This window comes from Sinohyriopsis cumingii, chromosome 14, assembly GCF_028554795.1.
Source record: "Sinohyriopsis cumingii isolate HCF-2022 chromosome 14, ASM2855479v2, whole genome shotgun sequence".
Classification (NCBI taxonomy): Eukaryota; Metazoa; Mollusca; class Bivalvia; order Unionida; family Unionidae; genus Sinohyriopsis; species Sinohyriopsis cumingii.
In genome coordinates, this window is record NC_142974.1 from 10413546 (window position 1) to 10475812 (window position 62267).

Sequence of the window (62267 nt, forward strand, 5' to 3'; positions counted from 1 at the left end):
CTCAATTTCCTAGATAATATACATCCAGATTTTAAATCATTCGCACGCTCTGACAAAAGACTAGCAGTAAATTTCGAAGAAAGGCTAAGGCATACGGGGTTCGGGGGAATAGCAATCCTTTATAGGAAATCACTCCGCGTTAATCCCTTGTCGAGCGCTGGCAGTGACAGAGTTTTAGGGATAGAGGTAAAATGTAATGATAGACTTAAATATTTTATATTCGGGGCACTTTTACCATCAACTAATTTTCCTATTGCAAGTTACTCCGAAACAATAGAAGAACTAAAGGATCAGTTTGATATTTTCTGCAAAGAAGGCATTCCCATACTTGCCGGAGACTTCAATGGTCAGCTAAGTTCACTGTTTAGCTCCAAAGCAAATGGTTTAACATCAAACGCTAGAGGCACTATTCTGGAAAAGTTTCTGAGCGATAGACATCTAATATCTGTTAATAGTCAATCCATTTGTGAAGGGCCAGATTTTACTTTTTTCTCAACCGATGGCAAATCAAAATCTTTGATAGACCATATACTATTGCAAAAAAGTAAATTCGATTTAGTGGTTAAGGCAGAAATAATAGATGATCATCCTTTAAACATTTCAGATCATCTTCCTGTAAAAATAGAGTTGGTCACACCTTTAGTACATAAGACAATAATGGCTGACGAGCATATCATTCATTCCATAAATTGGAAGAAAGCCTCAGCAGAACAAATGAATAGATATAAGGAAGCAACACGCAACGAATTGTTAGCGCAAATGCATAAAGCAGAATTAGCGACGAATGTCGATATTGAAATTATTATTCAAGACACAGTAAAGATTTTACATGAAGCAGCATCTAGGTTTCTCCCCATAAAGAGGTTTTGCCCATACGCTAACCCCTATTGGAAACTATTAAACGTAAAAAAGTTTCACACGGAAATGCGGCTGAAACGCAGGGTATGGATTTCTAATGGTAGGCCAAGAGGTTGGGAATATATATCATATGCGAACTATAAGAAAGCGAAGAAATTGTTTGCAAAAGAATTATTGAAAGCTAAAGAAATATACGATAGAGAACAATTTAGTGAGCTTGAAAAGGCTGCAGAGCTCGATATTTCTACTTTCTATAAGTTTATACGGAATAAAAGAAATAAACGCGATTACATTCACGAAATCGAATCAAACGGAAAAATTGTACGCGATCACGACTCTATTAGAGAGTTATGGGCAAATCATTTCTCCAGTTTATCACTGCCTGACAATACTTATCTGTACGATGAAAATCATTACCAGATGGTCTTAGCAGAGGTCAGAAAACAAACTAAAGAAACCTATTCACACTTTGATGAACTTGTTGATAAAATCCCCACTAGAGACGAAATCAGTAGTGCAATTAGCTCTCTCAATAAAGATAAGGCATGTGGCCACGACGGTATTGTTGCTGAGCATTTACTGTTTGCGGACCCTCCAAGCAGTGTACAATTACTTGAAATTATATTCACAAAAGTGTACGAGGCCGAGAAGTACCCGTGCCACTTTAAACAAGGTTTGATTATACCAATATTCAAAGGAGGGGGAAAGAACAAATTAGATATGAATAATTACCGCGATATAACTATAATTCCAGTGCTTCAGAAAGTTCTAGAACAAATTATATATAGTAGACTACTTATATTTTCTAAACAGATTTCTTTTCCAAATCCGTTGCAACAGGGTTTTAGAAATAATTGCGGTAGTATCACTGCAGCGTTCTGTATCAAAGAATCTATATGCTACTATTTGGATAAAAATACTCCTGTCTATGCTACATTTCTTGATAATGCTAAAGCCTTCAACACAGTTTGGCATAACGGGTTATTCCACAAGTTGTACAGACTTGGCATCAAAGGGAAGACCTGGCGCATCATGAAAGATTCGTTTGAGAGAGTAACAAGCTCTGTTTTATATGCGGGCAAGCTGTCCAAACGCTTCGATATTATGCAGGGTGTAGGACAGGGCCGTATCTTGTCTGCCTGGTTCTTTCTTGTAATGATAGATGATTTGATCACGGAATTAGATCACACTTTGCGAGGTCTAAATCTTGTTGATCTCCACCTGCCTTGTGTCTTATTAGCAGATGACACAACTGTAATGTCTAACTCGCGTCATTCAATGCAACAGCTGCTAGATACAATTTCCGACTATGCGAAAAGGTGGAGATTAAGATATAATGCAGATAAAAGTTGCACCATCTTGTTTACTAACAAAAGAACGACTGGTATACCTTCTTTTATGCTCGACAAATCTCCAATTCCGGCAGTCAAAAGTAAGAAGTATGCCGGCATACCTCTAAAATACAACTTAAAACCAAACGACGCGATAAAAGAAGCATGTGATAAAGGCAAACACTTGTTAAACTCTTTATATTTTATTGGTATCAGAGATGGAGGAATGAACCCTCTAACAAGTCTGAAGATTTGGAAAAGAATTATTCTACCCTCGGTCCTATATGGATGTGAACTATGGTCAGGTATCACAAACTCAAATATAGAAGAACTTGAGTTATGCCAGAGATATGCAGCGCGACGTATGCAAGCTTTCGATAAATATTCGCCTACGGAGGCAACAAGTAGTACCTTAGGACTCTGGTCAATGGAAGCATACATAGATAGGATGAAATTGCTCCTTTTCAACCGATTATGTAAGGGCGATTGGACTTTTATCTGGAAAAAGATTTTCATTATGCGCCTATGTCAGTATCTGAACAACCCGCTAAAACAGACGGGATTTATACCTGATATTGACAAAATAACTAAGAAATATGGTATGGGAAATGTTCTTTTAGACTATGCAGAAAGTATGCAAACTGAAGAAAAACTCATCTGGAATCGACATATTACTGATATTATCCAAAACCATGAAGAAACTACCTGGAGAGCAAATATGGAACTAAGGGATGATTTAATTCACTTCAGAAACATTCATTTGGACTTAAAACCAAGTAATATATGGTTTCTTGGGCGTAAATATCCATCCATGTTATGGCCTCTCTCTGAAGTAATGAAACTATATATCATGCCTGTTGGTAAAGTTATGGTATGCAAACTCTGTGGAAAAGAGACTGACGACAGAGCGAAACATCTTAGTTTAGGCTGCGAAATGCTGCTAGAGGAACGAAATGTTTTCTTTGAGAGAGTGATTGACTCTTTAGAAGTGAGAGACGGGGTTAACTTATTCAATCAAGAAGACGATATATTGTTGGAGACACTTCTTGGAAGCAGGGTTGACTGCATGTCGTCTATTGACGATGACGTATCAGATAGGCTCATGTTGGTGACCGCAAACAGCATAGCTTCATTCTACAATAAAATGTGTGCCCTACTATCAACTAACATGCCCTAACATGATATTAAAAGTAAGTAGTAAATTAACATTAAATATAAACAATTAAAGGCCAAAGTCTTCTTGTCAAATCCGCAAATTTTGTTGTCTAACAGCTGTTTGTGTGTGCGTTTATGTATTTGTTTATGTATTTGTTTATGTTTATTTCCAAGAGATTTCTATATGGTTTTCTGTATTTATATATCTCATTTTGTAAACGCATTAGTTGACGATGTATATATCATGCTTGCGTTCTCGTCTATGATGTGTCTCATAATTCTATGATATGTATAATATGTATCTTAGCAACCTGATATACTCTTTGCTGTAGAGGTTGCTAAGTCATTTAGACAGTCAGTCATAGATAAATGCATGCACGCACGCATACGCGCAAACAAGTATACATATATGCATAAATACATGCGTCATATGAAGAAAAGAAACTACATATAGAATTACACTGTTATAAGTTTTACATTTCATTTTCGTTGCTATCTCGGACTTAATGTTAAGCACATAACACTATAGACGTATTAACTTTTCGAAATATTATCATCATCAAGCAACTGTTAAAAGATCAGTGCCATGCTCCGCCAAATGATTGCAGATTTGCATAATTGCAGGTATTGAGATATTTCGTTTTGTCAATACGGTAGCTTACACAGTATTACAATTGTATTACTACTGTATCTTTGTCACTTTTCTGTTCTATTTTATGATCTTGTATTATTCTGAATTTGTTTAATCTGATGTAATCTCTTTTTAAAGAGGAAATAAAGTCAGTCAGTCAGTCAGTCAGTCAGTCATACATACTTTCATTGATACATACATACATACATACACACACACATACATACATACATACATTCATTGATACATACATACATACATACACACACACACACACATACATACATACATACATACATACATACATACATTTTTTATTGAAATATCGCAAATGTCTGTTTAACATTTTATCAGTTCTCTGTAATAATGTTCTATTTCTGCAATTATTGTGTTTTATTTGTAATAACAATATTCCAGGTTTTCATTTACTATACGTTATGTATCTTTGTTTGGCACGACTTTCACAATCTCCTGTAAGGCACATACCTCAGTTTCTGACATGGCGTCGACTCATGCCGGATGTATAACAATATGGTGCCATTAGTTCAACATATTTTAAGTGCAATATGGCGAATCTACTAATCCTTGAAAAGTTTACTGTTGGGCAGTTTTGATGTATATTTGTTTTTCTTTACAAAATAGTACCAAACACCTACAGTGGTATGGTGATACTATAAAAGACACATTTTGTGATGCAGTGACACTCCGTCTTACTGATGCGGACTGCATACACTGTTATAAATATTTCTGAGACCGTTGACTTTTCTAGAGTGCAAACATTTGCTCCAAGTTTAAGTGCAATCCATACAACGATGCTTAATTTAAAGACAATAAGGAAATGTTCTGCAGAGGGACATGAGTTGATAAAGCCAGGCCTAGAGCAGGACGATAAGATGAAAGCATTCGAACAATAGTCTCAAAGTGGTGAAAGAAAAGTGGAAGAGCTTTGGCCAGTTTTTCATATTGATCAACATAAATCCAGATACATGTGTGACTTGCCCTGTACCAGCGACACCATTAGTAGAGAGTTGTGCTAGTACGCTTTAGAAATGAACAAAGCAGATAAAATTCCCTTCGCGAAATGGAAGAAGCAGAGTTATGAGGACCTATATATTGTCTCCCTTGTATTGAGGCCCATTGCACATGTCGTAACCCTAAAGCCAACCTAGCAGAGGATAACACAGGAGCCTGTATTTACTGCGGATGTAGAGGTTGTACTGGCTGATGCCGCTTTTTTGAATTGAGAAGATGTGTCAAGCCGAAAAATCATGTGTCTGAACAGACTTACAACTTCTTTATAGAAAACGGATGGCCAATTCATAATTGTATTCTGCTGATTTAAGGATGCTTCAGTGATCGGTTCGATGACGTCAATGTGACTTTATAGGCTTAATTGGATTTCAACATTTCAATTGAAATTTAAATTGCTGTCACAAATCTGACAATTGAATTTAAAACAGAACTATCCTGATATAATCTCCGTTGCAAATTTCGAAAGTAATATTTCCATATGTATTAGCTATGTCAATATTAATCCACTATGCATACATCATGATTCATAAAATGATAATCTTGGGTAATTATTCGATAGAAATTTTCTAAAATTGTAATTCATTTCATTTTAAAAAGAAATGAATGAAGGAAAATTAAATATACGGAATTATGTTATTGACGAGGACAAAAATGAACCGTAATCTCAAATCTAATTACGACACTTTGCATTAAATAACTGACAAATTTTAAACAACTAACCTTATTGTGACCTTAAAAAATTTTAATTAGCAATATGATCAAAACCCATCTGAATTATAACAAAGAACATTTTTCCTGTCTAAATTTCCTTGTAGTTTTCTAACAAAGTGGTTACGAAACAAAATTGAAAAATCAACTGTGTCGCACAGGCAGCATTTTTGAATTTCATTCATTGAAATGGACTTAGCACTTTAGTTTGTTCAAGATATTTGTACAGTGTTTTTGTGGAGTTTAGCACAAAATTGAGCCAACCTTGAATACACAGATGATAGAGTGATTAGGTAAAGAAAGCTTTCGGAGACAACAAATTAACAGGTAATGGATTGAACGATCACCATCTGGTACTCCATCAACTTTATTTTAAACAGTTATCGTACTTTACCTCTCATATCACATGTCCAGTAATTACAGGAGCTGTTACATTCAGCATTTAATATATTCAGCCTTCCCATGCTGTCTAGGCCTAATCAAACATTTCATCGTGGACTTCTGAGCGGGAGGAATCTATTTGAAGTAACTTTCAAGCTAGACGGAAAAAATTGTTCAGTCGACTATTGACGTAAGAGATAAAAGATTAAAAGCCGCCGGAAAAGATGCTCTCTCTCTCTCTCAGTGAAATGAGTTGTCAACCGTAATTGAAAAATGTGCTCTTCCACGATCGAAGAGCAAAAGCCAACAAGTTTTGTACAATGATAAATATCTTTTATTTTTCTAGAATAAAAAGTGAAAAATATATTAAACACTTACGGGATTGTGAATTAATCTGAAATCTTCCTAAAGGCTGTATCACCTGCCTAAATGAGATAGGTTCTAATTCAATTCCAGTTGTACTTTAGATCCAACTTTGAAGGTGTAGCCGTTATGAAGTCCTGAATCTTCTAAATCCGCCAGTGGCACAAAGTATTAAGATGTGCTAATACTCTTCGGATGAATCTCTGTAATATAATCCAAAATGTCCCTGTTTTAATTCACAATAATTCCAAGCTAATGTCTAACAATATTAATAATCCATTTGTAATTCCAGAGAATAATAATTAGAACAATTTTTTTTTAACCAAATCAAACCCTGAATACAACAATTTAACTTATTTCTGTTTCAGATGTTATCGCAGGAAAGAATACATTTTCAAGTAAACCAAATTATATATAAAAAAACTAAAACAAAACCATAAAGGCGTGATGTTGGACAAAAGTCCAGTTCTAGAAAATTCTAACTGGTAAGCAAGACAAGATCTGCTACTTCAAATATAATAACGAATGTATTAAACATCAGGTAGACATGACAAATAGACATGACAGGTAGACATGACATATTCATGAGCTGGATTCAGATTAAGATGGAGATTATGTTGTTTACAACAACCAAAGATCCTAGTCCGGTAGATAATGAACTTGCTTTTTTGACAAGGACAGATACAAGTTACAATTAAGCATAACCCATAATGATGTGAAAAGAAACTAACAAATACAAATTAAATTTAAAAAATATCTCCCCACATAAAGAAGAAAAAACTTTATTCAATACATATATATATTCATTTCGCTCTTAGTAAAATATGCATGTGATTAAAAATTACATAAGATGAAATCTTTTGAATGATATAAAATATACACGAAGCACTACAATAATTGTATATACGTGAAAGTGTATCTGTTGTTAGATTTTTCATTCCCTTCACGTGCTTGATATCTGTATTGTATCCCACGAACATCAAACCCACCTGAATAATCTCTGACGTTTGTTTTTTTTTTCTCTACTGCTTATTTAATTTCTTACAAAATGTAGCACACTGGATGATCTACACCATTTTTGTCTTCTTGAATCAATTTTCCTCCAACCCCAACATCACTTGCATCAACACAAATTTTAAATTATTGACTGAAATTTGGACCCGTAAAGAACTGGTGCACACTTAAGTATGGCTATTACGTGTCAAACGTCTCCTGACGATTTTCAGACCAACTAAACTTTGTTTCTTACTCCGTAAACTTGTCAGGGGTTCATCAATTAAGGAAAAAACAGAGAATTAAGAGATATCATTGACCTTAACGTGTATAGGTTTAACTTGACCGTATTCCAAAACACCTACTGAACAAGTTCCAAAGCAAGGGTGAACTCACCGTTACTTTATTGTCAAATTTGCACCAGGGAGTCTATCAAAGAATGTCCGCGTTGTCTCTAAGTGATCTTTTCACATGCCGTTGCAGATGACGGCATTATCAAGTTAAGCGCCACAATTATCTAGTCCAGATGTGATCATGTTCACTAAACGTTGAAATATATCAAGCGCATATTTCGTCGCAAGCAGCATAACTTTATGCTGATAAAGTTCTTCTGGAATTACAAATGACGAAATTTCCTTTATGCTTTCCGTCAATGGAATTTGTTAGTATCCTTTGAAAAGGTCAAAGCTGGAGATATATTTTGCATTTCCAGTTATGTCAAAGCAGTCATAGATTCTTGACAATAGAAATGGGTTTGTTTTGGTCAAGCCGTTCACTTGTCTTTAGTAAGTCCACATGGTGAAAGTATTATCTATATTTCGCACGATAATGCGCGATAAACGGCAGTTACTTTTTCTTTTCTCTATGAAATAGTTCTCCAACAGATACTAAATTTCGTTTTTCAAACATTCCTGTTTGAGGGGGTATATCTTGTACTGATCTTATTTCACAGGTTTTGTATCTACGACTTCAACGTCATGGTAGATTTTATTCCTTCGGGTTGGAACATACGGGCATAAGCGTTAATATCCAAGTCATTTTTGTTTTAGTTCATTTTCTTTTTTGCAGCAGATATGAAAGTTTCAGGTCCTAATTATTCAATTTTCTGAATCCCGAAGATGGTGTATTCCAGTGTTACTACAGTCCGACTGCATTTCATCACTAAGATCTTTGTCCATAGGCAGCAGGTACCAACTAATAACCTTTCAGGGTACATCCCATCGCTATCTCGTAAGCTAGGCCCTACGTTACGGACAAGGAAATATAGACCTCACTAGCTTTGCCAGTAAGTACACCTTTTAATAATATAGACAATTGCTGTCTTGGACCTTTTGGAGAATGTATACTTTGTAATAATAGAAACTAACGCTCTCTTGGCGATTTTAAATTTGCAACATTTCTTTCGAAATGAAGAAATTATTTGCATACATTTTTGTCTTCAAAAGGGGTTTCTAAGCTAATATGTTTAGTAACATTAATACATGAAAATGCATGTAAAGTGGGTGATTGATTTCCACTTGCCAGTAATAGTTATTTTAATACTAATTGAAATTCCCTTACTTTCTTTTCTCTTTCTCTCCGAATCTACATCTGCATTTACCCTTTCACTCTCTGCTTCTGTGCAACTGGAATTCTCTTTCTTCATTCGTTCAGGGCATTAGCATGTGCACCAGAATATCTTCTATTCTTCTTTATATCTTTCCTCTTTCTATATTTGCATTTCACTTTGTTGTTCCTCTTTTTTCCAATTGCAAATGTCTCACTTACCTCTTTCGGCAACTGCATATCATTGTTCTTTTGACTATTAAGCATTTGTCTCTCATTTTCCTCTTTGTTAAACTGATTTTTCGTCTTCTTTTTCTTTTCTTTCTAAAGTTCAAGCTTTCTTAACTTTATATCCGTTTTCAGTTCCATAACTTTTCCATCAGAGCCAGATGGAGACTTATTTCTGAAACATAAAGTAATTTCATCAGCAAATTATTGTGTACCAAATATTGGGAAAAAAACATTGTTGTTTTTTTTATTTCTTGCTTCTTTGAGAAATCCTTTGTCTCGGAACATAATGTCTGTTAAGCTTGATCAATCCATCATGTTAAGAACACTATCTATTCTTAAGTTTGATTTAGAACATTTAACTGTATAAAATCAAAAAAGCAGACATCCCTGAATGTATGCATAGAGCCACATATGCATACATACATACATGCATACATACATACATACATACATGCGCACAAACACATGCACACACACATACATGCAAGCATGCATATCAAATTTCTACGCCGTTGATATTTGGACAAATCAATGTTGTCCAGTAAGATGATTGTGAGGTATGCTAGCTTTCCAGTAATAATAATGCATTTTGGTCTAAGGACCATTTGGAAAGCACAGTTCCTCATAGTGTGACCACAAGTCCTTTCCCTGGGCGAAAAGTTTGAATAACATTGTGTACTTAATTGTTTATGCAATTCAGACTAATTGTCATCCAAGCCGATTGTACATATTGTACTTGCCTTGGACCCAAGTGCATGCTGCTATGTTTGGGATATTTATGCTACCTTGCATAGTATTGGTATTTCACTCCAATATGCTAGGAAGTGAAAATGGAAGTTATACATCCCTCACATCAATTCACACTCCATGCACACCATAACGACTAATTTACAAATATACCCATATCTTTCTTCCTAAGAAATAATATTTCAAAATGAGACATCATAGCGTTGACATATAAATTTGACAAAGGCCGTATTACCAAACTCTTCTCTGCAAACTCAGTTTCCTCAAAACAAATACATGCCTCGAGCACGAGTTTCAACCCGATGCGGACAGAAGTGTGATATCTGTGATCGGTAAGGGCGGTGGCCTTAGAATATTAGGCCATCTGCAGCCACAAATAGAAAGCTATTCGGATTCCAAATGTATGTTTATCGATTTATCCATGATTGCGGCAATATAAATGTCCATCACATGCAAATGACCTGCATGTCTGGGAACAAAATCAACTGAAAACTGAAACGAGGGAAGTACTTGATGAAGACTGAGTTGTAGACTCATTTTTAGCCCTTGCTGATATCGTCACGTGAGTAATAAAAAATGCAAGACGGAAATCGAATATAAATCTTCCAATTTTTTAAATATTCACATAGACGCATATATACAAATGCAGGTATAAAATTTCGTCAGGTGAACTTTCTAGGCTTCTTTTAAAAAATACACTTTATTTAGGAGTCCGTCTCTAGGGGTTGGGCTTAGGGTTCATACTGTCCAATGTAGTTAACATGACAATATCATTTAGATGTGTAAAACATGTGCAAAACAGTCGGGAACCGCAGCCTTATTTCAATCTCCCTCACCACACCGGTGGCCTAGTGGTTAGAGTTTCCACCTCGGATGCGGGAGGTCGTGGGTTGAATCCACGACCGAATCAAACCAAAGACTTTCAAAAATGGTACTGATAGCTGCCTCGCTTGGCGCTCTGCATCAAGAGGCTAGTTTTAGGACTCCTGGTCCTGGTGTCAGGATAATGTGACTGGGTGGGACATCATGCTGTATGTCTGCGGCACGATGACCTAGTGCAAAGCATCACTATAAACAGCCACATTGCAGACATTGTAGCTATATGACTGTAAAATTGTTAAAGATACGTTACAAATCCAAATCACATCAGTCTCGCTGCCCATGCAATATTTATCTATTATCTGCATGAACTGTGATATCGTTGGCTTCTAGATAACATATGACAAATTATTTTACTGCGCCATGTCTAGTACATTTTATTGATGATTGCGCTGAATGTGGGACATAAAGTGTGCCGAATGCGAGACAGATCCCGAAACGGGCATATGCCTATGTTCCGAACATGGTCAGTTTGGGAGTAAGCGAATGTCTCGCCACATTATTAATGTGCATGAAAACACCCATGTGTTCTTAAATCATTGGCTGTGATTGAGGCGTCTTGCATTTCGTCTGATATTTAACATTTTTACAACCGTTAATCATTCCTTGATAAAGGGATATATCAGCCGCGTGTATCAGAGAATGCTTTAAGATAGTTCCTTCGAAATATGTGTTATTTGAATCGGAAAATCTACTTGTCTCAATTGACTTTGATACATTGCAGTGTTCAAATGTAACGTGGTCTTATACAGACATACATACATACATACATACATACATACATACATACATACACACATACATACATACACACAAGAAGTTACTTCCATACGAACATATATACATGCATAAATACATGCATAGGTACATACATACATACATACGTATATACATACATACATGCACAAATGCAGGTATACAATTTTGTCAGTTGATCTTTTTGGGCTTTTTTTAAAATGCACTTTATTTATATATCCGTCTCTAGGGGTGAGGCTTAGGATTTTTACTGTCCAATGTAGTTAACATATGACAATATCATTTAGATGTGTAAAACACGTGCAAAACAGTCGGGCAACCGCAGCCTTATTTCAATTTCCCTCACCGCTCCGGTGGCCTAGTGGTTAGAGCTTCCACCTCGGATTCGGGAGGTCGTGGGTTGAATCCACTACCGAATCAAACCAAGACTTTCTAAAATTGTACTAATAACTGCCTCGCTTGGCGCTCTGCATCAAGAGGTTAATTTTAGGACTCGTCAGCCTGGGGTCAGGATAATGTGACTGGGTGGGACATCATGCTACATGTCTGCGCCATGATGCCCTAGTGTTAGGCACCACTATAAACTGCCACATTGCAGACATTGTAGCTATATGACTGTAAAATTCTTAAAGGTATGTTACAAATAAAAATCACATGACATCACATCAGTCTCCCTCTCCATGCAGTATTTATATACTATCTGCATGAACTGTGATATCGGTGGTTTCTAGATAACATATCATGACAAATTATTTTACTGCGCCATGTCTGGTACATTTTATTGATGATTGCGCTGAATGAGGGACAGTAAGTGTGCCAAACGCCGGACAGGTTCTGAAACGGACATATGCCCATGTACCGAACGGGGTCAGTTTGGGAGTAAGAGAATGTCTCGCCACATTATTAATGTGCATGAAAACACCCATGTGTTCTTAAATCATTGGCTGTGATTGAGGCGTCTTGCATTTCGTCTGATATTTAACATTTTTACAACCGTTAATCATTCCTTGATAAAGGGATATATCAGCCGCGTGTATCAGAGAATGCTTTAAGATAGTTCCTTCGAAATATGTGTTATTTGAATCGGAAAATCTACTTGTCTCAATTGACTTTGATACATTGCAGTGTTCAAATGTAACGTGGTCTTATACAGACATACATACATACATACATACATACATACATACATACATACATACATACATACATACACACATACATACATACACACAAGAAGTTACTTCCATACGAACATACATACATGCATAAATACATGCATAGGTACATACATGCATACATACGTATATACATACATACATGCACAAATGCAGGTATACAATTTTGTCAGTTGATCTTTTTGGGCTTTTTTTAAAATGCACTTTATTTATATATCCGTCTCTAGGGGTGAGGCTTAGGATTTTTACTGTCCAATGTAGTTAACATATGACAATATCATTTAGATGTGTAAAACACGTGCAAAACAGTCGGGCAACCGCAGCCTTATTTCAATTTCCCTCACCGCTCCGGTGGCCTAGTGGTTAGAGCTTCCACCTCGGATTCGGGAGGTCGTGGGTTGAATCCACTACCGAATCAAACCAAAGACTTTCTAAAATTGTACTAATAACTGCCTCGCTTGGCGCTCTGCATCAAGAGGTTAATTTTAGGACTCGTCAGCCTGGGGTCAGGATAATGTGACTGGGTGGGACATCCTGCTACATGTCTGCGCCATGATGCCCTAGTGTTAGGCACCACTATAAACTGCCACATTGCAGACATTGTAGCTATATGACTGTAAAATTCTTAAAGGTATGTTACAAATAAAAATCACATGACATCACATCAGTCTCCCTCTCCATGCAGTATTTATATACTATCTGCATGAACTGTGATATCGGTGGTTTCTAGATAACATATCATGACAAATTATTTTACTGCGCCATGTCTGGTACATTTTATTGATGATTGCGCTGAATGAGGGACAGTAAGTGTGCCAAACGCCGGACAGGCTCTGAAACGGACATATGCCCATGTACCGAACGGGGTCAGTTTGGGAGTAAGAGAATGTCTCGCCACATTATTATTCTGCATGAAAAAACGCGTGTGATCTTAATCGTTGGCTGTGATTGAGGCGTCTTGCATTTCGTCGGATATTTAACATTTTTACAACCGTTAATTATTCTTTGATCAAGGGATACATTAGCCTAGTGTATCAGAGAATGCATTATGATATTTCCTTCGAAATATGTGTTATTTGAATCCGAAAATCTACTTGCTTCCATTGACTTTGACACATTGCTGTGTTCAAATGTAACGCGGCCTGATACATACATACATACATACATACATACACACACACACAAGTACGTACGTACGTAGATACATACATACATACATACATACATACATACATGGGCCCCAAGTGGCCGAGTGGTCTAAAGCGCTCTTCGTTACGGACCACTGCCAGCTCACCTCTGCCTGCATGGGTTCGAGTCTCGGATTCAGCCAATGTCAGTATGTGAAAAAGCTTGCCGGTAGCTTCTCGTGGGTCGGTGGTTTTTTCCGGGGTTTTCACGGGTTCTTCCTCCACCGTTAATACTGACTGCCATGTATAGCCGATCGTGTGCTGAAAAATGGCGTTAAACACAACAACAACAACAACAACATATATGCATACATACATACTTTATTGACATGTCGGAAATATCTTTCTTTTACGTGTTATCAATTGTCGGGTGTAGATTTCTATTTCTGCTACTAAATGTGCTTTAATAACAATAATGCAGGTTTACAGTTAGTATAAGTTATATATATATTTGTTTCTTTGACACTAGCTTCACAATTTCCTTTCAGGCACATACTCACCTCACTTTCTCGTATGGCATCTACTCATGCCGGATGCTTAACAAAAGGGTGTCATTAGTACAACATATGGTATGTGCAGCATGGCGTATCTACTAATACTTGAACAGCCTTATTATTGGTCAGTTTGATGTATAAATGGTTTTATTTACCAAATAAAACTAAACACCGACAATAGTAAGGTGACACTATAAAAGACACATATTTTTAGATGCAGTGATACGCCTTCTTACTGATGCACACTGACTGACACTGTTGCAAACATTTCTGAGACGGGTGACTGTTCTAGAGTGCAAATATTCGCTCCAAGTTTAAGTGCAAACCATACAACGATGCTTAATTTAAAGACAATAAGGAAATGTTCTGCAGAGAGACATGAGTTAATAAAGCCAGGCCTAGAGCAGGACGACAAGATGACAGCGGCCGAACAAGAGTCTCAAGGTGGTGAAAGAAAAGTGGAAGCGCTTTGGCCAGTTTTTCATATTGATCAACACAAATCCAGATACATGTGCGACTTGCCCTGTACCAGCGACACCATTAGTAGAGAGTTGTGCGAGTACGCTTTAGAGAAGAATAAAGCAGATAAAATTCCCTTCGCAAAATGGAAGAAGCAGGGTCATGAAGACCTCTGCTGTCTTCCTTGTATTGAGGCTCATTGCACATGTCGCAACTCTAAAGCCAACCTAGCAGAGGATAACACAGGAGCCTGTATTTACTGCGGATGTAAAGGTTGTACTGGCTGATGCCGCTTTTTTGAATTGAAAAGATGTGTCAAGCTGAAAATCATGTGTCTGAACAGACTTACAACTTCTTTATAGAAAACGGATGGCCAATTCATAATTGTATTCTGCTGATTTAAGGATGCTTCAGTGACCGGTTCCATGACGATGTTTTTGTCCACAGACGCGGTGGTCATGTTGGATACATTGTACTGGACAATAATTAGTGCCAATATCATAATCTTGTTCAATTGATCTCATTTGGTAATCGTGATAGATCTGAATGATATGATAGGAAACTTGATCTCTCTTAAACATCTGAAAGTAATATCATCTTATACTGTATACAACTGTTATTAAATTTTAGTCTCGGGGTACATCCTTTATTGTATCGCGTATGATGTCATAAAAAAATCAATGAGATGAATATATTTAATTGACTGAGAAATCTTCCGCAATGCCTTTCTATACATCATTATTTTATGCAGCGTTATGTATCAACATTATTTTCTTTTCAAGGTTTTGATAGCAGTTAATGCCATACACATTTGTCAAAATATGCAAACAGACTGTAAGCGGATATATCATTGATACAAATGGGCCCATTTTTAAGACTTATCTGCAAAATCCGTGTGTATAAATTCGTTCATAATTTTTGCAATAAAAGCACATAAAAACATTGAATCGTTGAGTTTCTTTATCAACCGCATAACTTGATATATTTTCGGAATGAGCTAATTTTGATCATGTTCATAAATTAGTTCATGCCTACATACGTACGCACGAATCTACGTATCTATTTTCCTATCTACATATATACCTACTTACCTACCTACATCCATCCATTTATCCATACATACATACATACATACATACATACATGCATGCACATCAATTAAAGAACGTGTACACGTGATGGCATGCATAACATGTACAAGGATACATGGATATACATATATTTGCACGTGGGCATACATGAAGCAAAGCTTGAGCGAACGAGGAAGGTGCGTACCTATACGTACATACATGAATCGGCTCATTGATCCATACATCCGTGCATGCATGCAAATACATACATACATACATACGTACATACATGCATACATACATAGAATACAATACAATACATACATACATACATATAAAATTTCTATGCCGTTGATATTTGCACAAATCAATTTTCCAGTAAGATGAGTGTGTGGTAATGCAGCTTTCCCGTAATATACATGCATTTTTTGCGTCCAAAGACCATTTAAAAAGTACCGGTACTCATAGTGTGACCACAAGTCTTTTCCCAGAGCGAAAAGTTTTGAAATGCATTCTTTACTTAAATTCCTGATGCAGTTCAAAATAATTTTCATCAACGACGATTGTAGATATTGTATTTGTCTTGAACACACGTGTCTGCTGCTTTGATTGGGCTACTTCTGCTACCTTGCATATTATTGGTATTTCACTGGCTACATACTGCGAAGTGACAATGAAAGGTTTTCATATCTCACATCAAATTCATTCTCAACACACGCCTGAAACACCTAATTCACAAATATACCCATATCTTTATTACAAAGCAATAATATTTCAAAACGAGACATCATAGCGCTAAAAGATAAATTTGCCAGGGGCCGTATTACCAAACTCTTCTCTGCCACCTATGTTTAATCTTACAAATACATGCCTCGAGCACGAGTTTCAACCCTATGAGGACAGAGGTGTGATATCTGTGATCGGTAAGGGCGGTCGCCTTGGAATATTAGGCCACCTGCAGCCCCAAATGGAAAGCTATTCCGAGTCCAAATGTATGTTATTGATTCATCCTTGATTACGGCAATATAAATGTTCATCATATGCAAATGACCTGCATGCCTGGGAACAAAATCAACTCAAGACTGAAACGTGGGAAGTACCTGATGAAGATTAAGTTGTAGACTCGTTTATAGCCCTTGCTGATATCGTCACGTGAGTAATGAAACGTGCAAGACGGAAGTCGAATATAAATCTTCCAATTTTTCAAACATTCACATAGACGCATATACACAAATGCAGGTATACAGTTTCGTCAGGTGACCGTTTTAGGGTTTTATTTTAAAAAAATACACTTTATTTATGTATCCGTCTCTTGGGGTTGGGATCTGGGTTCTTACTTTCCATTGCAGTTAACATGACAATATCATTAAATGTGTAAAACTTGTGCAAAACAGTCGGGCAACCGCAACCTTATTTCAATCTCCCTCACCACTCCGGTGGCCTAGTGGTTAGACTTTCCATCTCGGATGCGGGAGGTCGTGGGTTGAATCCACGACCGAATCAAACCAAAGACTTTCAAAAATGGTACTAATAGCTGCCTCGCTTGGCGCTCTGCATCAAGAGGTTAGTTTTAAGACTCGTCGGCTTGGTGTCAGGATAATGTGACTGGGTGGGACATCATGCTGTATGTCTGCGGCATGATGCCCTAGTGCTAGGCATCACTGCAAACTGCCACATTGCAGGCATTGTAGCTATATGACTGTAAAATTGTTAATGGTACGTTACAAATCCAAATCACATGACATCACATCAGTCTCCCTCTCCATGCAATATTTATATATTATCTGCATGAACTGTGATATCGGTGGTTTCTAGATAATATATCATGACAAATTATTTTACTGCGCCATGTCTGGTACATTTTATTGATGATTGCGCTGAATGAGGGATATAAAGTGTGCCAAAGGCGGGACAGTTCCCGAAACGGGCATATGCCCATGTTCCGAACGGGCTCATTTTGGGAGTAAGCGAATGTCTCGCCACATTATTTTTATGCAGGAAAACACGCTTGTGTTCTTAAATCCTTGGCTGGGATTGAGCGGTCTTGCATTTCTTTTAATATTTAACATTGTTACAACCTTTAATCATTCTTTGATCAAGGGATACATTAGCCGCGTGTATCAGTGAATGCATCCAGATATTTCCTTCGAAATATGTGTTATTTGAATCGGAAAATCTACTTGTTTCCATTGACTTTGAAAAATTGCTGTGTTCAAATGTCATGTGGTCTTATACATACATAAATATATTAATACATTCATACTTACATTCATACATACATACATACATACATACATACATACATATTTACACACACAAATACACACATACATACCTACATACCTACATGCATACATACATACCTACATAAAGGGGCCCCGAGTGGCAGAGTGGTTTAAAGCGCTCTGCGATACGGACCACTGGCAGCTCACCTCTGCCTGCATGGGTTCGAGTCTCGGATTCAGCCAATGTCAGTATGTGAAAAAGCTTGCCGGTAGCTTTTCGTGGGTCGGTGGTTCTTTCCGGGGTTTTCCCCGGTTCTTCTTCCACCGTTAATACTGACTGCCATGTATAGCCGATCGTGTGCTGAAAAATGGCGTGAAACACAACAACACCAACAACATATATGCATACATACATACTTTATTGACATGTCGGAAATATCGTTCTTTTACGTGCTATCAATTGTCGGGTGTAGATTTCTATTTCTGCTACTAAATGTGCTTTAATAACAATAATGCAGGTTTACAGTTAGTATAAGTTATATATATATTTGTTTCTTTGGCACTAGCTTCACAATTTCCTTTCAGGCAGATACTCACCTCACTTTCTCGCATGGCATCTACTCATGCCGGATGCTTAACAATAGGGTGTCATTAGTACAACATATGTTATGTGCAGTATGGCGTATCAACTAATCCTTGAACAGGTTTATTATTGGTCAGTTTGATGTATAAATGGTTTTATTTACAAAATAGAACTAAACACCGACAATGGTAAGGTGACACTATAAAAGACACATATTTTTAGATGCAGTGATACTCCTTCTTACTGATGCACACTGATTAACACTGTTGCAAACATTTCTGAGACGGGTGACTGTTCTAGAATGCAAATATTCGCTCCAAGCTTAAGTGCAAACCATACAACGATGCTTAATTTAAAGACAATAAGGAAATGTTCTGCAGAGAGACATGAGTTGATAAAGCCAGGCCTAGAGCAGGACGACAAGATGAAAGCGGCCGAACAAGAGTCTCAAGGTGGTGAAAGAAAAGTGGAAGCGCTTTGGCCAGTTTTTCATATTGATCAACACAAATCCAGATACATGTGCGACTTGCCCTGTACCAGCGACACCATTAGTAGAGAGTTGTGCGAGTACGCTTTAGAGAAGAATAAAGCAGATAAAATTCCCTTCGCGAAATGGAAGAAGCAGGGTCATGAAGACCTCTGCTGTCTTCCTTGTATTGAGGCCCATTGCACATGTCGTAACCCTAAAGCCAACCTAGCAGAGGATAACACAGGAGCCTGTATTTACTGCGGATGTAGAGGTTGTACTGGCTGATGCCGCTTTTTTGAATTGAAAAGATGTGTCAAGCCGAAAAATCATGTGTCTGAACAGACTTACAACTTCTTTATAGAAAACGGATGGCCAATTCATAATTGTATTCTGCTGATTTAAGGATGCTTCAGTGACCGGTTCCATGACGATGTTTTTGTCCACAGACGCGGTGGTCATGTTGGATACATTGTACTGGACAATAATTAGTGCCAATATCATAATCTTGTTCAATTGATCTCATTTGGTAATCGTGATAGATCTGAATGATATGATAGGAAACTTGATCTCTCTTAAACATCTGAAAGTAATATTATCTTATACTGTATACAACTGTTATTAAAATTTAGTCTCGGGGTACATCCTTTATTGTATCGCGTATGATGTCATAAAAAAATCAATGAGATCAATATATTTAATTGACTGAGAAATCTTCCGCAATTCCTTTCAATACATCATTATTTTATGCAGCGTTATATATGAACATTATTTTCTTTTCAAAGTTTTGATAGCAGTTAATGCCATACACATTTGTCAAAATATGCAAACAGACTGTAAGCGGATATATCATTGATACAAATGGGCCCATTTTTAAGACTTATCTGCAAAATCCATGTGTACAAATTCGTTCATAATTTTTGCAATAGAAACAAATAAAAACATTTAATCGTTGAGTTTCTTTATCAACCGCATAACTTGATATATTTTCGGAATGAGCTAATTTTGATCATGTTCATAAATTAGTTCATGCCTACATACGTACGCACGAATCTACGTATCTATTTTCCTATCTATATATATACCTACTTACCTACCTACATCCATCCATCCATACATATATACATACATACATACATACATACATACATACATACATACATACATACATACATACATACATGCATGCACATCAATTAAAGAACGTGTATACGTGATGGCATGCATAACATGTACAAGGATACATGGATATACATATATTTGCACGTGGGCATACATGAAGCAAAGCTTGAGCGAACGAGGAAGGTGCGTACCTATACGTACATAAATGAATCGGCTCATTGATCCATACATCCGTGCATGCATGCAAATACATACATACATACATACATACATACATACATACATGCATACATATATACATACATACAATACAATACAATACAATACAATACAATACAATACAATACAATATAATACATACATACATACATATAAAATTTCTATGCCGTTGATATTTGCACAAATCAGTTTTCCAGTAAGATGAGTGTGTGGTATGCGAGCTTTCCCGTAATATACATGCATTTTTTGCGTCCAAAGACCATTTGGAAAGCACCGGTGCTCATAGTGTGACCACAAGTCTTTTCCCTGAGCGAGAAGTTTTGAAATGCATTCTTTACTTAAATTCCTGATGCAATTCAAAATAATTTTCATCAACGACGATTGTAGATATTGTATTTGTCTTGAACACACGTGTCTGCTGCTTTGATTGGGCTACTTCTGCTACCTTGCATATTATTGGTATTTCACTGGCTACATACTGTGAAGTGACAATGAAAGGTATACATACCTCACATCAAATTCATACTCAAAACACTCCTGAAACACCTAATTCACAAATATACCCATATCTTTATTACAAAGCAATAATATTTCAAAACGAGACATCATAGCGCTAAAAGATAAATTTGCCAGGGGCCGTATTACCAAACTCTTCTCTGCCACCTATGTTTAATCTTACAAATACATGCCTCGAGCACGAGTTTCAACCCTATGAGGACAGAGGTGTGATATCTGTGATCGGTAAGGGCGGTCGCCTTGGAATATTAGGCCACCTGCAGCCCCAAATGGAAAGCTATTCCGAGTCCAAATGTATGTTATTGATTCATCCTTGATTACGGCAATATAAATGTTCATCATATGCAAATGACCTGCATGCCTGGGAACAAAATCAACTCAAGACTGAAACGTGGGAAGTACCTGATGAAGATTAAGTTGTAGACTCGTTTATAGCCCTTGCTGATATCGTCACGTGAGTAATGAAACGTGCAAGACGGAAGTCGAATATAAATCTTCCAATTTTTCAAACATTCACATAGACTGATATACACAAATGCAGGTATACAATTTCGTCAGGTGACCGTTTTAGGTTTTTTTTAAAAAAATACACTTTATTTATGTATCCGTCTCTTGGGGTTGGGCTTTGGGTTCTTACTGTCCAATGCAGTTAACATGACAATATCATTTAGATGTGTAAAACTTGTGCAAAACAGTCGGGCAACCGCAACCTTATTTCAATCTCCCTCACCACTCCGGTGGCCTAGTGGTTAGACTTTCCATCTCGGATGCGGGAGGTCGTGGGTTGAATCCACGACCGAATCAAACCAAAGACTTTCAAAAATGGTACTAATAGCTGCCTCGATTGGCGCTCTGCATCAAGAGGTTAGTTTTAAGGCTCGTCGGCTTGGTGTCAGGATAATGTGACTGGGTGGGACATCATGCTGCATGTCTGCGGCATGATGCCCTAGTGCTAGGCATCACTGCAAACTGCCACATTGCAGGCATTGTAGCTATATGACTGTAAAATTGTTAATGGTACGTTACAAATCCAAATCACATGACATCACATCAGTCTCCCTCTCCATGCAATATTTATATATTATCTGCATGAACTGTGATATCGGTGGTTTCTAGATAATATATCATGACAAATTATTTTACTGCGCCATGTCTGGTACATTTTATTGATGATTGCGCTGAATGAGGGATATAAAGTGTGCCAAAGGCGGGACAGTTCCCGAAACGGGCATATGCCCATGTTCCGAACGGGGTCATTTTGGGAGTAAGCGAATGTCTCGCCACATTATTTTTATGCAGGAAAACACGCTTGTGTTCTTAAATCATTGGCTGGGATTGAGCGGTCTTGCGTTTCTTTTAATATTTAACATTTTTACAACCTTTAATCATTCTTTGATCAAGGGATACATTAGCCGCGTGTATCAGTGAATGCATCCAGATATTTCCTTCGAAATATGTGTTATTTGAATCGGAAAATCTACTTGTTTCCATTGACTTTGAAAAATTGCTGTGTTCAAATGTCATGTGGTCTTATACATACATAAATATATTAATACATTCATACTTACATTCATACATACATACATACATACATATTTACACACACAAATACACACATACATACCTACATACCTACATGCATACATACATACCTACATAAAGGGGCCCCGAGTGGCAGAGTGGTTTAAAGCGCTCTGCGATACGGACCACTGGCAGCTCACCTCTGCCTGCATGGGTTCGAGTCTCGGATTCAGCCAATGTCAGTATGTGAAAAAGCTTGCCGGTAGCTTTTCGTGGGTCGGTGGTTCTTTCCGGGGTTTTTCCCGGTTCTTCTTCAACCGTTAATACTGACTGCCATGTATAGCCGATCGTGTGCTGAAAAATGGCGTGAAACACAACAACACCAACAACATATATGCATACATACATACTTTATTGACATGTCGGAAATATCGTTCTTTTACGTGCTATCAATTGTCGGGTGTAGATTTCTATTTCTGCTACTAAATGTGCTTTAATAACAATAATGCAGGTTTACAGTTAGTATAAGTTATATATATATTTGTTTCTTTGGCACTAGCTTCACAATTTCCTTTCAGGCACATACTCACCTCACTTTCTCGTATGGCATCTACTCATGCCGGATGCTTAACAATAGGGTGTCATTAGTACAACATATGTTATGTGCAGTATGGCGTATCAACTAATCCTTGAACAGGTTTATTATTGGTCAGTTTGATGTATAAATGGTTTTATTTACAAAATAGAACTAAACACCGACAATGGTAAGGTGACACTATAAAAGACACATATTTTTAGATGCAGTGATACTCCTTCTTACTGATGCACACTGATTAACACTGTTGCAAACATTTCTGAGACGGGTGACTGTTCTAGAATGCAAATATTCGCTCCAAGTTTAAGTGCAAACCATACAACGATGCTTAATTTAAAGACAATAAGGAAATGTTCTGCAGAGAGACATGAGTTGATAAAGCCAGGCCTAGAGCAGGACGACAAGATGAAAGCGGCCGAACAAGAGTCTCAAGGTGGTGAAAGAAAAGTGGAAGCGCTTTGGCCAGTTTTTCATATTGATCAACATAAATCCAGATACATGTGCGACTTGCCCTGTACCAGCGACACCATTAGTAGAGAGTTGTGCGAGTACGCTTTAGAGAAGAATAAAGCAGATAAAATTCCCTTCGCGAAATGGAAGAAGCAGGGTCATGAAGACCTCTGCTGTCTTCCTTGTATTGAGGCCCATTGCACATGTCGTAACCCTAAAGCCAACCTAGCAGAGGATAACACAGGAGCCTGTATTTACTGCGGATGTAGAGGTTGTACTGGCTGATGCCGCTTTTTTGAATTGAAAAGATGTGTCAAGCCGAAAAATCATGTGTCTGAACAGACTTACAACTTCTTTATAGAAAACGGATGGCCAATTCATAATTGTATTCTGCTGATTTAAGGATGCTTCAGTGACCGGTTCCATGACGATGTTTTTGTCCACAGACGCGGTGGTTGGTCATGTTGGATACATTGTACTGGACAATAATTAGTGCCAATATCATAATCTTGTTCAATTGATCTCATTTGGTAATCGTGATAGATCTGAATGATATGATAGGAAACTTGATCTCTCTTAATCATCTGAAAGTAATATTATCTTATACTGTATACAACTGTTATTAAAATTTAGTCTCGGGGTACATCCTTTATTGTATCGCGTATGATGTCATAAAAAAATCAATGAGATGAATATATTTAATTGACTGAGAAATCTTCCGCAATTCCTTTCAAGACATCATTATTTTATGCAGCGTTATATATGAACATTATTTTCTTTTCAAAGTTTTGATAGCAGTTAATGCCATACACATTTGTCAAAATATGCAAACAGACTGTAAGCGGATATATCATTGATACAAATGGGCCCATTTTTAAGACTTATCTGCAAAATCCATGTGTACAAATTCGTTCATAATTTTTGCAATAGAAACAAATAAAAACATTTAATCGTTGAGTTTCTTTATCAACCGCATAACTTGATATATTTTCGGAATGAGCTAATTTTGATCATGTTCATAAATTAGTTCATGCCTACATACGTACGCACGAATCTACGTATCTATTTTCCTATCTATATATATACCTACTTACCTACCTACATCCATCCATCCATACATATATACATACATACATACATACATACATACATACATACATACATACATACATGCATGCACATCAATTAAAGAACGTGTATACGTGATGGCATGCATAACATGTACAAGGATACATGGATATACATATATTTGCACGTGGGCATACATGAAGCAAAGCTTGAGCGAACGAGGAAGGTGCGTACCTATACGTACATAAATGAATCGGCTCATTGATCCATACATCCGTGCATGCATGCAAATACATACATACATACATACATACATACATACATACATACATACATACATGCATACATATATACATACATACAATACAATACAATACAATACAATACAATACAATACAATACAATATAATACATACATACATACATATAAAATTTCTATGCCGTTGATATTTGCACAAATCAGTTTTCCAGTAAGATGAGTGTGTGGTATGCGAGCTTTCCCGTAATATACATGCATTTTTTGCGTCCAAAGACCATTTGGAAAGCACCGGTGCTCATAGTGTGACCACAAGTCTTTTCCCTGAGCGAGAAGTTTTGAAATGCATTCTTTACTTAAATTCCTGATGCAATTCAAAATAATTTTCATCAACGACGATTGTAGATATTGTATTTGTCTTGAACACACGTGTCTGCTGCTTTGATTGGGCTACTTCTGCTACCTTGCATATTATTGGTATTTCACTGGCTACATACTGTGAAGTGACAATGAAAGGTATACATACCTCACATCAAATTCATACTCAAAACACTCCTGAAACACCTAATTCACAAATATACCCATATCTTTATTACAAAGCAATAATATTTCAAAACGAGACATCATAGCGCTAAAAGATAAATTTGCCAGGGGCCGTATTACCAAACTCTTCTCTGCCACCTATGTTTAATCTTACAAATACATGCCTCGAGCACGAGTTTCAACCCTATGAGGACAGAGGTGTGATATCTGTGATCGGTAAGGGCGGTCGCCTTGGAATATTAGGCCACCTGCAGCCCCAAATGGAAAGCTATTCCGAGTCCAAATGTATGTTATTGATTCATCCTTGATTACGGCAATATAAATGTTCATCATATGCAAATGACCTGCATGCCTGGGAACAAAATCAACTCAAGACTGAAACGTGGGAAGTACCTGATGAAGATTAAGTTGTAGACTCGTTTATAGCCCTTGCTGATATCGTCACGTGAGTAATGAAACGTGCAAGACGGAAGTCGAATATAAATCTTCCAATTTTTCAAACATTCACATAGACTGATATACACAAATGCAGGTATACAGTTTCGTCAGGTGACCGTTTTAGGGTTTTATTTTAAAAAAATACACTTTATTTATGTATCCGTCTCTTGGGGTTGGGATCTGGGTTCTTACTTTCCATTGCAGTTAACATGACAATATCATTAAATGTGTAAAACTTGTGCAAAACAGTCGGGCAACCGCAACCTTATTTCAATCTCCCTCACCACTCCGGTGGCCTAGTGGTTAGACTTTCCATCTCGGATGCGGGAGGTCGTGGGTTGAATCCACGACCGAATCAAACCAAAGACTTTCAAAAATGGTACTAATAGCTGCCTCGCTTGGCGCTCTGCATCAAGAGGTTAGTTTTAAGACTCGTCGGCTTGGTGTCAGGATAATGTGACTGGGTGGGACATCATGCTGTATGTCTGCGGCATGATGCCCTAGTGCTAGGCATCACTGCAAACTGCCACATTGCAGGCATTGTAGCTATATGACTGTAAAATTGTTAATGGTACGTTACAAATCCAAATCACATGACATCACATCAGTCTCCCTCTCCATGCAATATTTATATATTATCTGCATGAACTGTGATATCGGTGGTTTCTAGATAATATATCATGACAAATTATTTTACTGCGCCATGTCTGGTACATTTTATTGATGATTGCGCTGAATGAGGGATATAAAGTGTGCCAAAGGCGGGACAGTTCCCGAAACGGGCATATGCCCATGTTCCGAACGGGCTCATTTTGGGAGTAAGCGAATGTCTCGCCACATTATTTTTATGCAGGAAAACACGCTTGTGTTCTTAAATCCTTGGCTGGGATTGAGCGGTCTTGCATTTCTTTTAATATTTAACATTGTTACAACCTTTAATCATTCTTTGATCAAGGGATACATTAGCCGCGTGTATCAGTGAATGCATCCAGATATTTCCTTCGAAATATGTGTTATTTGAATCGGAAAATCTACTTGTTTCCATTGACTTTGAAAAATTGCTGTGTTCAAATGTCATGTGGTCTTATACATACATAAATATATTAATACATTCATACTTACATTCATACATACATACATACATACATACATACATATTTACACACACAAATACACACATACATACCTACATACCTACATGCATACATACATACCTACATAAAGGGGCCCCGAGTGGCAGAGTGGTTTAAAGCGCTCTGCGATACGGACCACTGGCAGCTCACCTCTGCCTGCATGGGTTCGAGTCTCGGATTCAGCCAATGTCAGTATGTGAAAAAGCTTGCCGGTAGCTTTTCGTGGGTCGGTGGTTCTTTCCGGGGTTTTCCCCGGTTCTTCTTCCACCGTTAATACTGACTGCCATGTATAGCCGATCGTGTGCTGAAAAATGGCGTGAAACACAACAACACCAACAACATATATGCATACATACATACTTTATTGACATGTCGGAAATATCGTTCTTTTACGTGCTATCAATTGTCGGGTGTAGATTTCTATTTCTGCTACTAAATGTGCTTTAATAACAATAATGCAGGTTTACAGTTAGTATAAGTTATATATATATTTGTTTCTTTGGCACTAGCTTCACAATTTCCTTTCAGGCAGATACTCACCTCACTTTCTCGCATGGCATCTACTCATGCCGGATGCTTAACAATAGGGTGTCATTAGTACAACATATGTTATGTGCAGTATGGCGTATCAACTAATCCTTGAACAGGTTTATTATTGGTCAGTTTGATGTATAAATGGTTTTATTTACAAAATAGAACTAAACACCGACAATGGTAAGGTGACACTATAAAAGACACATATTTTTAGATGCAGTGATACTCCTTCTTACTGATGCACACTGATTAACACTGTTGCAAACATTTCTGAGACGGGTGACTGTTCTAGAATGCAAATATTCGCTCCAAGCTTAAGTGCAAACCATACAACGATGCTTAATTTAAAGACAATAAGGAAATGTTCTGCAGAGAGACATGAGTTGATAAAGCCAGGCCTAGAGCAGGACGACAAGATGAAAGCGGCCGAACAAGAGTCTCAAGGTGGTGAAAGAAAAGTGGAAGCGCTTTGGCCAGTTTTTCATATTGATCAACACAAATCCAGATACATGTGCGACTTGCCCTGTACCAGCGACACCATTAGTAGAGAGTTGTGCGAGTACGCTTTAGAGAAGAATAAAGCAGATAAAATTCCCTTCGCGAAATGGAAGAAGCAGGGTCATGAAGACCTCTGCTGTCTTCCTTGTATTGAGGCCCATTGCACATGTCGTAACCCTAAAGCCAACCTAGCAGAGGATAACACAGGAGCCTGTATTTACTGCGGATGTAGAGGTTGTACTGGCTGATGCCGCTTTTTTGAATTGAAAAGATGTGTCAAGCCGAAAAATCATGTGTCTGAACAGACTTACAACTTCTTTATAGAAAACGGATGGCCAATTCATAATTGTATTCTGCTGATTTAAGGATGCTTCAGTGACCGGTTCCATGACGATGTTTTTGTCCACAGACGCGGTGGTCATGTTGGATACATTGTACTGGACAATAATTAGTGCCAATATCATAATCTTGTTCAATTGATCTCATTTGGTAATCGTGATAGATCTGAATGATATGATAGGAAACTTGATCTCTCTTAAACATCTGAAAGTAATATTATCTTATACTGTATACAACTGTTATTAAAATTTAGTCTCGGGGTACATCCTTTATTGTATCGCGTATGATGTCATAAAAAAATCAATGAGATCAATATATTTAATTGACTGAGAAATCTTCCGCAATTCCTTTCAATACATCATTATTTTATGCAGCGTTATATATGAACATTATTTTCTTTTCAAAGTTTTGATAGCAGTTAATGCCATACACATTTGTCAAAATATGCAAACAGACTGTAAGCGGATATATCATTGATACAAATGGGCCCATTTTTAAGACTTATCTGCAAAATCCATGTGTACAAATTCGTTCATAATTTTTGCAATAGAAACAAATAAAAACATTTAATCGTTGAGTTTCTTTATCAACCGCATAACTTGATATATTTTCGGAATGAGCTAATTTTGATCATGTTCATAAATTAGTTCATGCCTACATACGTACGCACGAATCTACGTATCTATTTTCCTATCTATATATATACCTACTTACCTACCTACATCCATCCATCCATACATATATACATACATACATACATACATACATACATACATACATACATGCATGCACATCAATTAAAGAACGTGTATACGTGATGGCATGCATAACATGTACAAGGATACATGGATATACATATATTTGCACGTGGGCATACATGAAGCAAAGCTTGAGCGAACGAGGAAGGTGCGTACCTATACGTACATAAATGAATCGGCTCATTGATCCATACATCCGTGCATGCATGCAAATACATACATACATACATACATACATACATACATACATACATGCATACATATATACATACATACAATACAATACAATACAATACAATACAATACAATACAATATAATACATACATACATACATATAAAATTTCTATGCCGTTGATATTTGCACAAATCAGTTTTCCAGTAAGATGAGTGTGTGGTATGCGAGCTTTCCCGTAATATACATGCATTTTTTGCGTCCAAAGACCATTTGGAAAGCACCGGTGCTCATAGTGTGACCACAAGTCTTTTCCCTGAGCGAGAAGTTTTGAAATGCATTCTTTACTTAAATTCCTGATGCAATTCAAAATAATTTTCATCAACGACGATTGTAGATATTGTATTTGTCTTGAACACACGTGTCTGCTGCTTTGATTGGGCTACTTCTGCTACCTTGCATATTATTGGTATTTCACTGGCTACATACTGTGAAGTGACAATGAAAGGTATACATACCTCACATCAAATTCATACTCAAAACACTCCTGAAACACCTAATTCACAAATATACCCATATCTTTATTACAAAGCAATAATATTTCAAAACGAGACATCATAGCGCTAAAAGATAAATTTGCCAGGGGCCGTATTACCAAACTCTTCTCTGCCACCTATGTTTAATCTTACAAATACATGCCTCGAGCACGAGTTTCAACCCTATGAGGACAGAGGTGTGATATCTGTGATCGGTAAGGGCGGTCGCCTTGGAATATTAGGCCACCTGCAGCCCCAAATGGAAAGCTATTCCGAGTCCAAATGTATGTTATTGATTCATCCTTGATTACGGCAATATAAATGTTCATCATATGCAAATGACCTGCATGCCTGGGAACAAAATCAACTCAAGACTGAAACGTGGGAAGTACCTGATGAAGATTAAGTTGTAGACTCGTTTATAGCCCTTGCTGATATCGTCACGTGAGTAATGAAACGTGCAAGACGGAAGTCGAATATAAATCTTCCAATTTTTCAAACATTCACATAGACTGATATACACAAATGCAGGTATACAATTTCGTCAGGTGACCGTTTTAGGTTTTTTTTAAAAAAATACACTTTATTTATGTATCCGTCTCTTGGGGTTGGGCTTTGGGTTCTTACTGTCCAATGCAGTTAACATGACAATATCATTTAGATGTGTAAAACTTGTGCAAAACAGTCGGGCAACCGCAACCTTATTTCAATCTCCCTCACCACTCCGGTGGCCTAGTGGTTAGACTTTCCATCTCGGATGCGGGAGGTCGTGGGTTGAATCCACGACCGAATCAAACCAAAGACTTTCAAAAATGGTACTAATAGCTGCCTCGATTGGCGCTCTGCATCAAGAGGTTAGTTTTAAGGCTCGTCGGCTTGGTGTCAGGATAATGTGACTGGGTGGGACATCATGCTGCATGTCTGCGGCATGATGCCCTAGTGCTAGGCATCACTGCAAACTGCCACATTGCAGGCATTGTAGCTATATGACTGTAAAATTGTTAATGGTACGTTACAAATCCAAATCACATGACATCACATCAGTCTCCCTCTCCATGCAATATTTATATATTATCTGCATGAACTGTGATATCGGTGGTTTCTAGATAATATATCATGACAAATTATTTTACTGCGCCATGTCTGGTACATTTTATTGATGATTGCGCTGAATGAGGGATATAAAGTGTGCCAAAGGCGGGACAGTTCCCGAAACGGGCATATGCCCATGTTCCGAACGGGGTCATTTTGGGAGTAAGCGAATGTCTCGCCACATTATTTTTATGCAGGAAAACACGCTTGTGTTCTTAAATCATTGGCTGGGATTGAGCGGTCTTGCGTTTCTTTTAATATTTAACATTTTTACAACCTTTAATCATTCTTTGATCAAGGGATACATTAGCCGCGTGTATCAGTGAATGCATCCAGATATTTCCTTCGAAATATGTGTTATTTGAATCGGAAAATCTACTTGTTTCCATTGACTTTGAAAAATTGCTGTGTTCAAATGTCATGTGGTCTTATACATACATAAATATATTAATACATTCATACTTACATTCATACATACATACATACATACATATTTACACACACAAATACACACATACATACCTACATACCTACATGCATACATACATACCTACATAAAGGGGCCCCGAGTGGCAGAGTGGTTTAAAGCGCTCTGCGATACGGACCACTGGCAGCTCACCTCTGCCTGCATGGGTTCGAGTCTCGGATTCAGCCAATGTCAGTATGTGAAAAAGCTTGCCGGTAGCTTTTCGTGGGTCGGTGGTTCTTTCCGGGGTTTTTCCCGGTTCTTCTTCAACCGTTAATACTGACTGCCATGTATAGCCGATCGTGTGCTGAAAAATGGCGTGAAACACAACAACACCAACAACATATATGCATACATACATACTTTATTGACATGTCGGAAATATCGTTCTTTTACGTGCTATCAATTGTCGGGTGTAGATTTCTATTTCTGCTACTAAATGTGCTTTAATAACAATAATGCAGGTTTACAGTTAGTATAAGTTATATATATATTTGTTTCTTTGGCACTAGCTTCACAATTTCCTTTCAGGCACATACTCACCTCACTTTCTCGTATGGCATCTACTCATGCCGGATGCTTAACAATAGGGTGTCATTAGTACAACATATGTTATGTGCAGTATGGCGTATCAACTAATCCTTGAACAGGTTTATTATTGGTCAGTTTGATGTATAAATGGTTTTATTTACAAAATAGAACTAAACACCGACAATGGTAAGGTGACACTATAAAAGACACATATTTTTAGATGCAGTGATACTCCTTCTTACTGATGCACACTGATTAACACTGTTGCAAACATTTCTGAGACGGGTGACTGTTCTAGAATGCAAATATTCGCTCCAAGTTTAAGTGCAAACCATACAACGATGCTTAATTTAAAGACAATAAGGAAATGTTCTGCAGAGAGACATGAGTTGATAAAGCCAGGCCTAGAGCAGGACGACAAGATGAAAGCGGCCGAACAAGAGTCTCAAGGTGGTGAAAGAAAAGTGGAAGCGCTTTGGCCAGTTTTTCATATTGATCAACATAAATCCAGATACATGTGCGACTTGCCCTGTACCAGCGACACCATTAGTAGAGAGTTGTGCGAGTACGCTTTAGAGAAGAATAAAGCAGATAAAATTCCCTTCGCGAAATGGAAGAAGCAGGGTCATGAAGACCTCTGCTGTCTTCCTTGTATTGAGGCCCATTGCACATGTCGTAACCCTAAAGCCAACCTAGCAGAGGATAACACAGGAGCCTGTATTTACTGCGGATGTAGAGGTTGTACTGGCTGATGCCGCTTTTTTGAATTGAAAAGATGTGTCAAGCCGAAAAATCATGTGTCTGAACAGACTTACAACTTCTTTATAGAAAACGGATGGCCAATTCATAATTGTATTCTGCTGATTTAAGGATGCTTCAGTGACCGGTTCCATGACGATGTTTTTGTCCACAGACGCGGTGGTTGGTCATGTTGGATACATTGTACTGGACAATAATTAGTGCCAATATCATAATCTTGTTCAATTGATCTCATTTGGTAATCGTGATAGATCTGAATGATATGATAGGAAACTTGATCTCTCTTAATCATCTGAAAGTAATATTATCTTATACTGTATACAACTGTTATTAAAATTTAGTCTCGGGGTACATCCTTTATTGTATCGCGTATGATGTCATAAAAAAATCAATGAGATGAATATATTTAATTGACTGAGAAATCTTCCGCAATTCCTTTCAAGACATCATTATTTTATGCAGCGTTATATATGAACATTATTTTCTTTTCAAAGTTTTGATAGCAGTTAATGCCATACACATTTGTCAAAATATGCAAACAGACTGTAAGCGGATATATCATTGATACAAATGGGCCCATTTTTAAGACTTATCTGCAAAATCCATGTGTACAAATTCGTTCATAATTTTTGCAATAGAAACAAATAAAAACATTTAATCGTTGAGTTTCTTTATCAACCGCATAACTTGATATATTTTCGGAATGAGCTAATTTTGATCATGTTCATAAATTAGTTCATGCCTACATACGTACGCACGAATCTACGTATCTATTTTCCTATCTATATATATACCTACTTACCTACCTACATCCATCCATCCATACATATATACATACATACATACATACATACATACATACATACATACATACATACATGCATGCACATCAATTAAAGAACGTGTATACGTGATGGCATGCATAACATGTACAAGGATACATGGATATACATATATTTGCACGTGGGCATACATGAAGCAAAGCTTGAGCGAACGAGGAAGGTGCGTACCTATACGTACATAAATGAATCGGCTCATTGATCCATACATCCGTGCATGCATGCAAATACATACATACATACATACATACATACATACATACATACATACATACATGCATACATATATACATACATACAATACAATACAATACAATACAATACAATACAATACAATACAATATAATACATACATACATACATATAAAATTTCTATGCCGTTGATATTTGCACAAATCAGTTTTCCAGTAAGATGAGTGTGTGGTATGCGAGCTTTCCCGTAATATACATGCATTTTTTGCGTCCAAAGACCATTTGGAAAGCACCGGTGCTCATAGTGTGACCACAAGTCTTTTCCCTGAGCGAGAAGTTTTGAAATGCATTCTTTACTTAAATTCCTGATGCAATTCAAAATAATTTTCATCAACGACGATTGTAGATATTGTATTTGTCTTGAACACACGTGTCTGCTGCTTTGATTGGGCTACTTCTGCTACCTTGCATATTATTGGTATTTCACTGGCTACATACTGTGAAGTGACAATGAAAGGTATACATACCTCACATCAAATTCATACTCAAAACACTCCTGAAACACCTAATTCACAAATATACCCATATCTTTATTACAAAGCAATAATATTTCAAAACGAGACATCATAGCGCTAAAAGATAAATTTGCCAGGGGCCGTATTACCAAACTCTTCTCTGCCACCTATGTTTAATCTTACAAATACATGCCTCGAGCACGAGTTTCAACCCTATGAGGACAGAGGTGTGATATCTGTGATCGGTAAGGGCGGTCGCCTTGGAATATTAGGCCACCTGCAGCCCCAAATGGAAAGCTATTCCGAGTCCAAATGTATGTTATTGATTCATCCTTGATTACGGCAATATAAATGTTCATCATATGCAAATGACCTGCATGCCTGGGAACAAAATCAACTCAAGACTGAAACGTGGGAAGTACCTGATGAAGATTAAGTTGTAGACTCGTTTATAGCCCTTGCTGATATCGTCACGTGAGTAATGAAACGTGCAAGACGGAAGTCGAATATAAATCTTCCAATTTTTCAAACATTCACATAGACTGATATACACAAATGCAGGTATACAATTTCGTCAGGTGACCGTTTTAGTTTTTTTTTAAAAAAATACACTTTATTTATGTATCCGTCTGTTGGGGTTGGGCTTTGGGTTCTTACTGTCCAATGCAGTTAACATGACAATATCATTTAGATGTGTAAAACTTGTGCAAAACAGTCGGGCAACCGCAACCTTATTTCAATCTCCCTCACCACTCCGGTGGCCTAGTGGTTAGACTTTCCATCTCGGATGCGGGAGGTCGTGGGTTGAATCCACGACCGAATCAAACCAAAGACTTTCAAAAATGGTACTAATAGCTGCCTCGATTGGCGCTCTGCATCAAGAGGTTAGTTTTAAGGCTCGTCGGCTTGGTGTCAGGATAATGTGACTGGGTGGGACATCATGCTGCATGTCTGCGGCATGATGCCCTAGTGCTAGGCATCACTGCAAACTGCCACATTGCAGGCATTGTAGCTATATGACTGTAAAATTGTTAATGGTACGTTACAAATCCAAATCACATGACATCACATCAGTCTCCCTCTCCATGCAATATTTATATATTATCTGCATGAACTGTGATATCGGTGGTTTCTAGATAATATATCATGACAAATTATTTTACTGCGCCATGTCTGGTACATTTTATTGATGATTGCGCTGAATGAGGGATATAAAGTGTGCCAAAGGCGGGACAGTTCCCGAAACGGGCATATGCCCATGTTCCGAACGGGGTCATTTTGGGAGTAAGCGAATGTCTCGCCACATTATTTTTATGCAGGAAAACACGCTTGTGTTCTTAAATCATTGGCTGGGATTGAGCGGTCTTGCGTTTCTTTTAATATTTAACATTTTTACAACCTTTAATCATTCTTTGATCAAGGGATACATTAGCCGCGTGTATCAGTGAATGCATCCAGATATTTCCTTCGAAATATGTGTTATTTGAATCGGAAAATCTACTTGTTTCCATTGACTTTGAAAAATTGCTGTGTTCAAATGTCATGTGGTCTTATACATACATAAATATATTAATACATTCATACATACATACATACATACATACATACATACATACATACATACATACATACATACATACATATTTACACACACAAACACACACATACATACCTACATACCTACATACATACATACATACATACATACATACATACATACATACATACCTACATAAAGGGGCCCCGAGTGGCAGAGTGGTTTAAAGCGCTCTTCGTTACGGACCACTGGCAGCTCACCTCTGCCTGCATGGGTTCGAGTCTCGGATTCAGCCAATGTCAGTATGTGAAAAAGCTTGCCGGTAGCTTTTCGTGGGTCGGTGGTTCTTTCCGGGGTTTTCCCGGGTTCTTCCTCCACCGTTAATACTGACTGCCATGTATAGCCGATCGTGTGCTGAAAAATGGCGTGAAACACAACAACACCAACAACATATATTCATACATACATACTTTATTGACATGTCGGAAATATCTTTCTTTTACGTGCTATCAGGTGTCGGGTGTAGATTTCTATTTCTGCTACTAAATGTGCTTTAATAACAATAATGCAGGTTTACAGTTAGTATACGTTATATATATTTGTTTCGTTGGCACTAGCTTCACAATTTCCTTTTAGGCACATACTCACCTCACTTTCTCGTATGGCATCTACTCATGCCGGATGCTTAACAATAGGGTGTCATTAGTACAACATATGTTATGTGCAGTATGGCGTATCAACTAATCCTTGAACAGGTTTATTATTGGTCAGTTTGATGTATAAATGGTTTTATTTACAAAATAGAACTAAACACCGACAATGGTAAGGTGACACTATAAAAGACACATATTTTTAGATGCAGTGATACTCCTTCTTACTGATGCACACTGATTAACACTGTTGCAAACATTTCTGAGACGGGTGACTGTTCTAGAGTGCAAATATTCGCTCCAAGTTTAAGTGCAAACCATACAACGATGCTTAATTTAAAGACAATAAGGAAATGTTCTGCAGAGAGACATGAGTTGATAAAGCCAGGCCTAGAGCAGGACGACAAGATGAAAGCGGCCGAACAAGAGTCTCAAGGTGGTGAAAGAAAAGTGGAAGCGCTTTGGCCAGTTTTTCATATTGATCAACATAAATCCAGATACATGTGCGACTTGCCCTGTACCAGCGACACCATTAGTAGAGAGTTGTGCGAGTACGCTTTAGAGAAGAATAAAGCAGATAAAATTCCCTTCGCGAAATGGAAGAAGCAGGGTCATGAAGACCTCTGCTGTCTTCCTTGTATTGAGGCCCATTGCACATGTCGTAACCCTAAAGCCAACCTAGCAGAGGATAACACAGGAGCCTGTATTTACTGCGGATGTAGAGGTTGTACTGGCTGATGCCGCTTTTTTGAATTGAAAAGATGTGTCAAGCCGAAAAATCATGTGTCTGAACAGACTTACAACTTCTTTATAGAAAACGGATGGCCAATTCATAATTGTATTCTGCTGATTTAAGGATGCTTCAGTGACCGGTTCCATGACGATGTTTTTGTCCACAGACGCGGTGGTTGGTCATGTTGGATACATTGTACTGGACAATAATTAGTGCCAATATCATAATCTTGTTCAATTGATCTCATTTGGTAATCGTGATAGATCTGAATGATATGATAGGAAACTTGATCTCTCTTAATCATCTGAAAGTAATATTATCTTATACTGTATACAACTGTTATTAAAATTTAGTCTCGGGGTACATCCTTTATTGTATCGCGTATGATGTCATAAAAAAATCAATGAGATGAATATATTTAATTGACTGAGAAATCTTCCGCAATTCCTTTCAAGACATCATTATTTTATGCAGCGTTATATATGAACATTATTTTCTTTTCAAAGTTTTGATAGCAGTTAATGCCATACACATTTGTCAAAATATGCAAACAGACTGTAAGCGGATATATCATTGATACAAATGGGCCCATTTTTAAGACTTATCTGCAAAATCCATGTGTACAAATTCGTTCATAATTTTTGCAATAGAAACAAATAAAAACATTTAATCGTTGAGTTTCTTTATCAACCGCATAACTTGATATATTTTCGGAATGAGCTAATTTTGATCATGTTCATAAATTAGTTCATGCCTACATACGTACGCACGAATCTACGTATCTATTTTCCTATCTATATATATACCTACTTACCTACCTACATCCATCCATCCATACATATATACATACATACATACATACATACATACATACATACATACATACATACATGCATGCACATCAATTAAAGAACGTGTATACGTGATGGCATGCATAACATGTACAAGGATACATGGATATACATATATTTGCACGTGGGCATACATGAAGCAAAGCTTGAGCGAACGAGGAAGGTGCGTACCTATACGTACATAAATGAATCGGCTCATTGATCCATACATCCGTGCATGCATGCAAATACATACATACATACATACATACATACATACATACATACATACATGCATACATATATACATACATACAATACAATACAATACAATACAATACAATACAATACAATACAATATAATACATACATACATACATATAAAATTTCTATGCCGTTGATATTTGCACAAATCAGTTTTCCAGTAAGATGAGTGTGTGGTATGCGAGCTTTCCCGTAATATACATGCATTTTTTGCGTCCAAAGACCATTTGGAAAGCACCGGTGCTCATAGTGTGACCACAAGTCTTTTCCCTGAGCGAAAAGTTTTGAAATGCATTCTTTACTTAAATTCCTGATGCAATTCAAAATAATTTTCATCAACGACGATTGTAGATATTGTATTTGTCTTGAACACACGTGTCTGCTGCTTTGATTGGGCTACTTCTGCTACCTTGCATATTATTGGTATTTCACTGGCTACATACTGTGAAGTGACAATGAAAGGTATACATACCTCACATCAAATTCATACTCAAAACACTCCTGAAACACCTAATTCACAAATATACCCATATCTTTATTACAAAGCAATAATATTTCAAAACGAGACATCATAGCGCTAAAAGATAAATTTGCCAGGGGCCGTATTACCAAACTCTTCTCTGCCACCTATGTTTAATCTTACAAATACATGCCTCGAGCACGAGTTTCAACCCTATGAGGACAGAGGTGTGATATCTGTGATCGGTAAGGGCGGTCGCCTTGGAATATTAGGCCACCTGCAGCCCCAAATGGAAAGCTATTCCGAGTCCAAATGTATGTTATTGATTCATCCTTGATTACGGCAATATAAATGTTCATCATATGCAAATGACCTGCATGCCTGGGAACAAAATCAACTCAAGACTGAAACGTGGGAAGTACCTGATGAAGATTAAGTTGTAGACTCGTTTATAGCCCTTGCTGATATCGTCACGTGAGTAATGAAACGTGCAAGACGGAAGTCGAATATAAATCTTCCAATTTTTCAAACATTCACATAGACTGATATACACAAATGCAGGTATACAATTTCGTCAGGTGACCGTTTTAGTTTTTTTTTAAAAAAATACACTTTATTTATGTATCCGTCTGTTGGGGTTGGGCTTTGGGTTCTTACTGTCCAATGCAGTTAACATGACAATATCATTTAGATGTGTAAAACTTGTGCAAAACAGTCGGGCAACCGCAACCTTATTTCAATCTCCCTCACCACTCCGGTGGCCTAGTGGTTAGACTTTCCATCTCGGATGCGGGAGGTCGTGGGTTGAATCCACGACCGAATCAAACCAAAGACTTTCAAAAATGGTACTAATAGCTGCCTCGATTGGCGCTCTGCATCAAGAGGTTAGTTTTAAGGCTCGTCGGCTTGGTGTCAGGATAATGTGACTGGGTGGGACATCATGCTGCATGTCTGCGGCATGATGCCCTAGTGCTAGGCATCACTGCAAACTGCCACATTGCAGGCATTGTAGCTATATGACTGTAAAATTGTTAATGGTACGTTACAAATCCAAATCACATGACATCACATCAGTCTCCCTCTCCATGCAATATTTATATATTATCTGCATGAACTGTGATATCGGTGGTTTCTAGATAATATATCATGACAAATTATTTTACTGCGCCATGTCTGGTACATTTTATTGATGATTGCGCTGAATGAGGGATATAAAGTGTGCCAAAGGCGGGACAGTTCCCGAAACGGGCATATGCCCATGTTCCGAACGGGCTCATTTTGGGAGTAAGCGAATGTCTCGCCACATTATTTTTATGCAGGAAAACACGCTTGTGTTCTTAAATCATTGGCTGGGATTGAGCGGTCTTGCGTTTCTTTTAATATTTAACATTTTTACAACCTTTAATCATTCTTTGATCAAGGGATACATTAGCCGCGTGTATCAGTGAATGCATCCAGATATTTCCTTCGAAATATGTGTTATTTGAATCGGAAAATCTACTTGTTTCCATTGACTTTGAAAAATTGCTGTGTTCAAATGTCATGTGGTCTTATACATACATAAATATATTAATACATTCATACATACATACATACATACATACATACATACATACATACATACATACATACATATTTACACACACAAACACACACATACATACCTACATACCTACATACATACATACATACATACATACATACCTACATAAAGGGGCCCCGAGTGGCAGAGTGGTTTAAAGCGCTCTTCGTTACGGACCACTGGCAGCTCACCTCTGCCTGCATGGGTTCGAGTCTCGGATTCAGCCAATGTCAGTATGTGAAAAAGCTTGCCGGTAGCTTTTCGTGGGTCGGTGGTTCTTTCCGGGGTTTTCCCGGGTTCTTCCTCCACCGTTAATACTGACTGCCATGTATAGCCGATCGTGTGCTGAAAAATGGCGTGAAACACAACAACACCAACAACATATATGCATACATACATACTTTATTGACATGTCGGAAATATCTTTCTTTTACGTGCTATCAGGTGTCGGGTGTAGATTTCTATTTCTGCTACTAAATGTGCTTTAATAACAATAATGCAGGTTTACAGTTAGTATACGTTATATATATTTGTTTCGTTGGCACTAGCTTCACAATTTCCTTTTAGGCACATACTCACCTCACTTTCTCGTATGGCATCTACTCATGCCGGATGCTTAACAATAGGGTGTCATTAGTACAACATATGTTATGTGCAGTATGGCGTATCAACTAATCCTTGAACAGGTTTATTATTGGTCAGTTTGATGTATAAATGGTTTTATTTACAAAATAGAACTAAACACCGACAATGGTAAGGTGACACTATAAAAGACACATATTTTTAGATGCAGTGATACTCCTTCTTACTGATGCACACTGATTAACACTGTTGCAAACATTTCTGAGACGGGTGACTGTTCTAGAGTGCAAATATTCGCTCCAAGTTTAAGTGCAAACCATACAACGATGCTTAATTTAAAGACAATAAGGAAATGTTCTGCAGAGAGACATGAGTTGATAAAGCCAGGCCTAGAGCAGGACGACAAGATGAAAGCGGCCGAACAAGAGTCTCAAGGTGGTGAAAGAAAAGTGGAAGCGCTTTGGCCAGTTTTTCATATTGATCAACATAAATCCAGATACATGTGCGACTTGCCCTGTACCAGCGACACCATTAGTAGAGAGTTGTGCGAGTACGCTTTAGAGAAGAATAAAGCAGATAAAATTCCCTTCGCGAAATGGAAGAAGCAGGGTCATGAAGACCTCTGCTGTCTTCCTTGTATTGAGGCCCATTGCACATGTCGTAACCCTAAAGCCAACCTAGCAGAGGATAACACAGGAGCCTGTATTTACTGCGGATGTAGAGGTTGTACTGGCTGATGCCGCTTTTTTGAATTGAAAAGATGTGTCAAGCCGAAAAATCATGTGTCTGAACAGACTTACAACTTCTTTATAGAAAACGGATGGCCAATTCATAATTGTATTCTGCTGATTTAAGGATGCTTCAGTGACCGGTTCCATGACGATGTTTTTGTCCACAGACGCGGTGGTCATGTTGGATACATTGTACTGGACAATAATTAGTGCCAATATCATAATCTTGTTCAATTGATCTCATTTGGTAATCGTGATAGATCTGAATGATATGATAGGAAACTTGATCTCTCTTAATCATCTGAAAGTAATATTATCTTATACTGTATACAACTGTTATTAAAATTTAGTCTCGGGGTACATCCTTTATTGTATCGCGTATGATGTCATAAAAAAATCAATGAGATGAATATATTTAATTGACTGAGAAATCTTCCGCAATTCCTTTCAATACATCATTATTTTATGCAGCGTTATATATGAACATTATTTTCTTTTCAAAGTTTTGATAGCAGTTAATGCCATACACATTTCTTAAATTATGCAAACAGACTGTAAGCGGATATATCATTGATACAAATGGGCCCATTTTTAAGACTTATCTGCAAAATCCGTGTGTACAAATTCGATCATAATTTTTGCAATAAAAACAAATAAAAACATTTAATCGTTGAGTTTCTTTATCAACCGCATAACTTGATATATTTTTGGAATGAGCTAATTTTGATCATGTTCATAAATTAGTTCATGCCTACATACGTACACACGAATCTACGTATCTCTTTTCCTATCTACATATATACCTACTTACCTAACTACCTACATCCATCCATCCATCCATCCATCCATACATACATACATACATACATACATACATACATACATACATACATACATACATACATGCATGCACATCAATTAAAGAACGTGTACACGTGATGGCATGCATAACATGTTCAAGGATACATGGATATACATATATTTGCACGTGGGCATACATGAAACAAAGCTTGAGCGAACGAGGAAGGTGCGTACCTATACGTACCTACATGAATCGGCTCATTGATCCATACATCCGTGCATGCATGCAAGTACATACATACATACATACATACAAACATACATACATACATACATACAATACAATACAATACAATACAATACATACATACATACATATAAAATTTCTATGCCGTTGATATTTGCACAAATCAGTTTTCCAGTAAGATGAGTGTGTGGTATGCCAGCTTTCCCGTAATATGCATGCATTTTTTGCTTCCAAAGACCATTTGGAAAGCACCGGTGCTCATAGTGTGACCACAAGTCTTTTCCCTGAGCGAAAAGTTTTGAAATGCATTGTTTACTTCAATTCCTGATGCAATTCAAAATAATTTTCATCAACGACGATTGTAGATATTGTATTTGTCTTGAACACACGTGTCTGCTGCTTTGATTGGGCTACTTCTGCTACCTTGCATATTATTGGTATTTCACTGGCTACATACTGTGAAGCGACAATGAAAGGTATACATACCTCACATCAAATTCATACTCAAGACACGCCTGAAACACCTAATTCACAAATATACCCAAATCTTTATTACAAAGCAATAATATTTCAAAACGAGACATCATAGCGCTAAAAGATAAATTTGCCAGGGGCCGTATTACCAAACTCTTCTCTGCCACCTATGTTTAATCTTACAAATACATGCCTCGAGCACGAGTTTCAACCCTATGAGGACAGAGGTGTGATATCTGTGATTGGTAAGGGCGGTCGCCTTGGAATATTAGGCCACCTGCAGCCCCAAATGGAAAGCTATTCCGAATCCAAATGTATGTTATTGATTCATCCTTGATTACGGCAATATAAATGTTCATCATATGCAAATGACCTGCATGCCTGGGAACAAAATCAACTCAAGACTGAAACGTGGGAAGTACCTGATGAAGATTAAGTTGTAGACTCGTTTATAGCCCTTGCTGATATCGTCACGTGAATAATGAAACGTGCAAGACGGAAGTCGAATATAAATCTTCCAATTTTTCATACATTCACATAGACGCATATTACAAATGCAGGTATACAATTTCGTCAGGTGACCGTTTTAGGCTTTTTTTTAAAAAAAATACACTTTATTTATGTATCCGTCTGTTGGGGTTGGGCTTTGGGTTCTTACTGTCCAATGCACTTAACATGACAATATCATTTAGATGTGTAAAACTTGTGCAAAACAGTCGGGCAACCGCAACCATATTTCAATCTCCCTCACCACTCCGGTGGCCTAGTGGTTAGACTTTCCATCTCGGATGCGGGAGGTCGTGGGTTGAATCCACGACCGAATCAAACCAAAGACTTTCAAAAATGATACTAATAGCTGCCTCGCTTGGCGCTCTGCATCAAGAGGTTAGTTTTAAGACTCGTCGGCTTGGTGTCAGGATAATGTGACTGGGTGGGACATCATGCTGTATGTCTGCGGCATGATGCCCTAGTGCTAGGCATCACTGCAAACTGCCACATTGCTGGAATTGTAGCTATATGACTGTAAAATTGTTAATGGTACGTTACAAATCCAAATCACATGACATCACATCAGTCTCCCTCTCCATGCAATATTTATATATTATCTGCATGAACTGTGATATCGGTGGTTTCTAGATAATATATCATGACAAATTATTTTACTGCGCCATGTCTGGTACATTTTATTGATGATTGCGCTGAATGAGGGATATAAAGTGTGCCAAAGGCGGGACAGTTCCCGAAACGGGCATATGCCCATGTTCCGAACGGGGTCATTTTGGGAGTAAGCGAATGTCTCGCCACATTATTTTTATGCACGAAAACACGCTTGTGTTCTTAAATCATTGGCTGGGATTGAGCGGCCTTGCATTTCTTTTAATATTTAACATTTTTACAACCTTTAATCATTCTTTGAGCAAGGGATACATTAGCCGCGTGTAAGATGTGAATGCATCCAGATATTTCCTTCGAAATATGTGTTATTTGAATCGGAAAATCTACTTGTTTCCATTGACTTTGAAAAATTGCTGTGTTCAAATGTCATGTGGTCTTATACATACATAAATATATTAATACATTCATACTTACATTCATACATACATACATACATACATACATACATACATACATACATACATATTTACACACACAAACACACACATACATACATACATACATACATACAAACATACATACATACATACATACATACATACCTACATACATACATACATACAAACATACATACATACATACATACATACATACATCCATCCATCCATCCATCCATTCATCGATACATACATACATACATGCATACATACATACATACATACATACATAAAGAGGCCCCGAGTGGCCGAGTGGTCTAAAGCGCTCTTCGTTACGGACCACTGGCAGCTCACCTCTGCCTGCATGGGTTCGAATCTCGGATTCAGCCAATGTCAGTATGTTAAAAAGCTTGCCGGTAGCTTTTCGTGGGTCGGTGGTTCTTTCCGGGGTTTTCCAGGGTTCTTCCTCCACCGTTAATACTGACTGCCATGTATAGCCGATCGTGTGCTGAAAAATGGCGTTAAACACAACAACAACAACATATATGCATACATACATACTTTATTGACATCTCGGAAATATCTTTCTCTTACGTGCTATCAATTGTCGGGTGTAGATTTCTATTTCTGCTACTAAATGTGCTTTAATAACAGTAATGCAGGTTTACAGTTAGTATACGTTATATATATTTGTTTCGTTGGCACTAGCTTCACACTTTCCTTTTAGGCACATACTCACCTCACTTTCTCGTATGGCATCTACTCATGCCGGATGCTTAACAATAGGGTGTCATTAGTACAACATATGTTATGTGCAGTATGGCGTATCAACTAATCCTTGAACAGGTTTATTATTGGTCAGTTTGATGTATAAATGGTTTTATTTACAAAATAGAACTAAACACCGACAATGGTAAGGTGACACTATAAAAGACACATATTTTTAGATGCAGTGATACTCCTTCTTACTGATGCACACTGATTAACACTGTTGCAAACATTTCTGAGATGGGTGACTGTTCTAGAGTGCAAATATTCGCTCCAAGTTTAAGTGCAAACCATACAACGATGCTTAATTTAAAGACAATAAGGAAATGTTCTGCAGAGAGACATGAGTTGATAAAGCCAGGCCTAGAGCAGGACGACAAGATGAAAGCGGCCGAACAAGAGTATCAAGGTGGTGAAAGAAAAGTGGAAGCGCTTTGGCCAGTTTTTCATATTGATCAACATAAATCCAGATACATGTGCGACTTGCCCTGTACCAGCGACACCATTAGTAGAGAGTTGTGCGAGTACGCTTTAGAGAAGAATAAAGCAGATAAAATTCCCTTCGCGAAATGGAAGAAGCAGGGTCATGAAGACCTCTGCTGTCTTCCTTGTATTGAGGCCCATTGCACATGTCGTAACCCTAAAGCCAACCTAGCAGAGGATAACACAGGAGCCTGTATTTACTGCGGATGTAGAGGTTGTACTGGCTGATGCCGCTTTTTTGAATTGAAAAGATGTGTCAAGCCGAAAAATCATGTGTCTGAACAGACTTACAACTTCTTTATAGAAAACGGATGGCCAATTCATAATAGTATTCTGCTGATTTAAGGATGCTTCAGTGACCGGTTCCATGACGATGTTTTTGTCCACAGACGCGGTGGTCATGTTGGATACATTGTACTGGACAATAATTAGTGCCAATATCATAATCTTGTTCAATTGATCTCATTTGGTAATCGTGATAGATCTGAATGATATGATAGGAAACTTGATCTCTCTTAATCATCTGAAAGTAATATTATCTTATACTGTATACAACTGTTATTAAATTTTACTCTCGGGGTACATCCTTTATTGTATCGCGTATGATGTCATAAAAAAATCAATGAGATGAATATATTTAATTGACTGAGAAATCTTCCGCAATGCCTTTCTATACATCATTATTTTATGCAGCGTTATATATGAACATTATTTTCTTTTCAAAGTTTTGATAGCAGTTAATGCCATACACATTTGTCAAAATATGCAAACAGACTGTAAGCGGATATATCATTGATACAAATGGGCCCATTTTTAAGACTTATCTGCAAAATCCGTGTGTACAAATTCGTTCATAATTTTTGTAAAAAAAACAAATAAAAACATTTAATCGTTGAGTTTCTTTATCAACCGCATAACTTGATATATTTTCGGAATGAGCTAATTTTGATCATGTTCATAAATTAGTTCATGCCTACATACGTACGCACGAACCTACGTGTCTATTTTCCTATCTACATATATACCTACTTACCTAACTACCTACATCCATCCATCAATACATACACACATACATGCATGCACATCAATTAAAGAACGTGTACACGTGATGGCATGCATAACATGTACAAGGATACATGGATATACATATATTTGCACGTGGGCATACATGAAGCAAAGCTTGAGCGAACGAGGAAGGTGCGTACCTATACGTACATACATGAATCGGCTCATTGATCCATACATCCGTGCATGCATGCAAATACATACATACATACATACATACATACATACATACATATAAAATTTCTATGCCGTTGATATTTGCACAAATCAGTTTTCCAGTAAGATGAGTGTGTGGTATTCCAGCTTTCCCGTAATATACATGCATTTTTTGCGTCCAAAGACCATTTAGAAAGCACCGGTGCTCATAGTGTGACCACAAGTCTTTTCCCTGAGCGAAAAGTTTTGAAATGCATTCTTTACTTAAATTCCTGATGCAATTCAAAATACTTTTCATCAACGACGATTGTAGATATTGTATTTGTCTTGAACACACGTCTCTGCTGCTTTGATTGGGCTACTTCTGCTACCTTGCATATTATTGGTATTTCACTGGCTACATACTGTGAAGTGACAATGAAAGGTATACATACCTCACATCAAATTCATACTCAACACACGCCTGAAACACCTAATTCACAAATATACCCAAATCTTTATTACAAAGCAATAATATTTCAAAACGAGACATCATAGCGCTAAAAGATAAATTTGCCAGGGGCCGTATTACCAAACTCTTCTCTGCCACCTATGTTTAATCTTACAAATACATGCCTCGAGCACGAGTTTCAACCCTATGAGGACAGAGGTGTGATATCTGTGATCGGTAAGGGCGGTCGCCTTGGAATATTAGGCCACCTGCAGCCCCAAATGGAAAGCTATTCCGAATCCAAATGTATGTTATTGATTCATCCTTGATTACGGCAATATAAATGTTCATCATATGCAAATGACCTGCATGCCTGGGAACAAAATCAACTCAAGACTGAAACGTGGGAAGTACCTGATGAAGATTAAGTTGTAGACTCGTTTATAGCCCTTGCGGATATCGTCACGTGAATAATGAAACGTGCAAGACGGAAGTCGAATATAAATCTTCCAATTTTTCATACATTCACATAGACGCATATTACAAATGCAGGTATACAATTTCGTCAGGTGACCGTTTTAGGCTTTTTTTTAAAAAAAATACACTTTATTTATGTATCCGTCTGTTGGGGTTGGGCTTTGGGTTCTTACTGTCCAATGCACTTAACATGACAATATCATTTAGATGTGTAAAACTTGTGCAAAACAGTCGGGCAACCGCAACCATATTTCAATCTCCCTCACCACTCCGGTGGCCTAGTGGTTAGACTTTCCATCTCGGATGCGGGAGGTCGTGGGTTGAATCCACGACCGAATCAAACCAAAGACTTTCAAAAATGATACTAATAGCTGCCTCGCTTGGCGCTCTGCATCAAGAGGTTAGTTTTAAGACTCGTCGGCTTGGTGTCAGGATAATGTGACTGGGTGGGACATCATGCTGTATGTCTGCGGCATGATGCCCTAGTGCTAGGCATCACTGCAAACTGCCACATTGCTGGAATTGTAGCTATATGACTGTAAAATTGTTAATGGTACGTTACAAATCCAAATCACATGACATCACATCAGTCTCCCTCTCCATGCAATATTTATATATTATCTGCATGAACTGTGATATCGGTGGTTTCTAGATAATATATCATGACAAATTATTTTACTGCGCCATGTCTGGTACATTTTATTGATGATTGCGCTGAATGAGGGATATAAAGTGTGCCAAAGGCGGGACAGTTCCCGAAACGGGCATATGCCCATGTTCCGAACGGGCTCATTTTGGGAGTAAGCGAATGTCTCGCCACATTATTTTTATGCAGGAAAACACGCTTGTGTTCTTAAATCATTGGCTGGGATTGAGCGGTCTTGCATTTCTTTTAATATTTAACATTTTTACAACCTTTAATCATTCTTTGATCAAGGGATACATTAGCCGCGTGTATCAGTGAATGCATCCAGATATTTCCTTCGAAATATGTGTTATTTGAATCGGAAAATCTACTTGTTTCTATTGACTTTGAAAAATTGCTGTGTTCAAATGTCATGTGGTCTTATACATAAATAAATATATTAATACATCCATACATACATACATACATACATACATACATACATACATACATACATACATACATATTTTCACACACAAACACATACATACAATCATACATACATACATACATACATACATACATACATCCATCCATCCATCCATACATACATACATAGATATATACATACATACATACATACCTACATAAAGGAGCCCCGAGTGGCCGAGTGCTCTAAACCGCTCTTCGTTACGGACCACTGGCAGCTCACCTCTGCCTGCATGGGTTCGAGTCTCGGATTCAGCCAATGACAGTATGTGAAAAAGCTTGCCGGTAGCTTTTCGTGGGTCGGTGGTTCTTTCCCGGGTTTTCCCGGGTTCTTCCTCCACCGTTAATACTGACTGCCATGTATAGCCGATCGTGTGCTGAAAAATGGCGTTACACACAACAACACCAACAACATATATGCATACATACATACTTTATTGACATCTCGGAAATATCTTTCTTTTACGTGCTATCTATTGTCGGGTGTAGATTTCTATTTCTGCTACTAAATGTTCTTTAATAACAATAATGCAGGTTTACAGTTAGTATACGTTATATATATTTGTTTCGTTGGCACTAGCTTCACAATTTCCTTTTAGGCACATACTCACCTCACTTTCTCGTATGGCATCTACTCATGCCGGATGCTTAACAATAGGGTGTCATTAGTACAACATATGTGCAGTATGGCGTATCAACTAATCCTTGAACAGGTTTATTATTGGTCAGTTTGATGTATAAATGGTTTTATTTACAAAATAGAACTAAACACCGACAATGGTAAGGTGACACTATAAAAGACACATATTTTTAGATGCAGTGATACTCCTTCTTACTGATGCACACTGATTAACACTGTTGCAAACATTTCTGAGACGGGTGACTGTTCTAGAGTGCAAATATTCGCTCCAAGTTTAAGTGCAAACCATACAACGATGCTTAATTTAAAGACAATAAGGAAATGTTCTGCAGAGAGACATGAGTTGATAAAGCCAGGCCTAGAGCAGGACGACAAGATGAAAGCGGCCGAACAAGAGTCTCAAGGTGGTGAAAGAAAAGTGGAAGCGCTTTGGCCAGTTTTTCATATTGATCAACATAAATCCAGATACATGTGCGACTTGCCCTGTACCAGCGACACCATTAGTAGAGAGTTGTGCGAGTACGCTTTAGAGAAGAATAAAGCAGATAAAATTCCCTTCGCGAAATGGAAGAAGCAGGGTCATGAAGACCTCTGCTGTCTTCCTTGTATTGAGGCCCATTGCACATGTCGTAACCCTAAAGCCAACCTAGCAGAGGATAACACAGGAGCCTGTATTTACTGCGGATGTAGAGGTTGTACTGGCTGATGCCGCTTTTTTGAATTGAAAAGTTGTGTCAAGCCGAAAAATCATGTGTCTGAACAGACTTACAACTTCTTTATAGAAAACGGATTGCCAATTCATAATTGTATTCTGCTGATTTAAGGATGCTTCAGTGACCGGTTCCATGACGATGTTTTTGTCCACAGACGCGGTGGTCATGTTGGATACATTGTACTGGACAATAATTAGTGCCAATATCATAATCTTGTTCAATTGATCTCATTTGGTAATCGTGATAGATCTGAATGATATGATAGGAAACTTGATCTCTCTTAATCATCTGAAAGTAATATTATCTTATACTGTATACAACTGTTATTAAATTTTAGTCTCGGGGTACATCCTTTATTGTATCGCGTATGATGTCATAAAAAAATCAATGAGATGAATATATTTAATTGACTGAGAAATCTTCCGCAATGCCTTTCTATACAACATTATTTTATGCAGCGTTATATATGAACATTATTTTCTTTTCAAAGTTTTGATAGCAGTTAATGCCATACACATTTCTTAAATTATGCAAACAGACTGTAAGCGGATATATCATTGATACAAATGGGCCCATTTTTAAGACTTATCTGCAAAATCCGTGTGTACAAATTCGTTCATAATTTTTGCAATAAAAACAAATAAAAACATTTAATCGTTGAGTTTCTTTATCAACCGCATAACTTGATATATTTTTGGAATGAGCTAATTTTGATCATGTTCATAAATTAGTTCATGCCTACATACGTACACACGAATCTACGTATCTCTTTTCCTATCTACATATATACCTACTTACCTAACTACCTACATCCATCCATCCATACATACATACATACATACATACATACATGCATGCACATCAATTAAAGAACGTGTACACGTGATGGCATGCATAACATGTACAAGGATACATGGATATACATATATTTGCACGTGGGCATACATGAAACAAAGCTTGAGCGAACGAGGAAGATGCGTACCTATACGTACCTACATGAATAGGCTCATTGATCCATACATCCGTGCATGCATCAAGTACATACATACATACATACATACATACATACATACATACATACATACATACAATACAATACAATACAATACAATACATACATACATACATATAAAATTTCTATGCCGTTGATATTTGCACAAATCAGTTTTCCAGTAAGATGAGTGTGTGGTATGCCAGCTTTCCCGTAATATGCATGCATTTTTTGCGTCCAAAGACCATTTGGAACGCACCGGTGCTCATAGTGTGACCACAAGTCTTTTCCCTGAGCGAAAAGTTTTGAAATGCATTGTTTACTTAAATTCCTGATGCAATTCAAAATAATTTTCATCAACGACGATTGTAGATATCGTATTTGTCTTGAACACACGTGTCTGCTGCTTTGATTGGGCTACTTCTGCTACCTTGCATATTATTGGTATTTCACTGGCTACATACTGTGAAGCGACAATGAAAGGTATACATACCTCACATCAAATTCATACTCAAAACACGCCTGAAACACCTAATTCACAAATATACCCATATCTTTATTACAAAGCAATAATATTTCAAAACGAGACATCATAGCGCTAAAAGATAAATTTGCCAGGGGCCGTATTACCAAACTCTTCTCTGCCACCTATGTTTAATCTTACAAATACATGCCTCGAGCACGAGTTTCAACCCTATGAGGACAGAGGTGTGATATCTGTGATCGGTAAGGGCGGTCGCCTTGGAATATTAGGCCACCTGCAGCCCCAAATGGAAAGCTATTCCGAATCCAAATGTATGTTATTGATTCATCCTTGATTACGGCAATATAAATGTTCATCATATGCAAATGACCTGCATGCCTGGGAACAAAATCAACTCAAAACTGAAACGTGGGAAGTACCTGATGAAGATTAAGTTGTAGACTCGTTTATAGCCCTTGCGGATATCGTCACGTGAATAATGAAACGTGCAAGACGGAAGTCGAATATAAATCTTCCAATTTTTCATACATTCACATAGACGCATATTACAAATGCAGGTATACAATTTCGTCAGGTGACCGTTTTAGGCTTTTTTTTAAAAAAAATACACTTTATTTATGTATCCGTCTGTTGGGGTTGGGCTTTGGGTTCTTACTGTCCAATGCACTTAACATGACAATATCATTTAGATGTGTAAAACTTGTGCAAAACAGTCGGGCAACCGCAACCATATTTCAATCTCCCTCACCACTCCGGTGGCCTAGTGGTTAGACTTTCCATCTCGGATGCGGGAGGTCGTGGGTTGAATCCACGACCGAATCAAACCAAAGACTTTCAAAAATGATACTAATAGCTGCCTCGCTTGGCGCTCTGCATCAAGAGGTTAGTTTTAAGACTCGTCGGCTTGGTGTCAGGATAATGTGACTGGGTGGGACATCATGCTGTATGTCTGCGGCATGATGCCCTAGTGCTAGGCATCACTGCAAACTGCCACATTGCTGGAATTGTAGCTATATGAATGTAAAATTGTTAATGGTACGTTACAAATCCAAATCACATGACATCACATCAGTCTCCCTCTCCATGCAATATTTATATATTATCTGCATGAACTGTGATATCGGTGGTTTCTAGATAATATATCATGACAAATTATTTTACTGCGCCATGTCTGGTACATTTTATTGATGATTGCGCTGAATGAGGGATATAAAGTGTGCCAAAGGCGGGACAGTTCCCGAAACGGGCATATGCCCATGTTCCGAACGGGCTCATTTTGGGAGTAAGCGAATGTCTCGCCACATTATTTTTATGCAGGAAAACACGCTTGTGTTCTTAAATCATTGGCTGGGATTGAGCGGTCTTGCATTTCTTTTAATATTTAACATTTTTACAACCTTTAATCATTCTTTGATCAAGGGATACATTAGCCGCGTGTATCAGTGAATGCATCCAGATATTTCCTTCGAAATATGTGTTATTTGAATCGGAAAATCTACTTGTTTCTATTGACTTTGAAAAATTGCTGTGTTCAAATGTCATGTGGTCTTATACATAAATAAATATATTAATACATCCATACATACATACATACATACATACATACATACATACATACATACATACATACATATTTTCACACACAAACACATACATACAATCATACATACATACATACATACATACATACATACATCCATCCATCCATCCATACATACATACATAGATATATACATACATACATACATACCTACATAAAGGAGCCCCGAGTGGCCGAGTGCTCTAAACCGCTCTTCGTTACGGACCACTGGCAGCTCACCTCTGCCTGCATGGGTTCGAGTCTCGGATTCAGCCAATGACAGTATGTGAAAAAGCTTGCCGGTAGCTTTTCGTGGGTCGGTGGTTCTTTCCCGGGTTTTCCCGGGTTCTTCCTCCACCGTTAATACTGACTGCCATGTATAGCCGATCGTGTGCTGAAAAATGGCGTTACACACAACAACACCAACAACATATATGCATACATACATACTTTATTGACATCTCGGAAATATCTTTCTTTTACGTGCTATCTATTGTCGGGTGTAGATTTCTATTTCTGCTACTAAATGTTCTTTAATAACAATAATGCAGGTTTACAGTTAGTATACGTTATATATATTTGTTTCGTTGGCACTAGCTTCACAATTTCCTTTTAGGCACATACTCACCTCACTTTCTCGTATGGCATCTACTCATGCCGGATGCTTAACAATAGGGTGTCATTAGTACAACATATGTGCAGTATGGCGTATCAACTAATCCTTGAACAGGTTTATTATTGGTCAGTTTGATGTATAAATGGTTTTATTTACAAAATAGAACTAAACACCGACAATGGTAAGGTGACACTATAAAAGACACATATTTTTAGATGCAGTGATACTCCTTCTTACTGATGCACACTGATTAACACTGTTGCAAACATTTCTGAGACGGGTGACTGTTCTAGAGTGCAAATATTCGCTCCAAGTTTAAGTGCAAACCATACAACGATGCTTAATTTAAAGACAATAAGGAAATGTTCTGCAGAGAGACATGAGTTGATGAAGCCAGGCCTAGAGCAGGACGACAAGATGAAAGCGGCCGAACAAGAGTCTCAAGGTGGTGAAAGAAAAGTGGAAGCGCTTTGGCCAGTTTTTCATATTGATCAACATAAATCCAGATACATGTGCGACTTGCCCTGTACCAGCGACACCATTAGTAGAGAGTTGTGCGAGTACGCTTTAGAGAAGAATAAAGCAGATAAAATTCCCTTCGCGAAATGGAAGAAGCAGGGTCATGAAGACCTCTGCTGTCTTCCTTGTATTGAGGCCCATTGCACATGTCGTAACCCTAAAGCCAACCTAGCAGAGGATAACACAGGAGCCTGTATTTACTGCGGATGTAGAGGTTGTACTGGCTGATGCCGCTTTTTTGAATTGAAAAGTTGTGTCAAGCCGAAAAATCATGTGTCTGAACAGACTTACAACTTCTTTATAGAAAACGGATTGCCAATTCATAATTGTATTCTGCTGATTTAAGGATGCTTCAGTGACCGGTTCCATGACGATGTTTTTGTCCACAGACGCGGTGGTCATGTTGGATACATTGTACTGGACAATAATTAGTGCCAATATCATAATCTTGTTCAATTGATCTCATTTGGTAATCGTGATAGATCTGAATGATATGATAGGAAACTTGATCTCTCTTAATCATCTGAAAGTAATATTATCTTATACTGTATACAACTGTTATTAAATTTTAGTCTCGGGGTACATCCTTTATTGTATCGCGTATGATGTCATAAAAAAATCAATGAGATGAATATATTTAATTGACTGAGAAATCTTCCGCAATGCCTTTCTATACAACATTATTTTATGCAGCGTTATATATGAACATTATTTTCTTTTCAAAGTTTTGATAGCAGTTAATGCCATACACATTTCTTAAATTATGCAAACAGACTGTAAGCGGATATATCATTGATACAAATGGGCCCATTTTTAAGACTTATCTGCAAAATCCGTGTGTACAAATTCGTTCATAATTTTTGCAATAAAAACAAATAAAAACATTTAATCGTTGAGTTTCTTTATCAACCGCATAACTTGATATATTTTTGGAATGAGCTAATTTTGATCATGTTCATAAATTAGTTCATGCCTACATACGTACACACGAATCTACGTATCTCTTTTCCTATCTACATATATACCTACTTACCTAACTACCTACATCCATCCATCCATCCATACATACATACATACATACATACATACATACATACATACATGCATGCACATCAATTAAAGAACGTGTACACGTGATGGCATGCATAACATGTACAAGGATACATGGATATACATATATTTGCACGTGGGCATACATGAAACAAAGCTTGAGCGAACGAGGAAGGTGCGTACCTATACGTACCTACATGAATAGGCTCATTGATCCATACATCCGTGCATGCATCAAGTACATACATACATACATACATACATACATACATACATACATACATACATACATACAATACAATACAATACAATACAATACATACATACATACATATAAAATTTCTATGCCGTTGATATTTGCACAAATCAGTTTTCCAGTAAGATGAGTGTGTGGTATGCCAGCTTTCCCGTAATATGCATGCATTTTTTGCGTCCAAAGACCATTTGGAACGCACCGGTGCTCATAGTGTGACCACAAGTCTTTTCCCTGAGCGAAAAGTTTTGAAATGCATTGTTTACTTAAATTCCTGATGCAATTCAAAATAATTTTCATCAACGACGATTGTAGATATCGTATTTGTCTTGAACACACGTGTCTGCTGCTTTGATTGGGCTACTTCTGCTACCTTGCATATTATTGGTATTTCACTGGCTACATACTGTGAAGCGACAATGAAAGGTATACATACCTCACATCAAATTCATACTCAAAACACGCCTGAAACACCTAATTCACAAATATACCCATATCTTTATTACAAAGCAATAATATTTCAAAACGAGACATCATAGCGCTAAAAGATAAATTTGCCAGGGGCCGTATTACCAAACTCTTCTCTGCCACCTATGTTTAATCTTACAAATACATGCCTCGAGCACGAGTTTCAACCCTATGAGGACAGAGGTGTGATATCTGTGATCGGTAAGGGCGGTCGCCTTGGAATATTAGGCCACCTGCAGCCCCAAATGGAAAGCTATTCCGAATCCAAATGTATGTTATTGATTCATCCTTGATTACGGCAATATAAATGTTCATCATATGCAAATGACCTGCATGCCTGGGAACAAAATCAACTCAAAACTGAAACGTGGGAAGTACCTGATGAAGATTAAGTTGTAGACTCGTTTATAGCCCTTGCTGATATCGTCACGTGAGTAATGAAACGTGCAAGACGGAAGTCGAATATAAATCTTCCAATTTTTCAAACATTCACATAGACGCATATACACAAATGCAGGTATACAATTTCGTCAGGTGACCGTTTTAGGCTTTTTTTTTTTAAAATACACTTTATTTATGTATCCGTCTCTTGGGGTTGGGCTTTGGGTTCTTACTGTCCAATGCAGTTAACATGACAATATCATTTAGATGTGTAAAACTTGTGCAAAACAGTCGGGCAACCGCAACCTTATTTCAATCTCCCTCACCACTCCGGTGGCCTAGTGGTTAGACTTTCCATCTCGGATGCGGGAGGTCGTGGGTTGAATCCACGACCGAATCAAACCAAAGACTTTCAAAAATGGTACTAATAGCTGCCTCGCTTGGCGCTCTGCATCAAGAGGTTAGTTTTAAGACTCGTCGGCTTGGTGTCAGGATAATGTGACTGGGTGGGACATCATGCTGTATGTCTGCGGCATGATGCCCTAGTGCTAGGCATCACTGCAAACTGCCACATTGCAGGCATTGTAGCTATATGACTGTAAAATTGTTAATGGTACGTTACAAATCCAAATCACATGACATCACATCAGTCTACCTCTCCATGCAATATTTATATATTATCTGCATGAACAGTGATATCGGTGGTTTCTAGATAATATATCATGACAAATTATTTTACTGCGCCATGTCTAGTACATTTTATTGATGATTGCGCTGAATGAGGGATATAAAGTGTGCCAAAGGCGGGACAGTTCCCGAAATGGGCATATGCCCATGTTCCGAACGGGGTCATTTTGGGAGTAAGCGAATGTCTCGCCACATTATTTTTATGCAGGAAAACACGCTTGTGTTCTTAAATCATTGGCTGGGATTGAGCGGTCTTGCGTTTCTTTTAATATTTAACATTTTTACAACCTTTAATCATTCTTTGATCAAGGGATACATCAGCCGCGTGTATCAGTGAATGCATCCAGATATTTCCTTCGAAATATGTGTTATTTGAATCGGAAAATCTACTTGTTTCCATTGACTTTGAAAAATTGCTGTGTTCAAATGTCATGTGGTCTTATACATACATAAATATATTAATACATTCATACTTACATTTATTCATACATACATACATACATACATACATACATACATATTTACACACACAGACACACACATACATACCTACATACCTACATACCTACATACATACATACATACCTACATAAAGGGGCCCCGAGTGGCCGAGTGCTCTAAAGCGCTCTTCGTTACGGACCACTGGCAGCTCACCTCTGCCTGCATGGGTTCGAGTCTCGGATTCAGCCAATGTCAGTATGTGAAAAAGCTTGCCGGTAGCTTTTCGTGGGTTGGTTGTTCTTTTCTGGGGTTTACCCGGGTTTCTCCTCCACCGTTAATACTGACTGCCATGTATATCCGATCGTGTGCTGAAAAATGGCGTTAAACACAACAACAACAACAACAACATATATGCATACATACATACTTTATTGACATGTCGGAAATATCTTTCTTTTACGTGCTATCAATTGTCGGGTGTAGATTTCTATTTCTGCTACTAAATGTGCTTTAATAGCAATAATGCAGGTTTACAGTTAGTATACGTTATATATATTTGTTTCGTTGGCACTAGCTTCACTATTACCTTTTAGGCACATACTCACCTCACTTTCTCGTATGGCATCTACTCATGCCGGATGCTTAACAATAGGGTGTCATTAGTACAACATATGTTATGTGCAGTATGGCGTATCAACTAATCCTTGAACAGGTTTATTATTGGTCAGTTTGATGTATAAATGGTTTTATTTACAAAATAGAACTAAACACCGACAATGGTAAGGTGACACTATAAAAGACACATATTTTTAGATGCAGTGATACTCCTTCTTACTGATGCACACTGATTAACACTGTTGCAAACATTTCTGAGACGGGTGACTGTTCTAGAGTGCAAATATTCGCTCCAAGTTTAAGTGCAAACCATACAACGATGCTTAATTTAAAGACAATAAGGAAATGTTCTGCAGAGAGACATGAGTTGATAAAGCCAGGCCTAGAGCAGGACGACAAGATGAAAGCGGCCGAACAAGAGTCTCAAGGTGGTGAAAGAAAAGTGGAAGCGCTTTGGCCAGTTTTTCATATTGATCAACATAAATCCAGATACATGTGCGACTTGCCCTGTACCAGCGACACCATTAGTAGAGAGTTGTGCGAGTACGCTTTAGAGAAGAATAAAGCAGATAAAATTCCCTTCGCGAAATGGGAGAAGCAGGGTCATGAAGACCTCTGCTGTCTTCCTTGTATTGAGGCCCATTGCACATGTCGTAACCCTAAAGCCAACCTAGCAGAGGATAACACAGGAGCCTGTATTTACTGCGGATGTAGAGGTTGTACTGGCTGATGCCGCTTTTTTGAATTGAAAAGATGTGTCAAGCCGAAAAATCATGTGTCTGAACAGACTTACAACTTCTTTATAGAAAACGGATGGCCAATTCATAATTGTATTCTGCTGATTTAAGGATGCTTCAGTGACCGGTTCCATGACGATGTTTTTGTCCACAGACGCGGTGGTCATGTTGGATACATTGTGCTGGACAATAATTAGTGCCAATATCATAATCTTGTTCAATTGATCTCATTTGGTAATCGTGATAGATCTGAATGATATGATAGGAAACTTGATCTCTCTTAATCATCTGAAAGTAATATTATCTTATACTGTATACAACTGTTATTAAATTTTAGTCTCGGGGTACATCCTTTATTGTATCGCGTATGGTGTCATAAAAAAATCAATGAGATGAATATATTTAATTGACTGAGAAATCTTCCGCAATGCCTTTCTATACATCATTATTTTATGCAGCGTTATATATGAACATTATTTTCTTTTCAAAATTTTGATAGCAGTTAATGCCATACACATTGGTCAAAATATGCAAACAGACTGAAACCGAATATATCATTGATACAAATGGGCCCATTTTTAAGACTTATCTGCAAAATCCGTGTGTACAAATTCGTTCATAATTTTTGCAATAAAAACAAATAAAAACATTTAATCGTTGAGTTTCTTTATCAACCGCATAACTTGATATATTTTCGGAATGAGCTAATTTTGATCATGCTCATAAATTAGTTCATGCCTACATACGTACGCACGAATCTACGTATCTATTTTCCTATCTACATATATACCTACTTACCTAACTACATCCTTCCATCCATCCATCCATACATACATACATAAATACATACATGCATGCACATCAATTAAAGAACGTGTTCACGTGATGGCATGCATAAAATGTACAAGGATACATGGATATACATATATTTGCACGTGGGCATACATGAAGCAAAGCTTGAGCGAACGAATAAGGTGCGTACCTATACGTACATGCATGAATCGGCTCATTGATCCATACATCCGTGCATGCATGCAAATACATACATACATACATACATACATACATACATACATACATACATACATACATACAATACAATACAATACATACATACTTACATACATATAAAATTTCTATGCCGTTGTTATTTGCACAAATCAGTTTTCCAGTAAGATGAGTGTGTCGTATGCCTGCTTTCCCGTAATATACATGCATTTTTTGCGTCCAAAGACAATTTAGAAAGCACCGGTGCTCATAGTGTGACCACAAGTCTTTTCCCTGAGCGAAAAGTTTTGAAATGCATTGTTTACTTCAATTCCTGATGCAATTCAAAATAATTTTCATCAACGACGATTGTAGATATTGTATTTGTCTTGAACACACGTGTCTGCTGCTTTGATTGGGCTACTTCTGCTACCTTGCATATTATTGGCATTTCACTGGCTACATACTGTGAAGTGACAATGAAAAGTATACATACCTCACATCAAATTCATACTCAACACATGCCTGAAAGACCTAATTCACAAATATACCCATATCTTTATTACAAAGCAATAATATTTCAAAACGAGACATCATAGCGCTAAAAGATAAATTTGCCAGGGGCCGTATTACCAAACTCTTCTCTGCCACCTATGTTTAATCTTACAAATACATGCCTCGAGCACGAGTTTCAACCCTATGAGGACAGAGGTGTGATATCTGTGATCGGTAAGGGCGGTCGCCTTGGAATATTAGGCCACCTGCAGCCCCAAATGGAAAGCTATTCCGAGTCCAAATGTATGTTATTGATTCATCCTTGATTACGGCAATATAAATGTTCATCATATGCAAATGACCTGCATGCCTGGGAACAAAATCAACTCAAGACTGAAACGTGGGAAGTACCTGATGAAGATTAAGTTGTAGACTCGTTTATAGCCCTTGCTGATATCGTCACGTGAGTAATGAAACGTGCAAGACGGAAGTCGAATATAAATCTTCCAATTTTTCAAACATTCACATAGACGCATATACACAAATGCAGGTATACAATTTCGTCAGGTGACCGTTTTAGGCTTTTTTTAAAAAAATACACTTTATTTATGTATCCGTCTCTTGGGGTTGGGCTTTGGGTTCTTACTGTCCAATGCAGTTAACATGACAATATCATTTAGATGTGTAAAACTTGTGCAAAACAGTCGGGCAACCGCAACCTTATTTCAATCTCCCTCACCACTCCGGTGGCCTAGTGGTTAGACTTTCCATCTCGGATGCGGGAGGTCGTGGGTTGAATCCACGACCGAATCAAACCAAAGACTTTCAAAAATGGTACTAATAGCTGCCTCGCTTGGCGCTCTGCATCAAGAGGTTAGTTTTAAGACTCGTCGGCTTGGTGTCAGGATAATGTGACTGGGTGGGACATCATGCTGTATGTCTGCGGCATGATGCCCTAGTGCTAGGCATCACTGCAAACTGCCACATTGCAGGCATTGTAGCTATATGACTGTAAAATTGTTAGTGGTACGTTACAAATCCAAATCACAAGACATCACATCAGTCTCCCTCTCCATGCAATATTTATATATTATCTGCATGAACTCTGTTATCGGTGGTTTCTAGATAATATATCATGACAAATTATTTTACTGCGCCATGTCTGGTACATTTTATTGATGATTGCGCTGAATGAGGGATATAAAGTGTGCCAAAGGCGGGACAGTTCCCGAAACGGGCATATGCCCATGTTCCGAACGGGGTCATTTTGGGAGTAAGCGAATGTCTCGCCACGTTATTTTTATGCAGGAAA

The 62267-nt window shown here is 37.7% G+C and overlaps 11 pseudogenes; all 11 read left to right on the forward strand.

The window, feature by feature from the left end:
• Positions 1-14801: 14801 nt before the first annotated feature.
• Positions 14802-15212, forward strand: LOC149783210 (protein BUD31 homolog pseudogene; annotated as a pseudogene).
• Positions 15213-19104: 3892 nt separating this feature from the next.
• LOC149783211 (protein BUD31 homolog pseudogene) lies at positions 19105-19557 on the forward strand (annotated as a pseudogene).
• A 3967-nt stretch (positions 19558-23524) lies between these two features.
• LOC149783212 (protein BUD31 homolog pseudogene) lies at positions 23525-23977 on the forward strand (annotated as a pseudogene).
• A 3980-nt stretch (positions 23978-27957) lies between these two features.
• Positions 27958-28410, forward strand: LOC149783213 (protein BUD31 homolog pseudogene; annotated as a pseudogene).
• Positions 28411-32356: 3946 nt separating this feature from the next.
• Positions 32357-32809, forward strand: LOC149783214 (protein BUD31 homolog pseudogene; annotated as a pseudogene).
• A 4067-nt stretch (positions 32810-36876) lies between these two features.
• On the forward strand, positions 36877-37287 carry LOC149783215 (protein BUD31 homolog pseudogene; annotated as a pseudogene).
• A 4039-nt stretch (positions 37288-41326) lies between these two features.
• On the forward strand, positions 41327-41737 carry LOC149783216 (protein BUD31 homolog pseudogene; annotated as a pseudogene).
• A 4077-nt stretch (positions 41738-45814) lies between these two features.
• LOC149783217 (protein BUD31 homolog pseudogene) lies at positions 45815-46285 on the forward strand (annotated as a pseudogene).
• Positions 46286-50234: 3949 nt separating this feature from the next.
• LOC149783218 (protein BUD31 homolog pseudogene) lies at positions 50235-50645 on the forward strand (annotated as a pseudogene).
• Positions 50646-54658: 4013 nt separating this feature from the next.
• Positions 54659-55069, forward strand: LOC149783219 (protein BUD31 homolog pseudogene; annotated as a pseudogene).
• A 3986-nt stretch (positions 55070-59055) lies between these two features.
• LOC149783220 (protein BUD31 homolog pseudogene) lies at positions 59056-59466 on the forward strand (annotated as a pseudogene).
• The last annotated feature ends 2801 nt before the right edge of the window (positions 59467-62267 follow it).